Source organism: Salvia miltiorrhiza, chromosome 4 (assembly GCF_028751815.1).
Source record: "Salvia miltiorrhiza cultivar Shanhuang (shh) chromosome 4, IMPLAD_Smil_shh, whole genome shotgun sequence".
Taxonomy (NCBI): domain Eukaryota; kingdom Viridiplantae; phylum Streptophyta; class Magnoliopsida; order Lamiales; family Lamiaceae; genus Salvia; species Salvia miltiorrhiza.
The window spans coordinates 46,762,521-46,834,609 of NC_080390.1; the positions used below are offsets into that span (position 1 = coordinate 46,762,521).

Sequence of the window (72,089 nt, forward strand, 5' to 3'; positions counted from 1 at the left end):
ATAGGTATTTAAACTTCCTGATTGTGAAGAATGGCTATCCAATACCTGTTATTGATGAATTGCTTGATGAGCTAGGTGGGGCTCAATTCTTTTCTAAATTGGATTTGAGGTCATGGTACTTCCAAATCCTAGTAAATCCTGCTGATAGATACCTCACAGCCTTCAACACACATCAAGGCCATTATGAATTCTTAGTGATGCCTTTTGGACTTTGTAACGCGCCAGCTACTTTTCAATCCTTGATGAACAGGGTTTTCAGTGAGTATCTAAGGAAAAGTGTGCTAGTATTATTTGATGACATACTAGTGTATAGTAGGACTTGTGAGATACATTTGGTACATCTGAGAGAGGTTTTAGATTTGTTAAGGAAGCATTCCTTATTTGCTAAGAGGAGAAAATGTCACTTCATCCAAAAGAGCATAGAGTATCTGGGGCATATTATCACTGGAGAAGGGGTATCTGCTGATCCCAGCAAGATCTCTAGCATGCTCAATTGGTCTACACCCAAGAATGTTAAACAGTTAAGGGGCTTTCTCGGATTAACAGGGTATTACAGGAAGTTTATTAAAGGCTACAAGCATATTAGCAGGCCACTTACCTTACTATTGCAGAAAGATGGATTCAAATGGAATTCAAAGGCTGAGGCTGCTTTCAAGAGGTTGAAAGAAGCTATGACTACTGCTCCGGTACTAGCTTTGCCAGATTTCTCTCAACCATTTGTGATTGAGACTGATGCAAGTGGTTATGGGGTTGGAGCAGTGCTCATGCAGAATCATAGACCCATTGCTTTTATAAGCAGGGTCATTTATCCAAAAAATCAAGTGCTTTCAATCTATGAGAGGGAGTTTCTAGCCGTGGTGATGGCAGTCCAAGAATGGAAGACTTACCTACAAGGCCAAAGGTTCATCATTAAAATAGATTAGCAGGCCTTGAGGCACTTATTTGATCAAAAATCGATAAATTCAATCCAGCAGAGGTGGCTGGCCAAGCTGTTGGGATTTACTTATGAAATACAGTATACTAAAGGAGTGGATAATAAAGTTGCAAATGCATTATCTAGGTGTACACCTACTGATGAAATTTGCTCTGTCATCTCTACTATCACACCCCTATGGATTCAACAAGTAATGTTGAGCTACAAGGATGATGCACATATTACTAAAATTCTTCCTTCTTTGGCTACTGATCCTTCTAGCCATGTGAATTAAAAATTTGAAATGGGTATTCTCAGATATAAGGGTCAGATTGTAGTCGGGCTTGATCCTTCCCTCTGCGAATCCTTGGTTACAGAGATGCATAATACTGCTTATGGTGGTCATTCTAGTATTTTAGGAACTTATATGCATCTGAAAAGCTATTTCTTTTGGCCGTGAATGAAGCATGATGTTCAAACAGTGGTATTTGACTGTGATGTGTGTCAGCGGAATAAATCTGATGTGGGCAATTATCCCGGCTTGTTGCAGCCACTGCCCATTCCCACCAAGGCTTGGGCCGAAATTTCCATGGATTTTGTTGAAGGGTTGCCTAAATCTTTCGGAAAGAACGTTATAGTGGTGGTGATTGATAGGTTTACCAAGTATGGACATTTCATTGGTCTCTCTCATCCTTTTACAGCACAATCAGTTGCTAAGTTGTTCTTGGATGGTGTTTATAAACTCCATGGTCCTTCCGAGGTCATCGTTTCTGATCGGGATAAGGTGTTCACTAGCTCTTTTTGAAAGGAGCAGTTCAAGTTGATGGGTACTACCTTGGCTCTCTCTACTGCTTACCATCCACAGACGGATGGACAAACGGAACGCTTGAATCAGTGTGTTGAGAATTACCTAAGATGCATGACCAGCTCGTACCCAAAACATTGGTTTAAGTGGCTGTCACTCACGGAGTATTGGTATAACACCAATAATAACTCCAGGTTCAAATGCACTCCCTTTCAAGCTTTGTACGGTTCTTCCCTAAATCAGCTGGTATGGGATCGTATACTGATGTGACTAATGTGGAAGCTAAAGAAGTTATGGAGGAACGCAGGAGATTTACTCTTCAACTCAAGGAGAATCTTACCGAGGCTCAAGGTCGAATGAAGTTATATGCTGATAAGAAGCAGCAGGACCGGAGCTTCGAAGTTGGTGACAAGGTTTATCACAAACTTCAGCCTTATCGCAAAAATTCATTGTCGTTGGGCCGCAATCTCAAACTTTCTGCAAAATATTATGGGCCATATACAATCTTGCAGAGGATAGGAGCAGTGACATATAAGTTAGACTTACCAGAATCTTCAAAAATTCATCCAATTTTCCATGTTTCTCTCCTTAAAAAGTGTTTGGGCAGAAGGATAACACCAACTGATAAACTGCCGGCTGTGGATTCCGATGAGTGCTTTGTGGTCAGTCCTATTGCAGTCATCGATCGGCATGTATAGATGAGGAATGGGTTGACTTTCCCCAGGTTTTGGTGCAGTGGCAGAACCAAGACCTTGATTTCACCACATGGGAAGATGTCGCATTTCTTTGTCGAAAGTTTCCTACCTTTGATCCTTGTGGACAAGGATCAGATTTGGCGGGGGATATTGTCATGGTTCCGGAAGTAATAGAAGATGGAGCTAGCATGGTTGCTGGGAAGGAGTTAGGTATTTTAACTAACTCGAAGGTGGATTGGGATCAGAGCCATAAACGTGGCTAGAAGATGCGGTGCGGGCTGAAGGAGTCGTGTTTCCTTTAATAAAAAAATGTTGTATCACTTTTATTTAGTTTTTAACTTTTTCTCAATTAGTTATTACTGTAGCAGAGTTTGTTAGGGGACCACTTCCTCTATAAATCTCCCTTGTGGCGCAAGAAGCATGTATTCAAAAATAAAATCTCAATTCTCTCTCTCAAATTCTATCCCTCTCTGCAACTCCTCTTATTTTTCTTCTTAATATCCTTGTTTTACGATTCATTTATGTAAGAAAATCATAAAAAATAGTGGGTTCGCTACAATATGGCCTATGCGTATTCTTTAATTTGGACTCTCTATTCATAGTTGAGAAAAAATTATAAACCAAAATTTGACTAATTATATCATTTTTGTCAAATTACATAATAAATATATAAAAAAACTAACTCATTCACTTTAAAAGTGTTGATCGTCTTGCAAATTTTAAAACGAAATCGCTAACAACACTTTTATCGTAAATTTCTTCTAGAAAAACATTTTTATAACAATCTTCTGATATGAGATCAATTGTTCTACTTTCTTGCCAACTAGATTACAAAGAGCAGGCTCATTGTAATCAGTTATACTTAGACTTTTGATATACAATATTTGCCTAAGTTCTAAGAGAATGTGTATAATCAGTAGAGACTAATTTTTGGCTTTGAGATTCTCTTATTCGATTCAAACTTTGGATGGCTTTGAATTATTGAGTAATGAATTCGGCAGCGTTTCAACTTATGTATTTGAATCGGTGAAGATTGAAGTGATCCTTGAGCTCTATTTATAGGAGAGGTCTTGAATAGATCCATTGACGGAGAGGGTGTTCAAGAATTCATCCGTTGGAGATAGATTTGAACTTTGCTGAGGCTTCAATCTTTGAGGTTCCTTATTTGGTGAGAACGGCTAGTAAGGAGCAGGAGATTGGACATCTCTGAAAAGATAATCACCAAAAGGAATGCTCTGCAGAGAAAGGACGATCCTCTAAATCTCTGCATTTAATGCGGCCGAACTTGGGAGTGCGTGTCTTCCTTTTAACTTTGGAGGTTCAGTCCGAGGAAGAATGTTAACTGATACTTGACTTAAGTATCAGTCCGCTGAATCCACGTGGCCTGCATTAAGTAATCAGTTCGTGACTGATTCTTGAACTGTTCAGTCAAATATCAGTATTTGACTCTGCCTTAAATCGTTACATCAGTCGGCATCTTCAGTCTTCAGTCTTCAGTCCTCCGGTCTTCAGTCTTCAGTCTTCAGAACACTATCTAAACTAGAAAAAGAACTCTAACACTTGAGTTTGAACAGTTCTAGTCTATTACAAGGAAAACCTAAGGGATTTTGGTATCATCAAAACTAGGATTATGATATTTCATTAAGTTCCCAATACACGACATACGAACTCAGGAATCAAACCACACTGATTATGCTTTCCAAACCGACTGACAACTGAAACGCACAAATAGTTGGTTCGGTCAACTTTATCAAACCGATCGAAATTGTTTATGTTCCTTAGCAATATAGAAGCACATTTTCTGAGCAGACGATAAAAAAAAATACAAATTCTATCATCTTTGTGGTCGGCTATGGTCCTGGTTGAATATATAGAACCTCATTTTGAAACATTAATATTTGAAAAATATAAGAAATTGAACGCAACAAAATTGTAGTAACCCGCTCTTTTATCAGTATTTTAATTACAGTATTGTGTGTTTATTTACCTATCTGCCAATAATTGAAGTTTTATGTTTTCTATTATGTTTCTGAATTTATGTATCTTGGTGACAAGTCACTTAGCTCAGTATGCTTTATTTATTTTCGCGCATTTAAGACCGCGATGAGAATCTTTAAGTTGATGAATGATTATTAATCCGAGTTATAACCAACTTAGCTAAGTTGTGTTATTTATCAAGATGGAGTTTATCTTCGCATGATTTACCAAGTCGTGATTTAATTCCGACTTTGAGGATAATTAAATCTACGGATTTAATTTGAGTATTAGAATAACGAACGAATTAAATCTACGGATTTAATTTAGCATTATCGTTTAGCAAAAACGAAACCCGTTTCTCTACTTCGGAGAAACCAACACTGAGAGGTTTTTATTTAGATCGTTCACTTAAGCCACATCACACCACTCTACACCTCTCTACCTCTCTACTTCGGCTACACCTAGGATTAGAAAAGAAAGAAGGAGGATAAGGTGGGCAACGGCCACGGCAGCAGTCGAAGGGCCGCACGCCACCTCCACGCCAGAGCAGCAACAGCCACGGCAGCAGCCTTGGGCTGGGCAGCCGAAAGGCCTCAACTTCCGCACGCCAGCGCTACCCAACCACAGCCGAGTAGACTAGGCTGTCCTTGTAGCCCTACACAGCAGCAGCGCCCCCTCAACTTCCACGCCAGCGCTGCCCAACCAGCCAAGACCACGCCAGCTGCAGCTCCTCCCATTGGGCAGCAGCCGAAGAGCCACACTCCACCTCCTGCACAGCACGGCAGCAACAGCAGCAGCAGAGCAGCAGCAGCTCCTCCCATTGGGCGAGCAGCTGAAACGCCTCCCCTACTCCACGCATGGCAGGGCTAACAGCCAAAGCCCGCCTCCTAGGCACTCAAGTGCATTCAGCCGAGCTCCCCTATTTAAACTCCCCTTCAACCCCTTTGTGCCACCCTTTCTCTTCCTTCGGCACTCTGAAAATCCAGCAGCAACAGCAAGAGCTCCATTCCTCTCTTGACGCCTTCCACGGAGAAGATTAGACCGAAGCCCTTACTGCACATTCAAGGTAAGACACGGCCTTATTTCTTCCCTTTGCCGTGTTCCCTTCCATCTGTTTCAGCCTAAGAACAATAACTCACTTTTCAGTTTGAACCTCGACGATCGAAGAAGCGAGGATCCATCGTGCTTGTCCGACCAAAGCGCGCAACAACAAGGTAACTCTCGACCTCTAATACTACTCCTTTCAGCATGAAAAACACGAACACTAGAAGCATGTTAGGTCACCTTTCCGGTGGAACCACGGTTTGAAACCTTGATTAAAACGACGAGAACTTTAGGCTTTAAACATAGATGAACTTGAACAAGCACAGCATGCTCACATAGGAATAGATTAGGGCCGACGTACGAGTGAGAATCGAGGCAAGCAAGGACGAAGAACCCTGGTTTTGGAAACTGGAAACCCTCGTCGTTCTGCCCAGAAAACACCAGAGCAGAACAGAAAATGCCAGAGCAGAGCTAGAAAATGCCAGAGCAGAGCTAGAAAATGCCATAGCAGAGCTAGAAAATGCCAGAGCAGAGTAGAAAATGCCAGAGCAGAGTTGGAAATGCCAGAGCAGAACTGGAAATGCCAGAGCAGAGCTAGAAAAAGCCAGAGCAGAGCTGGAAGTTCCAGAGCAGAGCTGGAAATTCCAGAGCAGAGCTGGAAACACCAGAGCAGAGCTGGAAGTTCCAGAGCAGAGCTGGAAACCGCCAGAGCAGAGCTGACGTTCCAGAGCTAAGTCACCAGAGCTGACTTTCGGAGGCCCGAGCTGACTTTCCCGAGCAAATCGCCAGAGCTGACTTTCGGAGGCCAGAGCCAACACGCCAGAGCTGACTTTAGAAGCCAGAGCTGACGTTCCAGAGCTAAGTCACCAGAGCTGACTTTCGAAGGCCAGACCTGACCTTCCAGAGCCAACTCGCCAGAGCTGACTTTCCAGGGCTAAATCACCAGAGCTGACTCACGGAGGCCAGAGCTGACTTCCCGAGCAAATCGCCAGAGCTGACTTTCGGAGGCCAGAGCTGACTTTCCAGAGCCAACACGCCAGAGCTAACTTTAGAAGCCAGAGCTGACGTTCCAGAGCTAAGTCACCAGAGCTGACTTTCGGAGGCCAGAGCTGACCTTCCAGAGCCAACTCGCCAGAGCTGACTTTCCAGGGCTAAATCACCAGAGCTGACTCACGGAGGCCAGAGCTGACTTTCCGAGCAAATCGCCAGAGCTGACTTTCGGAGGCCAGAGCCGACTTTCCAGAGCTAAATCGCCAGAGCTGACTTCCGGAGGCCAGAGCTGACTTCCCGAGCTAAACTCGCCAGAGCTGACCTAAAAGCCAGAGCTGACTTTCCAGAACAGAGAACAGTGAGGCAGAGCAGACGTGAGATAGAGAGAGAAAGAACTTAGGGTGTTTGAGCTTCATTTCTTTTCCTTTACTCACGAAGGGAGTTTATTATTAAATTAGCGATTAGAACACCCTTAAGAGAGCAAATCAATATAGTAATTACTAGATCTCACGAGACGAAACCTAGTTGGTTTAATTGCTTTAATAACAAGGACTAGAGATAAGATTTCCCTTAGTATCACCTTAGTCTAATAAAAAGAATATGAGCCATGCATAATTACATTACGCATCCTCATATATGTTAGTTTTTCCACGGTCTAAGACCTTGCGTTATTCTTTTCAATTAAGGTTGAACGCAAAGAGTTTAAGGCTTAGACGTGAGTCACCACTACCAGGTGAGGCTTTCTTACGTATAAACTAAAACCATATTATAGAACTGTTACAATTTTATGCTTAAGATTTTTGAATGATATTGTCAATGCCTAAATGCTTTATGTTTTGTTGTTAATTACCTATCTGATGCTAATCGAATTCGGATTCTGGATGGGACCGCAAATCCCTTCGGAATTAGTGTACACCCTTGTGATCGTGAGTCATCTAGCGGGTTGGCCGATCACAGTGTCCGTAGAGGGAGGCCTACCTCTCGGCACGAGTTACTGATATGGTGATTAATGATGTTAAAATGCTTGCCCGGGATATTTACGGAAGAAATGATATTTTGGTAAATACGAGTCTTTAAAAGAAAACCCTCGTATCTTACTACTGTTGGAAGGCTTGACAATAAAATGTATGTATGTATGTATATTTTTTGGCATGTGTCCACTAAGTACCTTCGTACTTAGCCCTGCATGTATTTCTAAATGTGCAGGTTGAGCGATGATCGGGAATGTGGTGTGCAAGCGGAGCTTTTGTCGAGCTAGGACGAGTACATCAGAGCAGGGTATATGTCTTCATACATATGCCCGAGTTATTGTTATGCCGCTGCATACACTGATTTGCTAGTTATCATGATATTCGTCAAATAATAATGTACTATTCAACAATGTCCTCAAATACCCGTTTGGGTAATGTTATGTTTCCCCTTTGACCTCCATCAATATCTGTTGTTCTTAAATCGTTGTCTTATATAATGTTGAGTCATCAAAAGGTTAGATATGCCCCTTTCTAATCCCGCTCCTAAATCCCCTCCCCTTCGTCGTGATTTCCCCGAACCCGCTATCCTTAGCGGGCGCGGCCGCGACAGAGTGGTATCAGAGCAACCTTCTTCTGCTCTGATCACTAGTCATTCTTTCTAAGTCGAGTCTAGATTAAGTAAGTCAACATGCTCATGAACTAGTCGACAAAAGCTTGGCACTACATCTCGACACGCTCAATCGACGTTTGTTTATGGTAAGTACTTTCAAGTTTTAGTTGATTTCTTAAAATGCGTGAAACATGAATAAGTATGATTGTTGTTTGAATCACGAGAACTTAGAACTCTTAAGATAGATATATACTCACTTCACGATGGCACCTAGAATAGTACATCATCACCACATGATAAGCTTTAAGATCAGTAGACGACAACACTAGAACTTTTTGATTGTCAAAGTCTGGACCTCTTTAATACAAGTTATGATTTTGTGCTTAAGAATTTGATTTAGATCACCCCTATGACAGGTACCTGAAAGCTAGATTTAGATGATGTTGTGATGTCTAGATTTTACGAGTTATGATCTTCGAATCGATTTTTGATGACCCAGTATAGACGTTTAGAACCTTACCGATTTAAGTGGCATGCCGCGTTTTACTGTGAGTTGACGATAGATTTTTCCTTTCTTTCGTTAGATGGCGAGAACTGTCTACACATGACGACGACCTTTACCCTCGTGGGCTAGTCCAGAGAAAGTCGAGCGGTCCTACCGCACCTATGCCCCATGTCACGGGGATAACCTCGGGCAGTTCCTCGCCGGTTTCCATCGACATTGGGTCGAGGCGAGTGTGTACGGTGTGTCAGGGTACGACGGCATCCAGAGATTGATCCTGCTGTTACCCTCTGAGTGGCAGGGATGGGCTAAGCAGATTTCATCCTACTATATCTTCCCACGGGAGAACTACCACGACCTAGTGGGAGACTTTCCTAGCTTCGTAGCGGAGCTTCAGGCCTGCTTCACCTTGTGGGGCAGCGCCCCTCTAGGGCCCTATGTTCTCCCAGGAGACTACGTGCAGGTAGGGACGCCTCTACCCGCCGAGATACTCGCCGATGCACCTGAGCCCCAGATGGCCTTGCTACAAGACCCTCCACCGCGTACCTCAGTTCTAGGGCGCCGAGGTAGACACGACGACGAGGCAGGCCCCTCTCGTCCAAGAGCTCGTAGAGATTTCCCGTCACCTCCCGACTCAGCTCTCCGGGAAACTACTCCACCACCACCTTCGATGTCCGTGGCAGAAGCGAGACTCGCAGCCGCAATGGCCGACGCTGACAGGGCCATGGCCAACACGAGGAAGTTCCTAGAAAGGGGCAAGGCTTCTATGCAGGAGGAGGATACGGCACCATGTGGCGCGACAAGGAGGATTATTCACCCTAGGCCGTCGCCACCTCCAGCCCCGACTGAGCCTCGTGCCACGGCTAGGATCCACACCGGGAATGACCCGATCCACGAGATTGCGGATGACATCTTCCGCACGGCCCAGATCATACGAGAGACGGGCGAGGGTCAGGGAGAGACCCCATTGCCCAACGAGGATGAGGAGGAGGACCCAGAAGAAGACCCCGAGGAGGACCCGCTTATCTACCTTTTGCCATCGCCTAGGAACAGCCGTACCGCGTTTTAGGATCACATATTTAATAGTCTTAGCTAGGGATGTTTTTTCGGAAACGATGAATTCGTTCCGATGTTTTGTAACCCCATGACTCTTTATATTTGATGTCGACGTTAGTATGGAAACTTTTTATTGATGCAAAAGTCCTCAATGAGGCAATATTTCTATGATATGCATTTTTGACCCTAGTATGGGTTTTGAGACAATTTAGCATATGTTATATGTTACCCTACGGGTTTTTATTTTCTCCACAAGTCAATTCACGATATAGTATCTATGACTTTGCAACTTGTGCGTGCCAGCAGTTCTTTATAAATGGCCTTAGAGACTTCCGTATAGAATGTGCTAAAATAGGTGCTTCGCAGATTGCAGTATGCCGCCTAGACGAGGTCGCACCGCTAGAAGAAATGCTAACAATGATAGAAATCAAGATGATGTACTAGAGGTACCACAAAACGACAGGGAACCAACCCCACCCCCTCCACCCCCTGCTAGAAGGATTGAGGAACTCTTCCTCCGACAGAATCCGCCCACATTCAATGGAATGGGCGACCCAGCCGAAGCTGAGGCTTGGGTACGCGCATTGGAGCGCATCTTCACTTTTCTTCGCTGCACGGAAGAGGAACGACTCTCGTGCGTGTCTTTCCAGCTAACGGGAGCGGCTGACTTTTGGTGGGAAGCCTGCCGAAAGACACTGACTCCCGAGCAATGGGCAGCCTACACATGGGAAAGCTTTAAGACTGGGTTATACGATAAGTATATTCCCAAAAGCTACAGGAAGAAGAAAGAGACTGAGTTCTACAACCTGAGGCAAGGGAAGAGGACAGTGACGGAATACGATAGGGAATTCTGTGATCTATCACGTTATGCTCCACAGCAGGTGGATACTGATGAGAAGATGCGGAGAAATTTTGTGCCGGTATGAGGCACGAAATTAGGATGACCCTAGCTAGTCATGGTGGACTCTCCTACACCGAGTCCCTGAACAGGGCACTGGACGTCGAAGCTGCGATGCCAGTGGAAAGGTTGGCTCCGCCACAAACTTCAGCGCCAGCCAACCTACCTGTACGTCCTCAGAACTTCAAGGGGAAGCGCAACTGGAACAATCAAGGAGGGAGTGAGAACCCAACTAATAAGAAGCCATGGCAAGGAGGTGCGCCGTCCTGGCAAGGAGGTGCGCCGTCATGGCAAGGGAGTGCGCCGTTTGGACAGTTTCAGCCACAAGGACAAGGGAAGCAAAAGGGTCCTGCCCCGACCGGAGGCAACCAAAGACAGAATGAAGTACCCCCTTCTCCAAAATGCAACAAACCACATCGTGGTGTTTGTAGGGCTGGAACTGACGATTGCTACACATGTGGCCAGAAGGGTCACTACTCCTCTCAGTGCCCCAACAGACAGCAGGGCGCTGCAATTAGGGCCACTTATGCCCAACCCCTCCGAGCAGTTCCAGGGCAACAGCAGCCCCGCCAACAACAGCCACACCAGCACCAACAGCGCCGGCAGCAACAGAAACAACTGCAACAACCGCCGCAGCAGGCAAGAGCCTTTGCTATCACCCAAAACTAGCCCGAGAAAAACCAGGGAAACCTGGCAGGTATGGGCAAGCTTAAAGGTTTTTCCATTATGATTCTATTCGATACTGGTGCTTTGCATTCTTTTATCTCAGCCCCTTACGTAGATACCTTAGAAATCGAATCAGAACGAGCTAAGTGTGCCTTAAGAATCACTACACCCTCAGGAGGAAGATCTACTACCACTCATGTTTGTTCGAACGTAGAATTTGAAATGGGAAAACTTAAGATGGTAGCAAACAATCTTAATATTCTGCTTATGTGGGATGTAGATATGATCTTAGGAATGGACTGGTTAGCCGAGAATTACGCCACCATCCTTTGTAGTGAACGAAAGATTTCCCTTCGACCACCCAGAAAATAACCAACGGAATTTCACGGCATCGGTATGAAGAAGAGAGTACCAGTGATATCCGCACTACAAGCCAGAAAGGAGATGATGAAGGAAGGAAGCACAACTTATCTCGTCTACCTAAACGGGGAAGCTGGTAGCAACAAGAGGGTGGAAGATGTGCCAATAGTACGAGATTTTCTGGATGTTTTTCCAGAAACGTTGCTAGGACTACCCCCAGATAGGCAACTAGATTTCACCATTGACCTAGAACTTGGATCAGCCCCAGTATCAAAGGCACCATACAGGATGGCCCCAAAGGAATTGCAAGAATTGAAGGTCCAACTACAAGAACTTCTGGACTTAGGTTTCATCAGACCTAGTGTCTCACCTTGGGGAGCGCCTGTACTCTTCGTCAAGAAGAAAGATGGAGCCATGAGAATGTGCATTGATTATCGAGAGTTGAACAAACTGACACTCAAAAACAAATACCCTCTCCCGAGGATAGATGATTTGTTTGACCAACTCAAGGGAGCCAGTGTGTTCTCCAAAATAGACTTAAGATCAGGGACCACCAGCTGAAGATCAGACCAGAGGATGTACCCAAGACCGCTTTCCGAACGAGATATGGCCACTATGAATTCATAGTCATGCCATTTGGTCTAACCAATGCACCGGCAGTATTCATGGATCTCATGAATCGAGTTTTCCATCCGTACTTAGACAAATTCGTCTTAGTGTTTATAGATGATATCCTCATCTATTCTAAGAGTAACCTAGAACATGAAGAGCATTTGAGAATCGTCCTAGAGACATTAAGATCAGAGAAGCTGTTCGCCAAATTCAGCAAGTGCGAGTTTTGGCTGAAAGAAGTGATGTTCCTAGGACATATCGTGTCAGTAGATGGAATCAAGGTAGACCCCGCCAAAGTGCAAGCAGTGTACGATTGGAAATCACCAACCACCCCTAATGAGATCCGAAGTTTCTTAGGTTTAGCAGGATACTACCGGAGATTCATCGAAGGATTCTCTAAGATAGCAAGGCCAATGACGCAACTACTTCGCAAAGGAATCGAGTATAAATGGACCGAAGAGTGTGAAGCCAGCTTCCAAGAGCTGAAGAGGAAATTGACAACTGCACCAGTGCTAGCAGTTCCAACAGCCGATAAAGAATACCTGATCTACACCGACGCATCCAAAAATGGATTAGGTTGTGTGTTGATGCAGGAAGGGAAGGTCATCGCCTACGCTTCGCGACAACTAAGGCCACATGAGTTGAACTACCCCACTCACGACCTAGAATTGGCAGCAATTGTGCATGCTTTGAAGATTTGGAGACACCATCTCTACGGAGTTAGATGTGAAATTTTCACTGATCACAAGAGCCTTAAGTACTTTTTCGAGCAGAAAGACCTGAACATGAGACAGAGGAGATGGCTCGAACTCGTGAAGGATTACGATTGCGGTATCAATTACCACCCAGGGAAAGCTAACGTAGTAGCTGATGCTTTAAGTCGTAAAACTCAATCCGAGTTAGGACTTCTTCTCACTCAAGAAGACACGCCGTAAGGGACTTCGACAGATTGAAGTTGGAAGTGGTTCAGCCACCAGCAACGACGAAAGCAATCATCGCAACTCTGGTAGCCGCCCCAGACCTCAGAGGAAGGATCATCAGTGCCCAGAGAGCGGACAAAAGCTTAGAGAAAGTTCGTCTTAAGATCCGAACAGGCACGCCCGGAGACTACCAAGAGGCAACGGATAACGCCGTTCTTTTTAAGGGAAGGTTGTGTGTACCCCACAACGAGGAACTCAGGAACGAGATCATGAGTAAAGCTCATGACACGCCCTATACCGCTCATCCCGGGAGTACCAAAATGTACCAAGATCTGAAACAGAAGTTTTGGTGGGACGGGATGAAGCGAGATATAACCTCGTTTGTAGAGCGCTGCCTTGCATGCCAGCAAGTGAAAGCTTTACATCAACGACCATATGGGAAATTACAGCCTTTGGAAATCCCAGAATGGAAGTGGGAGCACATAGCGATGGATTTCATGACGGGTTTACCCAAGACGAAGAGGGGTAACACAGCTATTTGGGTAATAGTAGACCGTCTCACGAAGTGCGCTCACTTTTTACCGATTCCAATTACCCATGGATCGGAGAAACTAGCCCAACTGTACATCTGCGAGATTGTACGGCTTCATGGGATACCAATATCCATCACCTCGGATAGAGATTCAAAATTTACTTCTAGATTTTGGATCAGCTTGCAGAAAGAGTTAGGAACACGATTGAACTTTAGCACCGCTTTTTATCCTCAAACAGATGGACAATCGGAAAGGACAATTCAGACCCTTGAAGACATGTTGAGGACAGTAGCGCTAGACCGAGGAGTAAGTTGGGAATCAGTGTTGCCACTGATCGAATTCGCCTACAACAACAATTACCAGGCAACCATTGAGATGGCACCTTACGAGGCGCTTTATGGAAGGAAGTGTAGATCACCACTTTACTGGGATGAAGTGGGTGAAAGAAAAATCCTTGGGCCAGATGCAGTAAGCGAAATGATCGAGACCATCCGCCAGATTAGAGCAAGGATTAAAGAAGCCCAGGACAGACAGAAGTCTTATGCTGATACCCGACGAACCGAACTACAATTTCAAATTGGAGACAAGGTTTTCCTTAAAGTGTCACCCTCGAAAGGGATCATTAGGTTCGGTGTTAAGGGTAAGTTAAGACCCCGTTTTGTAGGACCTTATGAGATCCTTGAAAGAATAGGTCCCGTAGCATATAGGTTGGCACTGCCACCTAGCTTTGGAAACATCCACAATGTGTTCCACGTATCACAGTTGAGGCGGTACGTGTTTGACCCCAAACACGTAATCCACCAAGAGGAAATGATTCTTAACCCAGACCTGACGTACGAGGAAAGACCGGAAGCCATCTTGGACCGAAAGGTGCAAGAGTTGAGGAATAAATCGATCACGTCAGTCAAAATTTTATGGAGACACCATGGACCTGAAGAGGCAACATGGGAACTTGAGGATCAAATGAAAGAAAAATACCCAGACCTTTTTACATAGATATGCAAATTTCGGGACGAAATTTTTGTTAAGAGGGGTAGCATGTAGTAACCCGCTCTTTTATCAGTATTTTAATTACAGTATTGTGTGTTTATTTACCTATCTGCCAATAATTGAAGTTTTATGTTTTCTATTATGTTTCTGAATTTATGTATCTTGGTGACAAGTCACTTAGCTCAGTATGCTTTATTTATTTTCGCGCATTTAAGACCGCGATGAGAATCTTTAAGTTGATGAATGATTATTAATCCGAGTTATAACCAACTTAGCTAAGTTGTGTTATTTATCAAGATGGAGTTTATCTTCGCATGATTTACCAAGTCGTGATTTAATTCCGACTTTGAGAATAATTAAATCTACGGATTTAATTTGAGTATTAGAATAACGAACGAATTAAATCTACGGATTTAATTTAGCATTATCGTTTAGCAAAAACGAAACCCGTTTCTCTACTTCGGAGTAACCAACACTGAGAGGTTTTTATTTAGATCGTTCACTTAAGCCACATCACACCACTCTACACCTCTCTACCTATCTACTTCGGCTACACCTAGGATTAGAAAAGAATGAAGGAGGATGAGGTGGGCAACGGCCACGGCAGCAGCCCCCATTGGGCGAGCAGCCGAAGGGCCGCACGCCACCTCCACGCCAGAGCAGCAACAGCCACGGCAGCAGCCTTGGGCTGGGCAGCCGAAAGGCCTCAACTTCCGCACGCCAGCGCTGCCCAACCACAGCTGAGTAGACTAGGCTGTCCTTGCAGCCCTACACAGCAGCAGCGCCCCCTCAACTTCCACGCCAGCGCTGCCCAACCAGCCAAGACCACGCCAGCTGCAGCTCCTCCCATTGGGCAGCAGCCGAAGAGCCACACTCCACCTCCTGCACAGCACGGCAGCAACAGCAGCAGCAGAGCAGCAGCAGCTCCTCCCATTGGGCGAGCAGCTGAAACGCCTCCCCTACTCCACGCATGGCAGGGCTAACAGCCAAAGCCCGCCTCCTAGGCACTCAAGTGCATTCAGCCGAGCTCCCCTATTTAAACTCCCCTTCAACCCCTTTGTGCCAGCCTTTCTCTTCCTTCGGCACTCTGAAAATCCAGCAGCAACAGCAAGAGCTCCATTCCTCTCTTGACGCCTTCCACGGAGAAGATTAGACCGAAGCCCTTGCTGCACATTCAAGGTAAGACACGGCCTTATTTCTTCCCTTCGTCGTGTTCCCTTCCATCTGTTTCAGCCTAAGAACAATAACTCCCTTTTCAGTTTGAACCTCGACGATCGAAGAAGCGAGGATCCATCGTCCTTGTCCGACCAAAGCGCGCAACAACAAGGTAACTCTCGACCTCTAATACTACTCCTTTCAGCATGAAAAACACGAACACTAGAAGCATGTTAGGTCACCTTTCCGGTGGAACCACGGTTTGAAACCTTGATTAAAACGACGAGAACTTTAGGCTTTAAACATAGATGAACTTGAACAAGCACATCATGCTCACATAGAAATAGATTAGGGCCGACGTACGAGTGAGAATCGAGGCAAGAAAGGACGAAGAACCCTGGTTTTGGAAACTGGAAACCCTCGTCGTTCTGCCCAGAAAACACCAGAGCAGAACAGAAAATGCCAGAGCAGAGCTAGAAAATGCCAGAGCAGAGCTAGAAAATGCCAGAGCAGAGTAGAAAATGCCAGAGCAGAGTTGGAAATGCCACAGCAGAACTGGAAATGCCAGAGCAGAGCTAGAAAAAGCCAGAGCAGAGCTGAAAGTTCCAGAGCAGAGCTGGAAATTCCAGAGCAGAGCTGGAAACACCAGAGCAGAGCTGGAAGTTCCAGAGCAGAGCTGGAAACCGCCAGAGCAGAGCTGACGTTCCAGAGCTAAGTCACCAGAGCTGACTTTAGGAGGCCAGAGCTGACTTTCCCGAGCAAATCGCCAGAGCTGACTTTCGGAGGCCAGAGCTGACTTTCCAGAGCCAACACGCCAGAGCTGACTTTAGAAGCCAGAGCTGACGTTCCAGAGCTAAGTCACCAGAGCTGACTTTCGGAGGCCAGAGCTGACCTTCTAGAGCCAACTCGCCAGAGCTGACTTTCCAGGGCTAAATCACCAGAGCTGACTCACGGAGGCCAGAGCTGACTTTCCGAGCAAATCGCCAGAGCTGACTTCCGGAGGCCAGAGCTGACTTTCCGAGTAAATCGCCAGAGCTGACCTTCAGAGGCCAGAGCTGACTTCCCGAGCTAAACTCGCCAGAGCTGACCTAAAAGCCAGAGCTGACTTTCCAGAACAGAGAACAGTGAGGCAGAGCAGACGTGAGATAGAGAGAGAAAGAACTTAGGGTGTTTGAGCTTCATTTCTTTTCCTTTACTCACGAAGGGAGTTTATTATTAAATTAGCGATTAGAACACCCTTAAGAGAGCAAATCAATATAGTAATTACTAGATCTCACGAGACGAAACCTAGTTGGTTTAATTGCTTTAATAACAAGGACTAGAGATAAGATTTCCCTTAGTATCACCTTAGTCTAATAAAAAGAATATGAGCCATGCATAATTACATTACGCATCCTCATATATGTTAGTTTTTCCACGGTCTAAGACCTTGCGTTATTCTTTTCAATTAAGGTTGAACGCAAAGAGTTTAAGGCTTAGACGTGAGTCACCACTACCAGGTGAGGCTTTCTTACGTATAAACTAAAACCATATTATAGAACTGTTACAATTTTATGCTTAAGATTTTTGAATGATATTGTCAATGCCTAAATGCTTTATGTTTTGTTGTTAATTACCTATCTGATGCTAATCGAATTCGGATTCTGGATGGGACCGCAAATCCCTTCGGAATTAGTGTACACCCTTGTGATCGTGAGTCATCTAGCGGGTTGGCCGATCACAGTGTCCGTAGAGGGAGGCCTACCTCTCGGCACGAGTTACTGATATGGTGATTAATGATGTTAAAATGCTTGCCCGGGATATTTACGGAAGAAATGATATTTTGGTAAATACGAGTCTTTAAAAGAAAACCCTCGTATCTTACTACTGTTGGAAGGCTTGACAATAAAATGTATGTATGTATGTATATTTTTCGGCATGTGTCCACTAAGTACCTTCGTACTTAGCCCTGCATGTATTTCTAAATGTGCAGGTTGAGCGATGATCGGGAATGTGGTGTGCAAGCGGAGCTTTTGTCGAGCTAGGCGAGTACATCAGAGCAGGGTATATGTCTTCATACATATGCCCGAGTTGTTGTTATTCCGCTGCATACACTGATTTGCTAGTTATCATGATATTCGTCAAATAATAATGTACTATTCAACAATGTCCTCAAATACCCGTTTGGGTAATGTTATGTTTCCCCTTTGACCTCCATCAATATCTGTTGTTCTTAAATCGTTGTCTTATATAATGTTGAGTCATCAAAAGGTTAGATATGCCCCTTTCTAATCCCGCTCCTAAATCCCCTCCCCTTCGTCGCGATTTCCCCGAACCCGCTATCCTTAGCGGGCGCGGCCGCGACAAAAATATATAGAATTATCAGACATTAAATATATGACTTGGAGATTAAAATTGACATGTTGGCTGTTGGAGTTGTTGTCGTGTTGTAGATTGCTGATCATAGAAGGGAGGATGCCAACAATTGCGTAACAGGGTAGGGCAAGGGTGCTGTGAGATGGATGCATGGGAAGTGATGAACGGGTAAAGTGCCGCGAGGACTCGATGAAGCTTGGAGGATGGCTCTGCTGCAAGGATGGACGAGTTACGGGCGACTGGGGCGGTAGAATGGGGAGCGGTGGCGAGATTAAGGGGGTGTATTCGTTCAGGACTTTAATAAATTTGTGCAAACTTTTAAAATCTGGGTGTGTTCGTTCAAAACTTTTAAAAGTCTATAAAAATTCAGAGGTATTCGTTTCAGACTTTTAAAAGTCTATGAAAATCTAGAGGTATTTAAAAATCTATGGACTTTAAAATTGGAATGACTTTCATTGATTTTGTTCAAAAAATACACATGAACAAATCCGACCACAGACCACGAGAATTCAAAAGATTTCATATTTCAGCGCCGGCTGGAACCCAGTGGCTGCGGCTAGCAGGGGCTAGAACAAGCCAGTGTCTGCCTTGTATTTATATCAAGAAGCCAGCGGTCGCTGGAAGCCAGCGATCGCTGGGTATTCGAATTTTAACAAGCCAGCGGTCGCTGGGCGCTAAGTCCAGCTCTCGTTCAGAGCCAACAAGCGCTGGGTTTTTGGTTTGAAATCCGTAAAATTCATGTCAAACTCTTGTTCAAATCCGTCAAAAATCTTGCAGACTCCTGTTTAGAATTCCAAAATACTCAAAGAATTTGTGTGAAATCCATAGATTTTAAAAATCCAGAGACTTTTAAAATCTGCAAAATTCCTAAACGAATACACCCTCCTAAGAGAGTGTTTGGCTAAGCTTATTTTAAAGAGCTTATAAGCTCTTGGAGCTTATAAGATATTTCAAGAGCTTATAAGATGTAATTTTTAAGAGCTTATAAGTTGTCAAAGTGTTTGGATAATTGAGCTTATAAGCTAGAGAGATAATTTTTTGTTAGAGAGAGAAAATCAAAGAAAAATGGACTTGAATGATATATAATGAAAATAATAAATTATAGTTGAAAAATATTTGTAAAATGATTGTTGCATATGAGATTATAAAAAAATAAGTTGGGGTAGATGAACTTATTTTTTTGGGAGCTTATAAGCTCTCGGAGCTTAAAAGCTGTTTGGGAGCTTATTTTGCCAAACACTTTGGAGGAGCTTATAAGCTCCTAAACAGCTTATAGGCCGTTTTGAGGAGCTTATAAGCTCAGCCAAACACCCTCTAAAGGTAGAGAGTGAGGATTGAGTGACTGTGTAGTCTAATGTTTCAATTTCATTATAATTTTTTAATAATAAAATATTTATATAATATATATATATATATATATATGTAAATTTATAACTATAGTTCAGTGCAGTACCCAACCAACAAATTTATGAAGAACCAAAATAGAACCGATAAATAATCAATTTATGGTTTCTAAAATCGCACCGCAAACCGCACTAAAATCTATCGGTTTGATCAATTTTTTTCGATGCGATTTAGTTCCTACACACCCCTATTTTATGCATTCCGACCACCACTAAGAGCATTGGCAACGCCCTTACTCGAGTGCCTACTCGAGTAGAGCGTTGCACTCGAGTAGGGCGTTGCAGGGGGGACGTACTCGAGCAATATTCGAGCCTTCGAGCATGCACGATCGGCGCGCCTTAATTTAAAAAAAATAGAGAAATTTGAATTTTAAATTCGCATTTTGACTACTTTTCCTCGATATGTGTGCTTTGACCGACCGTTTCCAATTTTTTTTTTAATACTTCTTCTTCTCCTCTTTAAAAAACCCCATCTCCTCCATTTTTCTTCACATCTCTTCTTCTCCAATTTTGTTGGTGATTTATGCCTAATTGTTCTGATTTTAGGGGTTTGCATGTGCTTATTTTAAGTTAAATCTTCTGGAAATTGGTGCGTTTTATGGTCTATTTTATGCTTTGCAGAAGATTTAGGTTTTCGAGATAAAGAGTGCAAATCTTGGAAAATTTGGGCTAAGAATCGTGTGTTTGTGCACGCTCTAGCATGGAAGAGAAGCAAAGCCCCCGTGCCAGAACCGAGAAGCCAGAGCAGAGGAATCACCTATTCCTCTGCCCAGAAGCGCCAGCATCAGAGAAGTCAGAGAAGTCACAAAGTCAGAGAAGTCACAAAGCCAGAGGAATCGATCGACCAAAGAAATCAAATGACAGAGCAGAGGGGTCGACCGCCAGAGGAGAGAAAAGCGCCAGAGGAGTCGACAGTCAGAGGAATCGAGGCGAGCGTGGACATGCCAGAGAAATCACCCGCCAGAGCGGAGGAAGCGCCAGAGGAATCAAGGCGCAGAGGAGTCAATATGCCAGAGGGTAGAGATACGTCAGAGGAATCAATACCAGAGCGGAACCCATTCCGCTGACAAGATCAGAGAAGTCATCCGTTCCTCTGGCGATAACCATTCCTCTGGCGAGAACCGCGATTTCCGCCCGAGTGGAGATTACTTGCTGAGCGCGTCATAGCTGGAGTTACCTTATCATCTACGATTCTATTCCTTTTAGAGTCCGGCTTTGCATGGTAATTTCCATGGTGATCCAGAAGGAGTTGAAGTCTATAAATAGGGCCATAGTTTTCATTGTAAAGAGAATTTTTTGCCCTAGTTTTAGACGCCATCTTAGAGAGCTGTTGGCATCCAAAGCTTAGGATTTACTTGCTTTCATAGTTGTTCATAGTTTCGAGTTTTTATTGTTCTAAATTAGAGTTCAATTTCGTTTTTAGTTTAGTTTCTTGGATTGTGATGGAGTGACACAATTACACGTTCAAGACAATTATGGTATTTCGTATTTCAATTCAAGTTATTTTCGTTTAATCATGTTTATGCTTTTCATTATTGTTTATGCTTTCTTTTCTATTATGCAATTTAAATGATGCACTTTAGTTTCATGCCTAGATTAGAAGTCTTTAAATTTACAAGTATTTAATTTCTTAAGTTAGGTTTAATTCGAGTTGTTTAAATTATTGCTTAGGTTAAGTTCAATTTACGCTTAAGTTTAAGATACGTTTTTAAATCAAAACCTTTATCGCTTTCTTTTATTGCTTTTTCTTACGATATTACTAAAAGCCCTTAAAGACTTTCCTTGAGAGATGACACTGGGTCAACTTACCATCGCTAGGATGTCCTTGTTCTATTGCAAGTCAACTTAGAGGTGTTTCTAGTTGAGTCAGTTGGGAATCTTGTGGATTATCCTAATCCTTGTTTTGATGATACCAAAATTCATAGGACGTATTTGTAATAGACTAGAATTGTTTTGAACTCAAGTGTTAGAGTTCGGTTCTAGTTTAGCTTGCGGTGTCGAAGACTGAAGACTGAAGACTGAAGAACGAAGGACTGAAGACTGCAGATACCAACTGAAGTATCAGTTAGGAACTGATTACTTAATGCGCGCAATGGACTGATACTAAAGTCAAGTATCAGTTGAACATTCCTCCTCGGACTGATCTTCCAACGTTCAGAGGAAGCCACGTACTCACAAAGTACAGCCGCATTAAATGCAGAGATCTTAGGATCTTATCACTGCAGAGGTCATTCCTATCAGGTGGTTACTTTTCAGAGACGTCACATCTCATGTCCATCAAGAGAGCCGTTTCCACCCAGACAAGGAACCTCGAAGATTGAAGCCTCAACCCAAATTCGAATTGCTCTCCAACGGAAGAAATCTTGATGACGTTCTACGCCAACGGATCTATTCAAGAGTTCTCCTACAAATAGCGCTCGAGGATCACTTCAACCTTCACTGATTCAACGACATAAGCTGAAGCTCTGCCGAAATTGCTACTCAGCCTAAAGCTTAACCTCCCCAAACGCTTGAATCGAAGAAGAGAATTCCAAAGCCAAAATCAGTCACTGCGGATTACACATATTATCTTAGACCTTAGGCAAACCTCTGTTTACCCAGAAGCCAAAGGTCAAACTTGCTTCAAAGAACTTGTTCTTTGTAGTATAGTTGGCACTCGTTCAAACCTCCTCCCCAAAAGAGTGTTTGAGTGATTCGGAGTTCAGGAAGGTACTCTGACTCTGAGTGAGAAGTCTTAGCACGGGTTGTGCTGAGCAAGAGAAATCTGACGTGAGTGAAGCGTGGGTACTAAAGAAGGGTTTTCTTCAGTGATACGGTTGTGTGCACCCGACAAGCACACGGTTTGGTTTTTAGTGCACCTGTTAAGCACTTGCGGAGTGGATTGTTGGTCTGATCAACCGACCGTGGATGTAGGAAAGGGTTTTTCCGAACCACGTAAAAGTCTCTTTGTTGTTTACAGCTTTCAGTTTTACATTCTTACTTGTGTTATTTCAAATTGATAAACTGAACACTGATTAACTGCAAAGAAAAACCTAAAGACCAACAACGTGCTCCACCGAGGCTATTGCGAAACTAAGTTTAATTTCCGCTGCGTATGATATCAGTCTTACTGATCTATCTTGTGATAGTCAGGAAGAGTGTTATCATCTCTGTTTTAGCAAACCCGACTGAAGCCTTTATTTGCATCAGTTAAGTTCCAGCAACTTAACTGATAACTCTTTACTGAAGAGTTTTCAGTATCAGTCGTCAACCCTGTTTGGTCAAAATTGTTTTCAGTAAAACAGGAGTCTGTGTTTGTGTGTAAAGTTCTCTTTTTTTTGTGCTTGCTATATGTTCTATCTGTTGTTATCTGTTCTCTCTTTTTTGATGGAGACTAACCACAGCAGATTATCTTCTTTACCTATGTTTAGTATTGAAAAATACGACATATGGAAGTTTCGGCTTGAAAGCTTCCTCACCGCCCAACATTGCCGAATGTGGGAAGTCATCACCAGCGGACCAATCATCATCACCGAAACCGTCAAACGAACTCTAACACTTGAGTTCAAAACGATTCTAGTCTATTACAAATAAGTCCTATGAATTTTGGTATCATCAAAACAAGGGTTAGGATATTCCACAAGGTTCCCAACAGCACCTATCGAGTAGGATGCCCAAATCTACCAGCACAGAACCGACTGTTGTGAAGCCATCGGAGCTAGACTTGAAAGAGGTAGAGTTTGGATGTCATTTTGAAGATTCTGGAGAATTTGGGGTCAAATTGGACACTATGCTAAGTGTGGTGGAGTCAACTGCAATTCTGGAAATTGATGGAGGTTTTGACTAGGGCTGTCAAACATTGCGGGCCGGCCGGCCCGGCCCAACCCAGCGGGCCTAGGCAATTTTTTGGGCCGGGTCGGGCCGGCCCAAAATTTTAGCGGGCCTCGAACAATGAAGCCCAGCCCGGCCCTATACGGGCCGCCGGGTGGGCCGGGCCAAAACGGGCCAAAATTAATAAATCAATATATATATATATATAGTTCCAAAAATTAATAAATTAAATCAAATTTAAAGAAAAAAATTAAAGACAAATTCGATGAAATAAAAAGGGCCTTAAACAATCTACATCTAAATTACGTAATTGACTAAAATTAAATGTAAACAAATATGACTAAAACTAAATGTAAACAATATGAATACAAGTAAAAAACAAAAACTAATTGCAAAAACAACCAAAACTGAAAACGATTTATTCACAAATGAATTAATACAGTAATCAAATCAATTGGAATCAAATAACAACCACAAAAAATAATAAAAAATAAATAAATCTTTCAAGTAAAAATAATTTAATATTGATTGTTGATTGGTAATTTAAATCTTAAGTTAGACTTTGACTCATCATTGTCGTCAATTGAAGAAATGGACTTAAATTGGGTTGGGTCCATTGGGATTTGGGAGGAGATATAAATTTTTGAAATTTTCACCTAATATACTGACGGGCCGATTTGGGCCCGAAAGCCCGGCGGGCTTTTTGGCCCGCGGGCCGCATGGGCCGGGCCAGGGAGTCCCGAATTTTTTTGGGCCTTGAAAATCCTAGCCCAGCCCGGCCAAAACTACGGGCAGGTCGGGCGGGCCTATCGGGCCGGGCCATTCTCGGCCCATTTTGACACCCCTAGTTTTGACTTACTCCAAATTCCCCCCATCGTTTCCCTCTCAATTACACCTCCTCCAAAACCCACTCCAGCCATCTCCACTCACATGTCTCCGCCTGAAACACCACTGCCGCCGCGACCCACTCCAGAACCGCCGCCGCAGCCACACACCTCCAGCCTTCGTCTCCAACCTGCACTTGCTGCTGCTCTCCAATTCCATAATCCAACACCTCCCTGTTCCCGCCATCATATCTTTTCGTCTGCATTTAGAAATCACCACCGCCAGCCTCCGTTACCGCCCTCCATCTCCACTCGCATCTCTCCTCCTGAAATACCGCCGCCACCGCGACCCCCTCCAGAACCGCCGCCCTCCGCTCCGGGCACTTTTTGAGCACTTGAGCAGTCGAGCTGGCGACTTTCAAATCAAGCGCTTGGTGGGAGGCAACCCACCGTTGGTTTGTTTTTAGTTTTTTTTGTTGTTCTTTGTCTTAAGTTCGGTTGCTATGCGGATACTATGCTTCTGGAGGTGTTCATGTTTCTGCCAGCGAGCTCACCTCTACTCTGCCCTGCCAGCGAGCTCATCTCTACTCTGCCCTGCCAGCGCTGCCACTCTCCACTCTTCACCACCTCTCACGATGCTTCAGTTTTTCATTGCCGATAATCAGGGACGTTTTCTAAACTCTCCTTATTTCTTTTATACCTTGAGGACATGTCATACTCTAAGTGTGGGGGGGGTGTTTTGTTGTGCTTATATTTTCAAGTGGGCGAGATCAATCTTTCTATGCTTAGTTTTGGTCTTTATCTCGTGCGAATTTTTATGAATCGGTGGAAGAAGAGATGGTTTTCGATGTGACTTTCGGGTATGTGAATGAATGGTAGTTATTCTTGTTTTACCTTCGATATATGTTTCTTGATTGTGCAAAGAATTATGAGTTTTGTTGCAACATTTTTGTAAGTTAGTAAAACGTGATTTGTCCGGTAGATGCTAGAAGGAGTGTTGTCATTGTGATTGCCTACGATCGTATCTTATTTGTGAAAATGTTGGACGAATTGCCAACTTTAAAATTGTCAGCTCTGAAACATCTGGCCTGCTCTGAAAATGTGACAGCTCTGAGTCTCTGCTCCTCTAGTTCAACTATGAGCATGGGAAACCACGTGAAAAGACTTTGGATTACATCCAAATGATTTTATTTCATGAATTATGGCACAACTGTCGAAAATCTTAAGCACAAAAAAGTGTAAAAAATGGTGATATTGATTATAAAGGCGATCACATTAGGGAATTCACTTCTAGCGGAGAATTGGGTCTGATCGAATTACTTGCATTACTCTTTTGTTGCTTCTTAAACTTTGAGTTACTTGCATGATCGAGAAGATGTGTGTTGATTGTAGAATCTTGAATTGACTTGTGAATGTATGGATTGGAAATTAGCATTGTTGAAATCAATCTCTTCCTAGGATTCATATGGATTTTGCTTGAGGACAAGCAAAAGGCTAAGTGTGGGGGGGTTGATATATGCTTAATTGTGCTAAATTTTGGGGTTTATATGAGCTTTATTTTAAGAGAATCTTCTGGAAATTGGTGCGTTTTATTGCTTGTTTGATGCTTTGCATGAGATTTAGGTTTTTAGATGAAAAATACAATTTTGGAGATTTTGGGGCTAAAGAGGGTGTTTTTAGCATAACTTTGTAGCCAGAGCAGAGTAGCATAGCTCTGTCGCCAAAGCCCGCGCTCCAGACCAGACCAGAGAAGTCAGCCGAAGCCCCGCGTCAGAGAAACCAATCTCTAGAGCAGCGAAATGGATAGTCAAAGCAGAGAAATCAAGAAGCACCAGAGGAATCGAAGCGCCAGAGAAATCACTTCGCCGCTGGAATCATAAGTGCCAGCGGAATCATAAAAGCCAGAGCAGTGAAGTCTCGCCAGAGAAATCGACATATAAGAGCCAGAGCGGAAGCCGTTTCGCTGGCGAGAGCCGCGATTTCCTGAGCGCGCGTCACAGCTGGACTTACCTTCCTTTACACAATTCTATTCCTTTTAGAGTCCGGCTTTGTATGGCAACTTCCATGGTGATCCATAGGGATTCGAAGTCTATAAATAGGGCTTAGTTTTTCTTTCAGATATATAATTCCTTGCCCTAATTTTCGTCTTTCCTGGAGATCATCTTTCCCTTGGCAGCCGCAACTTTAGACTTAGATTTATTAGTTTACTTTGATTACGTTCATCTTTTGCTTTAGTTTTTAGTGCAGACGATTTCTCTTTTTATTCCAGAGTGGTGATTTTATTTTCTTCGCAATTTAATTTATTTTTCTGTTTCATGTTTGCTTTTATTTGTTTGATTGTTCTAGTTTTAATTATGAGTAGCTAAATCTTTAACTAGGCGAGAATAATGAAGTATTGATTTAATAACCTGTGAGACCTAATTGTTCATAAAATTGATTCCTATTGATTTTGATTTATTCCTAGTGTTTAAAGATAATTCTGATATTATTTAAGTCTGGCCAGGTTAGGTTTAATTGGATTACAGTCAATCGGTTCCTGCCAATCCGTAATTGTTGGAAAGGGCTGATTAGTGACACAACTACGGTGTTCGTAGTAGGAATAAATTGGTGGATTAATTATTACTAGCGTATCTAGGATAATTGGTCTAAACTGGGTTCCTTCATCTTAATGCTATTAGAATATTAAATCTAAGACTGGCGTATCCAGCTAGGTTATATTTTAATAAGGGAAATAGACAAGACTAGCGTATCTAGCTGTCTATCGACACAGTAAGTAGGAATTGGGGTATGTCAGTGCGTATCACGGTATTCTATAACTGGTTGGTTGATAGGGATTAATTAATTTTTGCGTCGATGAACAGAGTATTAAATTGATATGGATTTATTTGAGCCGAGTTACCTTTTTATTGATTTATTTCAAGAGTTATTTTATTTAATTTAATTTGCTTTCTTAGTTAATTAATTTTTTTCTCCAAATTAAGGCGTGGTGGCATCACCAAAATCTACATCTTTAGGAATTTGATTGCAATTACTCGTTCTCTGTGGTTCGACCCTGCTTGTTGCTATACTAATGTAATTCTTGGTAAGATTGCAGGAATTATTTGGTGGAATACGACGACCACCAAATTGGCGCCGTTGCCGGGGAACGGTGTTAATTAATTTCTTTTTCCTATTGATTTTATTTTATTTTATTTCTTTTCTGTTGTTTTTTTTAGCAAAAAAAAAACTCCAGGTTAAGGAAAGGAAGCGGCAAGGTCTGTTGGATTCGGAGATTGCTCTGTCTGCCCGGACGGATTTTTTTTTTTCATGGCTGATCTCAGTGCCTCTACTGCGGAAGAGGATCTGTTTGCCCAAACGGATCCTGATTCAAAGGCAGAAACAGAAATCGAAGAGGATCCTGAATCTATTTTCATGACTGTGATTGATCCTTTGGTTGATGATGTTGTTGAGAATTTCAGGGAAGAGGAGCTCGAGCAAGTTATTCTCAGTGTGCTAAATGATGAGGATGCTAAAACAGAGGAGAATGACGTTATTCGAGAGATTATCATGCAGCTGTACTCCACGGACGAAATTCCAATTCGGCACTTGTTAGGTCCGGGGGGTCTCGAATAGGTGTATGGGGGAGGGGGAAATACACCTATAGGCTATTTTTATGACTATCTACTGACCTCAATCAGAGGGATCTCAGTCAGAGATTAAAATGAAACTTTACACGCAAACAAAGACTCCTGTTTTACTGAAATCAGTTTTGACCAACAGGGTTGACGACTGATACTGAAAGCTCTTCAGTAATGAGTTATCAGTTAAGTTACTGGAACTTAACTGATTCAAATAAGGGCTTCAGTCGCGTTTGCAAAGATAGAGATGATATCGCTCTTCCTTACTATCAGAGGATAGTTCAGTCAGATTGATATCATACGCAGCGGAAATTAAACTTAGTTTCGTAATAGCCTCGGTGGAGCAAGTTGTTGGATTAAGGTTTCTCTTTGCTGTTAGTCAGTGTTCAGTTTTATCAATTGAAATAGCACAAGTATGAATGTAAAACTGAAAGCTGTAAATAACACAAAGACTTTTACGTGGTTCGGAAAAACCCTTTCCTACATCCACGGCTGGTTGATCAGACCAACAATCCACTCCGCAAGTGCTTGCCTGGTGCACTGCAAACCGTACCCGTGTGCTTGCCTGGTGCACACAACCGTAAACTGAAGATAACCCCTCTTCAGCACCCACACACCTCGCGTAGGATTTCCCTGCTAAGCACACCTCGTGCTCAGACTTTTCACTCAGAGTTCAGAGTACCTTCCTGAACTCTGAACCACTCAAACACTCTTATGGGGGAGAGGTTTAAACGAGTGCCAACTATACTTACAAAGAACAAGTTCTTTGAAGCAAGTTAGACCTTTGGCTTCTGGGTAAACAGATATATGCCTAGGGTCTAAGAGAATGTATGTAATCAGCAGTGACTGATTTTGGCTTTGGAATTCTCTTCTTCGATTCAAGCTTTGGGCGGTTAAGCTTTAGGCTGAGTAGCAATTTCGGCAGAGCTTCAGCTTATGTCGTTGAATCGGTGAAGATTGAAGTGATCCTCGAGCGCTATTTGTAGGAGAGCTCTTGAATAGATCCGTTGGCGTAAATCGTCCTCAAGATTTCTTCCGTTGGAGAGCAATTCGAATTTGAGCTGAGGCTTCAATCTTCGAGGTTCCTTGTCTGTGTGGAAACGGCTCTCTTTGATGGACAGGAGATGTGACATCTCTGAAAAGTAACCACCAGATAGGAATGACCTCTGCAGAGATAAGATATTGAGATCTCTGCATTTAATGCGACTGTACTTGTGCGTACGTGGATTCCTCTGAACGTTGGAAGATCAGTCCTAGGAGGAATGTTTAACTGATACTTGACTTTAGTATCAGTCCATTGCGCGCATTAAATAATCAGTCTTCAACTGATACTTCAGTTGATATCTGCAGTCTTCAGTCTTCAGTCTTCGACACCGCAACTAAACTAGAAACGAACTCTAACACTTGAGTTCAAAACGATTCTAGTCTATTACAAATAAGTCATATGAATTTTGGTATCATCAAAACAAGGGTTAGGATATTCCACAAGGTTCCCAACAATTTCCCCCTTTTTGATGATGCCAAAACCACACAGCAGTTCTAGACAACAAAAAGACTGAACTCACAGTACAAGTTCTAAACAAGGGGTGAAAACAGTTCCCCCTTAACAATAGAACCTAAACAACTTGTACTTAGAGCAAGAACGGAAACAGTTCTAAAAACAGAACTAAAAAGAAGACAGAAAAACCATAATCAGAGCCTGGACAAAGAGTCATTGTCTTCAGGTTGAGATCAATAAGAAGTTCATTTCATTAATAAAGACTGATAAGCCATCAGTCGAGGTACAGAGCAAGACTTACATTGGAGTAAAAAGAAAAACAAAAACATCATGGAAAACCCATGGACTCCAGCAGTCTGCTTGGCTGCGCCTTGAACTTCTTGATCTTCATCTTCTATCTTCGTGTCTTCATGTTCCTGAGCTTGTTCCACTCTCACTTGTGTTCCGTTGAATTGAGGTCTTATCCTCTGGTTAATCTTCCTCATGATCATCGGATGAAGGGATGATCATGTTGCTTGACCGACTTAAGTTCATAAGATTGTGCAACTTTTCCCCTTTTTGGCAACATCAAAAAGAAGGAAGAACCTAAGAAGGAAGCGAAGACCATGCGAAGGTAAGCTCGCAGGAGGAAGATATTGGGGTCATGGGGGATGAAGAAGGCGAAGGCTTAGAAGGAGGTTAGGAAGAAGAAACAGATGACGAGGAAAAAGAAGAGAAGCAGAGGGTTTGAGAGGTGAGGGGTTGTCAATTCAGTGGAGATTGTGAGGGTCTCACTGTTGACATAGCGCCGGTTGACAATGAGTTCCTGCTCATTGTTGTTGCTCCGCATTGAAGCTTCACAAAAGGCGAGAGGCCTTTTGATGAAGACGATGAAGTCTGTCCTTTTTCAGACAGGTTCTACAAACCAATGCACCGGGCATGAGGATGGAAGACGCTCGCTTCGTTGGATACAAGTGAGGGTAGAGCAAACTTTGACACCGGAGAGACGTTGAGATCCAGTGGAAGGGTCCGGTGAAGACCAGGTATGTGAGCGTCATTCTTCCACTCCATGACTTTGCAGTCATAGATTTCTCCTTTAGTCGGAACAAATTTTCTCTGCAACTTTTGAAATAATTGAAACTTTTTCTCACAGTGAAGGCTATGGAGAGTTGTTAGTTGATGCAGAAAAAAAAAAACGTGAAGACAACATGGTATAAATAGACAAGATGTGAACCATGTAGAAGATGAAAGGTTTTTCGAAAACTGTGCCTAAAATGCAATTGAAGAGAAAATTCGCGTCCGCCGTCACTGCGAGGGACTGTGTTTTCTAAAAAGTTGAAAGGCATCATTACATACTGTCATGTCAATGAGCTTTTCAAGAAATTTTATTGCAGAGGCAAAAAGGTTGGAAGGATTTTTGGCAAAAAGATCAGGACAAGTTCAATCAAAACAGATTTTCACTTTTTAAAAATCTTGTCCTTCTCGGATATTCCATTTTCCAACAAATCCAACAATCAGTTAAAGTTTTTAGAAGAAACTGATCAGTTAGAGAAACGATTTTGAACTAAAAACTTAAAGCTCATAACTGAAATAACTAATTTTGAAAGGTAAGCATTTAAAATACTTACTGATCAACTGAGCATAGTAGTCAGTTGATACCACGTGATCCTAGTTGATTCAACAGGATGACTTCTTCTTCAGATGAGCATTCGGACTTCATTGTTTTCCACGTCGGCGATCGTAGAAGCAGCAGTTGGTTGACCACCAGTCAGCATGACTGTTTGAGAAAATCTTCAAACACAGCATCACTCTTCAGGGTTGATGAGGCCGATCTTTGCACAAAGATCATTGAACCTCTCTTCTGGAAGAGCCTTGGTCAGCACGTCCGCTCTCTGAATAGCAGTGTGAATCCATTCCACAGAGACATTCTTCTTTTCGACATGATCACGAATGAAATGATGTCGAATTTCGATATGCTTTATTCTGGTGTGATGAACTAGATTATGGGAGATTGCAATAGCACTGGAGCTGTCTCAATAGATAGGAACTTCCTTTTCGTCGATCCCATAGTCCTTTAGTTGATGGACTAACCACAGGATTTATGAGCAGCAGCTTCCGGCAGCAACATATTCAGCTTCAGTTGTAGATGTGGCGACTGAAGTCTGCTTCTTTGAAAACCAAGAGATGAGCTTGTTGCCTAGGAATTGACATGTTCCGGAGGTTGATTTGCGATCAAGCTTGCATCCACTGAAGTCTGAATTTGAATATCCGGTGAGCTTGATGTCGTCGTCTGCTGGATACCACAATCCTAAATTGGGTGTGCCTTTGAGATATCTCAGAATCCGCTTAGCTGCATCCAAATGAGCTTCCTTAGGATCTGATTGATATCTTGCACATACCCCGACTGCAAATGCGATATCTGGTCTGCTCGCAGTCAAATACAGCAAAGATCCAATGATTTCTCTGTACTTCTTCGAAGAGACAGAGCTTCCTTCTGAACCTGGATCAACTTTCCAGTTTGTGTTCATTGGGATCTTGACTGACTTCATGTGCTGAATACCGAACTTAGCTATCAGCTCCTTGGCATACTTGGACTAATTGATCAGTATTCCTTCTTTGGTCTGCTTGACTTGCAATCCAAGGAAGAAATTCATTTGTCCCATCATGGACATTTGAAACTTGTTGGTCATGATGTCAGCAAACTTCTTGCACATGCGTTTGGATTTGGATCCGAAAATTATGTCATCGACATAAATTTGAACAAGCAAGAGATCTTCTCCTTCTTTGAGAGTGAACAAAGTTCTATCCACAGATCCCTTTTTGAAGCCTTGTTCAACCAGATACTCCGAGAGAGTATCATACCACGCTCTTGGTGCTTGCTTCAACCCATAGAGCGCTTTCTTCAGCTTGTACACCTTTTCTGGTCCAGCAACCTCAAACCCTGGAGGCTGTTCTATATAGACTTCATCTGTGAGCACTCCATTGAGAAATGCGCACTTGACATCCATTTGGTGTACCTTGAAACCTTTGTGAGCTGCGAAGGCTAAGAAGAGTCTGACTGCTTCCAATCTGGCAACTGGGGCGAACGTCTCGTCGTAGTCGATTCCTTCTTCTTGACTGTATCCTTTAGCCACTAGCCTTGCTTTGTTTCTCACAACGTTTCCTTCTTCGTCTTCCTTGTTCTTGAAAATCCATTTCAAGCCAATCACCTTTGCATCGTCTGGTCGATCTACAAGCTCCCAAACTGAATTCCGGTTGAATTCATTGAGTTCCTCTAGCATTGCGATGACCTACTCAGTGGACTTCAGAGCTTCTTCAATATCCTTGGGCTCTGTAGTTGATAAGAAACAGCTGAAATTCTTATCTTCATTGATGCAGTTCTGATTGATGTCGAAGACGAGGTTGCACATTGATCTCCGAGTCTTGACGCCATCTGATGGTTCTCCAATGATGTTCTCCTTTGAGTGGAGTTCAAACCATCTTCGATACTTCTTGATTTCTTCTGGAGATGGTGGGGTTTCTTCGGTCAGAATGGTTCTGAGGTGTTGGGCACCTTCTGGAGCAGGGGAGAGTTGAGCTGGGGTGGCTTCTGCGCGTTCAACTCGAACTTCAACAACTGGAGTTCCCCCTTGACTGATGCCATCTGCATTGACTCCAGTCTGAACTTCAGACCTTTGGTTGATCTTCTGATACTGAAGCATTTCAGTATCTTCATCTTTGCCAGGTCCCCACACCAAGACAATAGAGGGCTCGATGTTGTGGATTTCAGCTTTGGAACCTTCAGCGATCTGAACATACTTTTCAGCATCTTGTTCCCTGAAACCATCTGTAGACTCATCAAAGATCACATGAGGTGTTTCTTCAACACAAAGAGTTTGAGTATTAAACACTCGATAGGCTTTGCTTGAACGTTCTGTTCCAGAGTATCAAAGGAAAACTCCTGGATCAGCCTTGCTATCGAAAGTGTTTAACCTCTTCTTATCATTGTTGTGTATGAAACACTTAGAACCGAAAGCATGAAAGTAGGCAATCGATGGCTTTCTGTTCTTCCATAACTCGTATGGAGTTCTTCCATGTCTCTGAGTGAGGAAGGAGCGATTCTGTGTGTAGCATGCGTTGTTGACTGCTTCGGCCCAAAACTTCAAGGGGAGTTTTGACTCGGCTAGCATCGTCCTTGCTACTTCCTTTAGAGACCGGTTTCTTCTTTCTGCAACTCCGTTCTGCTGTGGAGTTCTTGCTGCAGAAGTTTGATGACTGATTCCTTGTTCATCACAATACTTACGAATAACAGTATTGAGGAACTCAGTCCCATGATCTGATCTGATGCTGATGATGTTGACTTCCTTTTCAACGCTCAGTCTTCTCAGCAGCTTTGGCAGTTCCTCCAGTGTCTCTTTCTTCTTGAAGAGAAAGATAACCCAAGTATATCGTGAATAATCATCCACAACTACTAAGGTGTACTTCCTACCGTTGTAGCTTCTTGGAGTGATCGGGCCAAACAGATCCATGTGAAGTAAATGCAGAATCCTTCCAGAGGAGTGTCCTGACTTTGACTTGAATGATGTCCGCATCTGCTTTCCCCTGAGGCATGCTTCACATTCTTGCTTCGTCTGGAACACAATAGAAGGAAGACCTTCTACCAGTTGATGCTTAGCAAGTTTGTTGATCGTCTTGAAGTTGAGATGGTTGAGTCTCTTGTGCCATAGCCAATTGAGCTCCGAGCTGCTCTTGCTGATGAGGCACGTTTCTGGTGGGCTGTCTTCCCAAGAAACGACGTAGAGACTCCCTTATCTGAATCCTTTCAGAACCACCTTCTTTTGATTGTTTCTAACAGTGAATTCATCCTTCTTGATCTTCACTGTGAAACCACTGTCACAAAATTGACTCACAGACAACAGATTATGTTTAAGACCAGAAACAAAGCTAACATTACTGATACTGGCGTTACCCATGTTGAGCACACCGTAGCCTTTTGTTTCTCCAATTGAGTTGTCTCCGAATGCAACTTTGGATCCAGCTTTCTCAACATACTGAGATAGATATTCTTTGTAGCCCGTCATGTACTTCGAACAGCCACTGTCCAGATACCACGTTCTGATTGAAGCTTTGGCCTCTTCCTTCTTTTTATGTTTCCTGACATTGACCTGCAAGGAAGAGTTGCTTCAGGCACCCAATCAAGCTTTGGGTCCTTCGATGTTAGCTCGAGTTCCCTTTGGAACCCATATCTGCTTCAGAATTGGTCTGGCTGATCTCTTGCGCTTTGTTGAATGTCTGATCGATGTCGTTGGCGCTTCAGGTGGCACATGAGCATTCTTCTGTTGAGAAATCCTTTTAAAGGCCTCACTCTTGTAGCAGTTCTGTCTGATGAGTGGTTGAGGTCTTCTTTGCTCGGCGAAGTATCTTCCCTGAGATACTTGAGTCTTTGCAGACTTTTGGAGACTTGGCTGATGTCCAGTAGCTTGTTGTCGAGGATGGCTCTTGGTTCGTCAGGACTCAGCATTACTTGGTCTCCACGGATGTTGTTCCTTCTGAAACTGGACTGTGGATGTCAGTTTCTGACTGATGTGGCTTTTCTTCCCCCTGGATTGGTGAGGAAGATTCTTCTTGACTCCTGTTGTTCCTTCCCGGATCTTTGACTGAAATCTGCTTTCCAGTCTTTTCAATAGAATGATCTGGTTAGGGGCCTCCTTAGCTCGTCTGTAGCTTCGTGGAGGTGGAACATTTGATCTAGCCATCAGTCTGCGCTTGCGAACTTCATCCATATCATGATCTCTTGATTCTTCTGAGGTTGTGATTTCAGAAGGATCGTCCTTTGAGATGCTGCAACCTTTCCTTTGATATCCTTTCCTTTGGCAAGAACAACCTTTCCTCCGATGCTGTTGATCAGGCCTTTCGATGGAAAGTTTCTCATCATGGGAGACTGCATCATGCAGGTCTTGACTGTTTCTTCCAGTTTGTGATTGAGCCTCTTGATTTCATGAGATGCTCTTTCACATTCTGAGTTGGAGATTCTGAGCTCTTCTTCCAGTCGACTGTTCTCCATGATTAGCTGATCAAGACACGTTTCATCCGGAAAGTAGATGATTGTCTGATTCTTAGCTCGTTCATCATTGATCTCCATGTCCATTTTCTGATTCTGCTTGAGGAGATCTTCGAACATTTTCCTTAGCTGACAGTGATCAGTCAAGAGCTGATCAAACTCGTCAGTTTCATCGGATGAGCTATCTCCAGATTCTGAGTGGTCTCCTGAAAGCATCAGGAAGTTATCAGTATAAGGAGTTTTTGAGTGAGAGTTTACCTCTGAGCCATTCATTCCATTGTCGTAGCTGTTGTCAGCCACGCTTTCAGATTCATTGTCCATCAGGGCTCGGCTCTCATCGTCTGAGCTGGAACTGTCGAAGTCGGATGATTCTGATGTGTCTTTGGAAGAATCAGCATCGTCAGCAACCATCGCTTTCTTCTTCGAAAAGCTGCGATTTTTCTTGGCTTTCAGTTCCCTGCGCTCAGCTGGAGTCAGATCAGGGCATTCATGTCGAAAGTGCCCTTTCTTTCTACATCCAAAGCATTCCAAGTCTTTGATGTCGTAAGCGGCTGACTTCCTTTCTCTGCTTCGATCTGTGGAATGTCTGGAGTTCCCTTCTCTTTCTTTTCCTTTGTAGTGCTGCTTGTGGAACCTTCTGTACTTCCGGAACTTGGACTCCATCTTGTTAAATCTTTCAGTCAACAAAGCATATTGACTGAAGAAATCCTCTGGGTTGAGTTCCGCTGGCTCCTTGATTTGCTTCTTGCCTTCTCTGGTTGAGGCCTCCATCTCCGACAGGATCCTTATGATGATGTCCAGCCCAAGTCAAAGGCAGACTTCACCACAGAAGAAAGGAAGAAAGATGAGCTTGACAACCTCGCCAAAAGCATCATCTCCGGCACCGTTCCCGATAAGCATGTCATGAAGATCATCAAGTGCGGAACTGCAAAGGAGATGTGGGACATTCTGGAAAGAATGTGTGTAGGTTCCGAGGAAATCAAGGAGAATAAGCTATTCATAGCTTGTCAGAAGTTCGACTCCTTCCTCATGCTCAATAATGAATCTGTCGAGGAAATGGAACTTAGATTCAATCAAATCTTGAATGAAGTTCAATCCATTTCTAAAGACAAATACACTCAACGAGAAATCAACCTGAAGATTCTTCGAGCATTGCCACGAGGAGAATGGCAGATCTACTCAGTCGCTCATCAGCCTAAGCCAGGATTCAGTCAGCTCCCGACAAACAAGCTTTTCTCCGATCTCATAGCAAATGAGTTCGACCTTCTGAGAAATCTTGGAATCAAGAAGGCTGGAGGATCAGACGAAGATGGTCCATCAACCTCAAGAGGAGCAGCACTGAAAGCCTCAACAAGGGAAGGCAAGAAGCAGATCAAGGAACCAACGGAACTCAACCCTGAGGACTTCTTCAGTCAATATGCTTTGTTGACTGAAAGATTCAACAAAATGAAGTCCAAGTTCCGGAAGTACAGAAGGTTCCACAAGCAGCACTACAAAGGAAAAGAAAGAGAAAGCAACTCCAGACATACCACAGATCGAAGCGGAGAAAGGAAGTCAGCCGCTTACGACATCACAGACATGGAATGCTTTGGATGTAGAAAGAAAGGGCACTTTCGAAATGAATGCCCTGATCTGACTCAAGCTGAGCGCAGAGAGCTGAAAGCCAAGAAAAATCGCAGCTTTTCGAAGAAGAAAGCGATGGTTGCTGACGATGCTGATTCTTCCAAAGACACATCAGAATCATCCGACTTCGACAGTTCCAGCTCAGACGATGAGAGCCGAGCCCTGATGGACAATGAATCTGAAAGTGTGGCTGACAACAGCTACGACAATGGAATGAATGGCTCAGAGGTAATCTCTTACTCAAAAAATCCTTATACTGATAACTTCCTGATGCTTTCAGGAGACCACTCAGAATCTGGAGAAAGCTCATCCGATGAAACTGACGAGTTTGATCAACTCATGACTGATCACTGTCAGTTGAGGAAAATGTTCGAAGATCTCCTCAAGCAGAATCAGAAAATGGACAAGGAGATCAATGATGAACGAGCTAGGAATCAGATAATCATCTACTTTCCGGATGAAACTTGTCTTGATCAGCTAATCATGGAGAACAGCCGACTGGAAGAAAAGCTCAGAATCTCCAACTCAGAATGTGATAGAGCATCTCATGAGATCAAGAGGCTCAATCACAAGCTAGAAGAAACAGTCAAGAACTGCATGATGCAGTCTCCCATGATGAGCAACTTTCCATCAAAAGGCCTTGTTAAAAGCATTGGAGGAAAGGTTGCAGCTGACAAACGAAAGAAGATCATGATCGCTTCAAAGGACGATACTTCTGAAGTCACAACATCAGAAGAATCAAGAGATCATGATATGGATGAAGTTCGCAAATGCAAACTGATGGCTAGATCAAATGTTCCACCTCCACGGAGCTACAGACGAGCAAAGGAGGCCCCTAACCAGTTCATCCTACTGAGAAGACTGGAAAGCAGATTTCAGTCAAAGATCGGGGAAGGAACATCAGGAATCAAGAAGAATCTTCCTCACCAGTCCAGGGGGAAGAAAGGCCATATCAGTCAGAGACTGACATCAATTCAGTTTCAGAAGGAACAACATCCATGGAGACCAAACAATGATGAGTCCAGTCGAGCCAAGCGACATCCACGACAACAAGCAACTGGACATCAAATGACTCATGTCACACGACATCAGTCAAGTCTCCATCAGTCTTCAAAGACTCGAGTATCTCAAGGAAGATACTTCGCCGAGCAAAGAAGACCTCAACCACTCATCAGACAGAATTGCTACAAGAGTGAGGCCTTCAAAGGAAATTCTCAACAGAAGAATGCTCGTGTGCCAACTGAAGCGCCAACAACGTTAATCAGAAGATCAACAAAGCGCAAGAGATCAGTCAGACCAATTCTGAAACACATATGAGTTCCAAAGGGAACTCGAGCTAACATCGAAGGACCCAAATCTTGATTGGGTGTCTGAAGCAACTCTTCCTTGCAGGTCAATGTCAGGAAACACAAAAAGAAGGAAAAAGTTAAAGCTTCAATCTGAACATGGTATCTGGATAGTGGCTGCTCGAAGTACATGACGGGCTACAAAGAATATCTATCTCAGTATGTTGAGAAAGCTGGATCCAAAGTTGCATTCGGAGACAACTCAATCGGAGAAACAAAAGGCTACGGTGTGCTCAACATGGGTAACGCCAATATCAGTAACGTTAGCTTTATTTCTGGTCTTAAACATAATCTGTTGTCTGTGAGTCAATTTTGTGACAGCGGTTTCACAGTGAAGATCAAGAAGGATGAATTCACTGTTAGAAACATTCAAAAGAAGCCCATAGGTGTATTCCCCCCCCCCCTCCATACACCTATTCGAGACCCTCAGGACCTAACAAATTTTCTTCTCCTCCATTTCTCTTCATGATTTTTCTTCCTTCATGGATCCACACAACCCTTTCTATGATCCTAATTGGTGCCCCGATCTCTCCTCCGATTATCACCCCGATATGGGAGGAATCAACTTGGAGGAGACCCCACCCGAGGAGGAACCGGTCAGTGCAGAGCAGAGTGCCTCCAAACCAAAGAAGGGCGGCCGGAGAAAGGAAATGGCCACCAAAATCAAGCACGATAAGGAAGTAAGGATCCGTCATACTTACCTTCCCGAGCATACGGATCTCATCATCCAAGTTTGGGCGGAGGAGACCAACGACGCCATCCGTGGGACGGATCAGAAGGGGGAGGCGTGTTGGGGATGGATCCGCGCACGTGTGAACCCCATCATCGGCGTCGAGCTTAAGATCCAGCAACTTCAAGGCCACTAGGCCCGAGTGAGCGCGGATGTGCGTCTCTGGGAAGCTATTTGGGTGGAGACGCGCAACAATTGGCCCTCCGGTCATTCGGCTGATATGCTTCATGACAAGGCCCAAATCCTCTTCAAGGCTCGAAGCCCACAAAAGGCCGCATTCAATTTTTGGAACGCGTGGAAAGTTCTCCGGAACAATCCAAAGTTCAAGTCGATGTCCTCGTTGGAGACGTGCATGCCTCCAAGAGGACAAAGACTACGGAAGAGGGCGGCTTCACCACCTCGGCGTCGGGCGAGGAGATCTCTTCTTCCCGGCCCATTGGCAACAAGGCGGCGAAGGCGGCAAAGGGGAAATGGAAGGCATCAGCGTCGCAGATGAGCTCGGAGCCTCCACCCGAAATAGTGGAGAGGTTGGACAGGTCCGACCAGCAGATGAGGGCATTCACCGCCCAGTACCAGCGGATGAACGATATCAAGAAGAGGGAGCTCGATATGTAGCTCCTGAACGCGGATACGACGCACATGACGGACGCACAAAGGGCATTGCACGCGTCCATGGTCGCCGACGTGCTCAGGCGTCGTGGTCTAGACTAGGATTTTAATTATGTAATTTTAATGATGGGGTAATATGATGTTTTAGGTGTTTTTAAATTTTATGTTTAATGGCGTATTTAACTATTAGAAAAGTATGTTATTTAAATTATGCAATTAAATTTAAATGAAAAACATAAAAATCAAAACTAATGTTATCAAGTAGGCTATCAAGTAACTCCAATGCAGCACTACCTACTCAATAACACAACCCACTATCAAGTAGGCTATCAAGTAAGCCCATTGCGGATGCTCTAAGCCCAATTGGGATCATGTCTATTCCCAGTTTGTGTCCCTCGGGGCACCGTATCCCATTTTCATTATTTATAATTATTTATTATAAAAAAAATACTCTCTTTGTTTATAAAAAGTGTGTGTTTATTACTATTTTCGTCCGTTCACAAAGAGTACGTGTTTTTCGTTTTTAGAAACTCCTCTTATATTTTAAACCTCATTGATACTCAATATTTATAAAATACCTACATCTTACTTTTACAATTTGGTGGGTCCAACCCCTAAATACTACCCTTTGAGGGACCATTTCAACATTAAAATCACATCTTCCAATCATTTTATTAAAATTCGTGCCCTCCACTCCACCATGCACTCTTTGTGGACTGAGTGAGCATTATTTTATAATGAATCATAATTAATATTTATCATAAAAATTTGAAATTAAAAAAAATCATATACCCTAACTTTAGATTTATACCACAAAAATCGAAAAATATGTATAAAATAGTTATATATCATAATTGATGAATCCTAATTAATTATCTTAAAATTATAATGCTAAAATATAATACAATTTGGTGTTGGAACGTAATGATTCAACGGTGGAGGCTGCTGAGCAGCCCCGCCGATCATTATGAATGCGATGGTTTGGAATGCACGAGGGTTGGGGAGCTCTCGGGCATTCCATGAGTTCCGTCGGCTTGTAGCCGATGCCTCCCCAGACGTTCTTTTTATTTGTGAATCGAAAGTTTGTGCTAGTAGGTGCCAATGGTGGAAATCGTCCCTTGGTTTCGAGGGTCAGTTTGTGGTGGAAGCCAAAGGTGCGAGTGGTGGTCTTTTGCTTTTTTGGAAACACCCATGCTCGGTTAGAATTAGCAGTTATTCTACCGGGCATATTGATTGTGTTGTTACTTTTAATGATGTCTTATGGAGGTTTACAGGTTTCTATGGCAATCCGATCTCCCAACAAAGGACTCATTCTTGGGATCTTCTTAAACGTCTCGCAAGCAGTGGAGACTTGGATCTTCCCTGGATTGTTGGAGGAGATTTTAATGAAATTACTTGCTTGAAAGAAAGTTGTCGACGGGGTCGGCGACCGGGTCATCAGATGGAGTCTTTTAATAAAGCTATCAAATTTTGTGGTTTGACGTCCGCGGCTTGTGATACTAAGTTCACTTGGTATAATCAACGTAAGGGAGGAGCGGCTAGGTTTTTACAGCTCGACAGATTTATGTTTAATAGGAGGGCGGATGATATCTTCGATTTCCAGAAAGTTCGAGCTTTCGATCCTTATTGTTCGGACCATCTTCCTTTGCTTCTCCGTTTGTTGCCTAGGGGTGAGAAGGTGAGAAGAGGAACGGGTGAGAAGCGGTTTTATTTTGAACAAAAATGGTTGTTGGATAAATCTTTTGCTGCGGATATGATGATGCAATGGAATTCATGGGGTTACCAGACGTTGCATGAGAGGCTTCAATCCTGCTTGAATTTCCTAAAGGACTGGTCGAAAGAAAAATTCCAACGTCCTACTCATGAGATTGCAGAACTGAGGAAGCGACGGATTCAAGTTTTGAAAAATATTAGAAATGATAAAGGGGCGAATATAGAGCTTGTGAAAATTTCAAAAGATATTGAGAAGCTTATCGAAGTTGAAGAAACCCACTGGAAGCAGAGATCTCGTGTCAATTGGCTAGCGTTGGGTGATCGCAATACTAAGTATTTTCATGCACATGCAAGCCACAGAAAGAAAAAGAACTCTATTTCTTGCTTGATGAAGGATGATGGTACAGAGGTTTTCGAGGAAGAAGACATCGCGGGAGTGATTGATGACTATTTTTCTCGCCTTTTTGAGTCGTCGGCTCCTGGGCAGTCTGAGATCGAGGAGCTGGCGAATTCGGTGTCGGCTGTTTTTGGCGAGACTGCAGCTGCTGATCTTGCGGTGCCGTTTACGGCAAATGAGGTGAGGAAAGCGATATTCCAGATGAATCCTAATAAAGCGCCGGGTCCGGACGGATATCCATCTTTTTTCTATCAAAAATTTTGGGGTGAAATAGGTGATGGTGTTACCTCGGAGGTGCTTCAGGTGCTCAATGGGGGAGGGAGCATTCGTCACTGGAATAAGACGCTCATTGTTCTAATCCCAAAAGGGCAGAAGCCAAAACAGGTGAAGGACTTTCGCCCGATAAGTTTATGTAACACGTCGTACAAGATTGTAGCGAAGGTTTTGGCTAATAGACTTCGCTCGGCGCTTAATTTGATTATTGATGATTCTCAAAGTGCTTTTATCCCAAACCGTTTAATCTCGGATAATATTCTTCTGGGTTATGAGTGTATGCATTGGATTAGAAATAAAAAGTGTGGAAACGAGGGATATGCAGCGGCCAAGCTCGACATGAGCAAGGCTTACGATCGTGTGGAGTGGCGTTTTTTGAAAGCAATGATGGTGACTATGCGCTTCCCTTTGGCTTTGGTGGATCTTGTCATGCAGTGTATTGATCACTAAATTATTAGCAACAAATTACCGCAACTAACACGGTGCAATTGCAGCACAAAATCAGTAACCGAGTATCGTATCTACAGGGACTATTATAACGAATTACTCTAAGTAATCCTAATTAAACTATAATAATATTCAGGCAACGAAAGGGAGAGATTGGTTGACGTAAATTAAAACGCAAATAGAAACTAAAAAATACGTAGATAAATTCAAATATGGAAAACTCTGACCCTAGGGATGTATTTTCACCAATCAACTACATGCATTCAACCTATTGATTCAATTACCAATTTTAATCCAACCCTGATGAAAGATCACTATATTATTCACAAGCGTCTCTAACGACCACCTATGAACGTAGATTAATTAATCCCTTTTCACATTCAAGACTCCAAGGAATAAATTAACTCCCAATAGCACATAAAGAATAGCTTCCTATAGCTTCACCTATCGCATTCAAGACTCAAGGCTAACACTATATCATGCATTCCTGAATCGGCTGAACAATTATCGCATTCAAGACTCAAACTGAACAGCTAGACATGTAAATCATTGATCAGATAATTCACAAGAGATTAAGCACCAGGAATCATGAATCATAAGTTGGAGGGCAAATTGATATCAATAAATCAAAAACACATAATTAATCAGATATATACAAACCCTAGGTTCAGATTAAAAGACTAGCCAGACATAGTAAAATCAAACATAAATATAATTAAATTGAACGCAATTGTAAAAACAGAATAAAATAAAAACCGAATTAAATAAAAACTGAAGTAGCGGCTTGAATCTTCAATCTTGATCCAAGCCTTAAAAACTAGAAAAACAATAAAAATCTAAAGCTAAAAACTAAAGTATGAATGCTAGGGTTCGGTGGTCTGCCGTCTGATTCTCTCGTTAGGTCAAAAGAGGACCTATTTATAGGCTTCAAACTTCCTTCGGATCATCATGGAAAGTTGCCATGCAAAGTATACTTCTAAAGGTAATCGAATTCTAAAGGTAATAGAATCGTATAAAAATAAGGCAACTTTCCAGCTGGATGCGTGCTCTGGAAAACGGACCTTGCCAGAGAAATGAGTTGCGCCAGAAGAATGGTATCGCCAGCGGAACGGGTGATCTCTCTGGCCTCTGAGTGCTGAACTTTACTTCTCTGATGCTGGCACTTCTCTGTTCTTGACGATTTCTCTGATCTGGGTTGTGACTTCGCTGGATATGACTTCTCTGACTTCGCCAGAGAAATGGTCTCGCCTCTGGCATTGATATCTCTGGCCTCGCGACTCCTCTGGCTAGAGACTCCTCTGGCGAGTTGATTTCTCTGATGCCAGAGGAACGGTGATTTTTCTGCTCTGGAGATGTCGGCTCCGCTTCTCTGATATTCCGCGGATTTCTCTGGACTGGCTTTTGATTCCTCTGCTCTGGCATTCCAGAACACTTAGAAAACGCCTAATTAATCCAAAATTCTCCAAAATTGCATTCTTTCATCTGGTAAGCCTAAATCTCCTGCAAAGCATAGAATACACCATAAAACGCACCAAATTCCAGAAGATTATCCTAAAACACGCACAAACAAACCCCTAAAAATAGTGTAAATTAAGCATAAATCATGTATTAGCACTGTTCAATTTTCTTTTGTGATCAATGGCCGTGTGTATGGTGGGCTTACTCCGACTCGTGGGTTAAGGCAAGGTTGTCCACTTTCGCCTTTTCTTTTTGTGATTTGTGCGCAGGGGTTTTCTTCCCTCATCAGAAGTTATGAGAACCAAGGCTTGTTCAGTGGTATCAAAATGGCCAGGTATTGTCCGTCGGTTACTAATCTCTTCTTTGCCGACGATAGCCTTGTCTTCTTCAAAGCTACGAGACAGATTGCAGATAATTTTGGTGAGATCATTGCGAAGTACGGGCGAGCATCTGGGCAAATCATTAATTTTGATAAGTCGACGATTTTCTTTAGCCCGAACACCGCACAACGTCATGTGGACGAGGTTACTACTTCACTGGGGGTGAGAGAGACCAGTGGGCACTCCCTTTATTTGGGGCTGCCTACTTTTATTGTGAAGAATAGGAAGATGCAGTTTGGATATCTCAGAGATAAAGTGGTGAAAAAACTAAACTCTTGGAACCGAAAGCTTTTTTCTTCGGGAGGTAAGGAAGTTTTGATCAAGTCCGTTTTGCAATCTATCCCCACTTATGCTATGTCGTGTTTCCGTTTACCGGTGGGTACTTGTCTGGATATTGAAAAGTGTTGTAGTAATTTCTGGTGGGGTGATGATGATGGGAAAAGAAAAATTCATTGGTCGAGGTGGGAACGTCTTTGCGAACCTAAATCTCGCGGTGGTCTGGGTTCAGGCGACTAGTTCCGTTCAACCAAGCTCTTTTGGCTAAGCAAGTTTGGCGTTTAATTCAACAACCCAATTCCTTGCTTGCTAGGGTTTTGAAACAACGCTACTTTAAGGATTGTGATATTATGGAAGTGCCTATTTCTTCTAATGCCTCGTTTACTTGGAGATCGCTTTGTTGGGGGAGAGAGCTGCTGGACAAGGGTTTGAGGTGGAAGGTAGGCAACGGTTTGTCGATTAAGGTTTTTCGAGATAAGTGGATTCCAGGGTTTGGATGTTGGGATGATGCAACAACGGATAATGTCCGAGTTGCTGATTTGATCAATTCGGATCGTTCTTGGGATGAGGATCTTGTTAAGTGCTGCTTTCCGGAGGTGGTGGCGACGAGCATTGGCTCTATTTATTTGACAGCAGAGGCGAGTGAAGATAGGAGGTTCTGGAGCTTTGATGAAAAAGGCAGATACTCGGTGAAGTCGGGATATTTGTGTAGTACTAATTTCTTTGAGCCTCTCGCTTCTACTTCCACGTTCATGAAGGATGCTTGGTGGAAGAGAATATGGGCTCTCAATATTCCTCCTAAGGTGAAGCATTTTGTTTGGAAAGCTTTTCACGACTTTGTGGCGTTGAATGGGAATCTTGCCGCTCATCACGTCCCGGTTGTTGGCTACTGTTCTTGGTGCTCTAAAGCGTGGGGCGGAACGACTCACACTCTCCTCTAGTGTGAGAAGATCAAGCATTACTGGCAGCAGTCGAAGTTTTGGAGTTGGATTCGAGAGTTTAAATTTCTCACTCTTATGGATTTGAGCGGCGTGGTGTTGGAAAAAGGGGGAAAAGAATGCATGGAGGAATGGTGTTTCATGTTGTGGATGATTTGGAGATTCTTGTGCAAGGACAAACATGGTGGAAAGGATGAGAAGGGTAGAGTGGATGTTAACTTGAGTTTGACGTCGCTAGGGAACTATCAAAAGGCGAGGAAAAAGCTTATGATTGAGGAACGAGCTCTTCCTGCCGAGGGTGCGAGCTTCTGGTATCCTCCACCGAAAGATGTTCTCCGGCTTGATGTTGATGTGGCTGTTCAGGAGGGAGGTCGTAAGCTTGGTGTGGGGTTCATCTTCCGTAATGATAAAGGAGATATTATTGCCGCCGGAGCTCAACAGATAGGCTATACGGAAACTGTTCTTCTTGGTGAGTTACACGCTATGCTTATTGCGGTGGGTTTTTGCTTGGAGCACGACTTGGGCCCTGTTGTTATCTTCTCAGACTCGCTCTTAGCGATTCACCTGCTCCATGATTCGCACCATGGTTCTGATTCGCTTTGTGACGATCTTTATGAGGCCTTCTCTCATGCTCGTGATACGGTGGTGTTGGATTTTCTTCATGTTCGTCGTGAGGCTAATATAGCGGCTCATGAGCTTGCTAGCTTTGCTTTGTCTTCTTCTGATGTAATGATTTGGAGGTCAGGTTTCCCAATCTGGCTTTCGAATATTGCTCGTGCCGATTTGGCGTAATAAGAAGCCCGTCTTTAACTTCAAAAAAAAAAAAAAAAAATCATATACCCTAACTTTAGATTTATACCACAAAAATCGAAAAATATGTATAAAATAGTTATATATCATAATTGATGAATCCTAATTAATTATCTTAAAATTATAATGCTAAAATATAATAAAATTAAATTAAAGAAAAGAAAAAACAATAAAAAAAAGTATAGCAAATTGAAATTAGTGGGACACCGGACGGAAACGATCGTAATCAACTACTTTTAAATTTCTTACTCATACTTACCATTCCATAATTAGTTTCAACATTTAATTTATTATTTCCATGGGCTTAAGTTCTAACGAGAATCAAATCTTTTCGTGAGAACTAAAAATTACATATAAATATATATATTAAGGACCTGAATAAGAGATAGTTAGATCATGAATAATTATAATTCACAAAATACATGAATAAGAGATGATCATATCCCGCATATGTGTTATATTTAATTATTCACGATTTGATCATCTTCTATTTATGTATTTTATGTGTTCATTCATGAATCATATGAAAAAAAATGTGATTCTCATGTAATCATTTACCTATTTATATATATATGTAGATATGTTATTACAATTTTTTTATTCAAACAGTGCCCAATATCGAATAAGTCTAGTTTAGTAGATAATATTGCATCCTTTAATTTATTCTATCTAGCATCCAAGATAAGAGATTAAAGCGAATAAATTTCGTCATTTGGCTCTTGAAAGCTCTAATAAATAATCACAATCAAGTATTCTATTTCACCTGAAATATTCAACGCATATTCACATGCATTTTATCAACCAACAGCCTAGACAATTAGTAGTGTTATATAAAAAAAAGCAACTTCGTTTTGTCGTGATTAGGTCGATGTTTAATGCTTGCTCTTGTGATGTATTTTATTGGCAGTCAACTACTAAATAAAACCTAAATAAATTGAATTTTAATATATCTATTTTTTTATTGTTATTTGTATTTGTTAAATGTTACTGTCCACATAATATATAAAACTAGTGTCCACATAATATCATGCAAAGTTGGTGAATGGTCTTCTCCGCTGACTTTACAAAGTTGGGATATGTTTTCATCGCAGAATGGTGTTTCAACTTTGAATTTTTCCATGAACGTGAGAGGTCTTGAATTTAATCTCATCTGCGTACGAATAATTTTTTTTATTTTTACGTAGATAACTTTTTTACTCTTATGTAGATAGTGGTTCCGCCTGCATGCAAATAATTTTTCCACCTTTATATGATGTAGAGATCCCGTTTGCGTATGAGTTGTTTATTTGATTATTTATTAGATACCTCTAGTAATTCTAAAAAAGAAAAAAAAAACTTTGGTTTTTCCCTTTATGATCACACATATCAATTTTAATAATGACTATATATTGTTTATATAAGTTAGTTTAGTATATAGAAACAAAATTGCAAACAGAAATCGAATTTTGAAAAAATGGATACATTACTTAATTACTTTTATATTTCATGTTTATAAATATACTTATTTAAACACATATCTAAAACTTTCTTGTGTAAATAGAAACAGAATTTTGATGTTCATCATGCATTACATGAGCGAGCATACCTCAAACATACTTATTTAAATTAATACATATCTAAAACTATCTATATATGTCTTTGAAATGCATCACATTTCTTTTTTTTGTTTACGAAATATTGCACATCATTTCTATTTTTGATAAGTAAACTCACTCAACTCATTAATTAATATCTTCAGGGGGCGCTTCAATAGATAAAAATAGTAAGGTCAATCCCTTGTTTACTTTGATGGATTGAAATTTTGGGATATTTTAAGGTCATTGATTATTTATATCATTTAAGCTACTTTTGCTTGATTCCTATCCCATTAACAAGGTGGAATTGGAGTAATCTTACCATTGAGGATAAAAATACTCAATCAATCATGCATCTTATCAATCATTCAAAATAAACGCACACTCAATATTATTCCTTATTTACCACACTTGTCATTGTAGGTCCTACTCTAATTTCACTCACAACACTTAGAGCATCTGTACTTGTCTACTTGATAGCATGTATGGGCTCTTAAAAGTGGTCCCCTGCTCGCGCACCATCTTTCTCATACTGGAGAGCCCTTATGGGCTCATAAAGAAAATCTACCATTTTTCTTCACAATTCAACCGTTCCAATTTTCCTTTTTTTTTTTTCCATTTCGCCACCTTTTTTCTGATTGGGCCGTGCATTGCATGTCCCCAATCCTCTCTCCTCCAGAGCCTACTGCGTAGGCAAGCATCTGGAGCGCTCCCACAGGGCGCGGTATTGGGGTGGGGTGTTGGATTTGTATACTGAAAGCAAGAACGTTTTATGCTTGTATACAATGTTTCCTAAGTTCACTATCTAATCTCCTATCCGATTGTGTTCATGATTGCATATGTATGTTCTTTATCTCTATATAAGTAGATTATATGGTGTGTTGTAGATCACAGAAGACCATATAATTGGAATAACCTTAAGAGATATAATATGATCACAGCCGAAATAACTCTAGGACAAGTTATTGGTTTAGGCTGCAGTATAGATGGAAGTAGTTTGTCTTGGCTACTTGTCTATACTGGTACGTCATTACGTATTGATAGGACCAACAGTTGAGATGTATTCTTCTATCTGACTTAAGTGAAGAATCAAGATCTCGGTGACTCATAAATCTTAATACTAATAAGTATTCAGATATATATGTTAATTCGTATATCACTTTGACTTACTATGGGCGAGAGTTAAATGCTAACTCGAGTACTCTGTATCTTGGGTGATAGCGGTTAATATATGATATTTGATTATCTGTATTAGTACCCGTATCCGGTATAGGATAATGACATCCCCTTAAGGAGCTCAATAAGGTTTATTACGCTAAACCCTGCAGGTTGATTAAGTTCAGGCGTAATAATAAAGTTTGAGTGGTACTGCTTAAGGATTTATAAAGAGATTAATTAATTTAAGCTGTCAGAGCTCTAATTAATTAATGGATGTCGGATATTTTAAATACGGAGATTTAATAAGTCTAAATACAAGCCCCCGACTCATCACCGGCAATAAAGGGGTAAGTCAGTATCGGTTCTCTAGTGGAATGAACTGATATTTATAAATTAATTATGGTCTGGGCTGACCATAGATAAATTAATTTATTTGAGGCCCATCTTTATTCCTTGTATCTGGTCCCTGGACTGGCCCAAAGACTCCTAGCCCTAGAAGGAGAGAAAAACGCCTCCTACACTAATTCTGTGCCCACACGTATTTAATTTTAATTAAATACAGCTGTCAGCTCTCAGGAAAACACACTGATAAAATATTAGGGTTTTGAGAGCTGTGGGGCGCAGGGAAGAAAAACGTGTGGGACTTATTTCTCTCTTGGGACTTTCATAGATCGTTGTCCATCCAACGGTGAAAGCTGAGCGGGATACAGTCGAGAAGATCAGAGCTGGAGTCAGATTTTCGCAGGAAACCATGTTCTGGCAGTCTCCGTAAAATGGCAATAACTTCCTCCACAGAACTCCGATTCAGACGAATCAGGCGGCCACGGAAAGCTCTCTCGAAGACGAAGAAGTCGTATTTCTGGGCGAAATACGATTGGAGGTCGTTTGAGGGGTCAAACGGAGCGTTGAAGTTGGCTGACCTGGTCAGCGACAGATTGACGAATTCTTCTGAATTCTTCAGGTATTTCTGAACTCCAACGTGCAGCTGTTAAATTCATAGGAGCATGTTAGGTTTTAATCGTTGTATGGTAAATTAATAATAACCAAGAAACGATCATCGGGCAAACGGAACGTTAATTCAATTTAATATTCCTTCAATTGGTATCAGAGCCCAGGATTATTTTCTTGGCTCTATTATTAATTTATGTACGATTAATAATATGCGTTGTTTTTACTGCTGTTGTTCTTCGTGGTTCGTTGATTCGTGGGATACGTCGTTTGACGTTGTAATCGTTTTTCACCACGAGAAAATCCGTGGTTAGATTAGGATTTCAATTGTATTTGTTTTTCCGTTGTAAATCTGTAAAACCGAGGAACGAAACGAGAATGATGACGAATCAACAACGAGGAACGGTGTTTGGTGGATAGGAGGCCAACGGGCACGAAGCGAGCAAGGCCGCCGGCGCCGAGGGCCGCGCGCGCACGAGCGCTTGTGCGCTGTGCGTCGCGCGCCCGGGCTGGCGTCGTGCGTCCTTGCTGCTGCTCGTGCGGATCAGCGAGGCGAGGCGGCGCTGGGGCGAGTGGGGGCGGTGCACGCCTAGGGCTGTGCATGTGCGCTTCGCGCGCTGCGTGCCCGGACGGCGTCACACGGCCGCTGCTGCTTGCGCGCCGAGGGGCCGGAGTCCGCTGCTGATGGCGCGGGTCAAGGCGAGGAGGAGGCGAGTGATGGGGGCAGCGCGCGCCTCGGGCAGTGCCTGCGCGCTGTGCGCGCGGCGTGCCCGGGAGGCGACGCACTGCCGCTGCCGCTGCTGCCGTCCAGTCCGCGCTGGAGCCCGCTGCTGGTGGCTGCGCGCGCCTGCTGCTGCAGCTGGTGGCGCCGAGAGCTGCTGCCGAGCCAGGCGGGTGCCGCGCCGGGCTGCTGCTCGTGCCGGGATGCACGCCGGGAGCTGCTGCGGCGGCGCTGTCCAGCGGCTGTCGAGAAAGGGAGGCGGCGGCGCCTAGGGTTCCAAACCCTAGGTGGCCGATTTTCAAACCCTAGGGGGCCCAAACCCTAATTTTCAAAGACGGGCCTGTTTGAAGCGTTTCGGGCCGAGTTTACGTTTTTGAGTTTCATTTCTTTTTCTTTTCTGTTCTTTGTAATAGATTAGAAATATGGGGTTCCACGAATGGGTCACGAAGAACTTTATTGTTTTAATTCTGTTCTTTGCATGTCGTGGTGTTAATCCTTTATGCTCTATGCATGCTGTTTTTGTCTCTGCTTGTTAGTATGTGTTTATTAACTGCGCTTAGACAAGCATGCTAGTTTTATCATTTTCTTAAGCATGTTTTTAGAATTCTGTAAGCATGTTTTACATGTTGCGTTCTAGAAAAGCATGATTAGGATTATGTGCTTGAGCATGTACAAACCTTTTGAAAGAAAAAAGACTAAGCTTAATAATTTTATGGATGATTAAAAATTATTTAGATTTCCACAAGCGGTCTCTAGACAAAGTGTTTAGCAATATGAGTAACGGTCCACCCCACGTGGCTTACTTCGTATTTGTTTTTCATAAGTTTGTCAGATGAGGTTTCTATAAAAATATTTAAACCATTAAAGTAGTGGGAGTTATGCAGTAACGGTCCACCCCACGTGGCTTACTCGTATAATTTTTCACGAGTACTTTAGATGATGGATTTAAATAAGATAACTAAGAAATTAAATTGAATGCGGCATGGTCCGAGTGAGTATGTCAAAATTCGAGAATTTAATTTCAAAGTTAAATTGTGGTTATTTCTAATTAATTTTATTCTTAAAATTATGTAGACCTCCACATGCGGTCTCTAGACAAAGTGTTTAGCAATATGAGTAACGGTCCACCCCACGTGGCTTACTTCATATCTGTTTCTCATAAGTTTGTCAGAAGAGGTTTCTATAAAAAATATTTAAACCATTAAAGTAGTGGGAGTTATGCAGTAACGGTCCACCCCACGTGGCTTACTTGTGTAATTTTCATAAGTACTTTGGAGAATGGTATTAAATAAGATAACCAAGAAAATTAAATTGAAAGCGACATGGTCCGCGTGAGTATGTTAATTTCGAGAATTTAATTTTCAAGGTTAAAATGTGGTTATTGCTTAGATATCATATCAAGTACAATGTACAACTCCCCCACGGAGTCCCTTCTTGATGATGATATGGTCTAGTCAAGGTGCCAACTATTAATTTCTTTTGTCAAAAGGTTAAGTTGACATGGATAGAAATTAAATGACTAGGTAAAAAGTCTGGTTGAGGAGTTCGTGTGTAACTGTCCACCCCACGTGGCTTACATATGGAATTCTTTGAGCCGTTGGAGGTTTCACTAATATTGTTTTATCAAAAGGTTACAATATTATTGTTACGAACTATATGCGTTCATGTTCTTACATGTTTAATTTTGTTTACTTTCAGATATGTCTATGTCTCCTGTTTCTTTATTCTTGCACAAAGTCTTTTAACCGGTCCACATATATAAAATGGAAACGCAGTTTTGGATTTTTTATCTTTATCACAAACTAACACAATTTTTGTGTTGCTACTCCACGTTCTATTGGTCCGAATAATGAGTCAACTGATGAGAAAAATGAATTACATAAAAGGTGACATAAGGCGAATAATGTGGCTATATGCTATATTATGAGTATAATGTCACAAACCTTGTAGCTCCAACATCAGGGCATGGACGATGCTATTAGCATCATGCTGAATCTCAAGAAAGTGTTCGGAGAGTCGAACTGAGCTGCTCATTTAAATTTGATGAGAGTAATCTTGTTATTTTTATGAGTGAGCACAGCTCAGTGCACGAGCATGTCATGCATTTTTTGACGGACTTGACTTGCTCAGTGGAAGTATCGACGGTGAGGCAAAAGTCGATATTATCCTGAACTTTCTTCCCAAGTCTTTTAATTAAGAACTTCCGCCTCAACGCTGTTGTGAGCAAGAAAGAATATACTCTTTTGAGTTGTTGAATGCTCTAGTTACAGCTAAGGAAGTTGTGGGAAAAAGATGTGCAAACACTTGTTATTGCCAAAGGATGGCCATCTTCTCCGTCAAAGGACGGGAAGAAGAAGGATCCAAGGGGCAAGAAAGACAAGGGAAATAGTGGGAGTAGTGGTGTGATAAGATTGAGTATTGGAGATTTCTTATTTCAATACTCAAGGCAAAGGGTTAAGGTACTTCACTTGCTATAGTAACTGAGACATGTCAGCTCGTTTTCTACTCAATTGTGAGTAGTGGATAACGAGAGAAACTGATAATGATTGTTACACCTTGCATGGCTTTTTAAGCTGACAAGGAAGCTGAGAAGTGATGAGATGATTGTCTTCATAGGCAACGTGACTAGAGTCGCAGTTGTTGCAATTGAAGCCTTGTCTTTAAGTTCTAAAGACATAGTTTAGTTTTTGAGAGTTCCTTATCATGTTCCAAAATTTTGAATAGATGGATCTTATGTCATTTTTGATAGTGGTGTTTCTATCATAAGAAATGACAAAGTTGTCTATTCTGGTATTTTTTGAACATCTCTCTTCATACTATAACATGTCTACAAAATACCTTTATATTGCATTTACATCATCGAACAAAAGAAAGAGAAAAGTTAAGGCTAATCTCTCATGAGGATCTTACACATATATTGATACCCTAGAAATAGGTCACATCTATCTTAATAGGATCCAAAGGCTCGTGTCTAAATAAGTACATTGGATTCAATCCAGGTTGTACTATTTCGAACCTGCGAATCCTGTATAGAGGAAAAGATGGAGACCAGGTCATTCATGACAAAGGGGATAAAGGGTCAATAATGTGTTAGGAATGATCTTTTCTGATTCATTGTCAGTGTTTGGGATTCCAACCCAGTTTACTACACCATGTAATCCCTATATAAAATGGTGTGGTGGAGAGAAGAAATAGGTCACTATTAAAAAAAATATATGTTCGATGATGAGTTATGTATCTTTGCAATTAGTCCTAAAGAATCAGAAGGTGGTTATTAGCAATGACACACGATTCTTAGAAGTGGACTATGAGAGTAATCACTAATCCAAGTCAGATAGTGTACGTCAAGAAATTGAAGACATTAGACAGGCGTTTCCATCACCCAAGCCAAGTGTGCAAGAGTTTTGTACCACAAGACACTGCACGCACTGTTGACACACATGTGCCACCACAGATCCATTGTAGTGGGAGGGTTGTGGGACAACCCGATCGATTTATGTTCTTGGGAGAATCTTTGGATTCAGTCCCTAGTAGTGAATATAAGAGAATCGACCCAGATATCTACTTGGAATTAGTGGAAGACGAGAATGTAGATTTCTGGCACGCCTCAATGGAGCAATCCATTAAGAATATGGTTATATACTAAGAAAATCTTGCTACCAGAATGCCGTAAAGCCATAGGTTGCAAGTGAGTATACAAGAGAATGATAAGTCCGAATGAGCAAGGTCGTAGCTTTTAAAGCTAGACTGGTGGCGAAAGGTTATGCCCAGTGTGAAGGTATAGGTTATGATGATATTTTCGCCAGTGCCATGCTCAGAACATTCGGATCATTTTACCCATAGCAGCTCACTTAAACCATCGAGGTTACGTGAGGGAGGGAGAGAAACATCTCGTGTCAATCGCTCTCGTGTCATCGGTAATGTGGTTTATCTTGCATTTTATGTAAACAATATCCTCCTAATTGGCGACAATATGGAGCTATTGTTAAGACATAAAGTAATGGTTATCCGAACAGTCTCATATGAAAGACTAAGGAGGTACAGTATACATCCTTGTGATCAAGGATATAAGGGATCACTAGAAAAAGATGTTGGGCTTATCTCGAGTGTCTTACATTGATACTGAGAATACTCGTTGTAGTATGAATACCGCCAAGAAAGGATTGCTACCTTTTAGATATGGTGTTCCTTTATCTAAAGACTATGTCTTAAGATACCTATTGAGGTTGAGGAAATGAAGGCAGTATTCTACGTTTCCGCAGTAGATAGCTTCATGTATGGTTTGCTATGTACGAGATCTTATATTTGCTATGCAGTTAGCATGGTTGTAAGATATCTGTATAGTCCTAGTTAAGGACACTGAACTGTGGTAAATTATATTTTCAAGTCTCTGACTAGAGAATAAGGATAGTTTACCAGTTAGACAGTTTAGTTCCTTTTTGGATTATACGATTTCGGATTTCCAGGCTGACCGGAACAAAGAATAATTACCTCGAGCTATGTGTTTTTTCTTGGGAGGTAAAACCTTTTGGTTTGACCACTACCTCCAGGATCTAAGGGTAATTCCTAGTTTGCGTGGGAGCATCACCTTCGTGATACCTCAAGTGCAGTTGCGAACTCTAAGGAATTCAAGAACCACAAGGGGTTAAACACATGGAGAGTAAGTACCAAGTTATACGATTATTCGTAAATCGAGGTTTTTGTGCTCAAAGAATAAATTCTCACATATTGGAGAAACCTACTGATCTTTCACAAAAGGCTTATCGCAAATGGTCATTGAAAGATGGGAATGCGATTGATGCCACCCACTTAGGAAACTTTAAGTATAAGTGGGAGAAGTGTTAGGTGATTGGTAAATAGACGCATTGTATACTAAAAGTTTGCTTTAGTATAAGTGGGAGATTGTTGGATTTGTATACTGAAAGCAAGAACGTTTTATGCTTGTATACAATGTTTCCTAAGTTCACTATCTAATCTCCTATCTGATTGTGTTCATGATTGCATATGTATGTTCTTTATCTCTATATAAGTAGATTATATGGTGTGTTGTAGATCACAGAAGACCATATAATTGGAATAACCTTAAGAGATATAATATGATCACAGCCGAAATAACTCTAGGACAAGTTATTGGTTTAGGCTGCAGTATAGATGGAAGTAGTTTGTCTTGGCTACTTGTCTATACTGGTACGTCATTACGTATTGATAGGACCAACAGTTGAGATGTATTCTTCTATCTGACTTAAGTGAAGAATCAAGATCTCGGTGACTCATAAATCTTAATACTAATAAGTATTCAGATATATATGTTAATTCGTATATCACTTTGACTTACTATGGGCGAGAGTTAAATGCTAACTCGAGTACTCTGTATCTTGGGTGATAGCGGTTAATATATGATATTTGATTATCTGTATTAGTACCCGTATCCGGTATAGGATAATGACATCCCCTTAAGGAGCTCAATAAGGTTTATTACGCTAAACCCTGCAGGTTGATTAAGTTCAGGCGTAATAATAAAGTTTGAGTGGTACTGCTTAAGGATTTATAAAGAGATTAATTAATTTAAGCTGTCAGAGCTCTAATTAATTAATGGATGTCGGATATTTTAAATACGGAGATTTAATAAGTCTAAATACAAGCCCCCGACTCATCACCGGCAATAAAGGGGTAAGTCAGTATCGGTTCTCTAGTGGAATGAACTGATATTTATAAATTAATTATGGTCTGGGCTGACCATAGATAAATTAATTTATTTGAGGCCCATCTTTATTCCTTGTATCTGGTCCCTGGACTGGCCCAAAGACTCCTAGCCCTAGAAGGAGAGAAAAACGCCTCCTACACTAATTCTGTGCCCACACGTATTTAATTTTAATTAAATACAGCTGTCAGCTCTCAGGAAAACACACTGATAAAATATTAGGGTTTTGAGAGCTGTGGGGCGCAGGGAAGAAAAACGTGTGGGACTTATTTCTCTCTTGGGACTTTCATAGATCGTTGTCCATCCAACGGTGAAAGCTGAGCGGGATACAGTCGAGAAGATCAGAGCTGGAGTCAGATTTTCGCAGGAAACCATGTTCTGGCAGTCTCCGTAAAATGGCCATAACTTCCTCCACAGAACTCCGATTCAGACGAATCAGGCGGCCACGGAAAGCTCTCTCGAAGACGAAGAAGTCGTATTTCTGGGCGAAATACGATTGGAGGTCGTTTGAGGGGTCAAACGGAGCGTTGAAGTTGGCTGACCTGGTCAGCGACAGATTGACGAATTCTTCTGAATTCTTCAGGTATTTCTGAACTCCAACGTGCAGCTGTTAAATTTATAGGAGCATGTTAGGTTTTAATCGTTGTATGGTAAATTAATAATAACCAAGAAACGATCATCGGGCAAACGGAACGTTAATTCAATTTAATATTCCTTCATGGGGCTCAGCCGATCCGGGTGCGCGATGCTTGTCGAGTCATCACTTTATTACTACAATAAATTAAAGTATACTATTATTCCACTCACAACATACAAAATCATTTTTCATAAAATTCGTGTCATTCTCAAATAGGTATAAATTTTAAGGACAGAGGGAGTACCAAAATTTTCTTAAAAAAATATAATTTCAAATTTTATAAAAATTAATTGAATATAATTTTAATATTTGTATATAAACATATACTCCCTCCGTCCCTAAAATAACTTCCTCATTTTCCATTTTGGGACGTCCCCCAAATAACTTCCTCTTTCTTTCTTTCCATTTTTGGAAACCTACCCCACCACTAATAATACTTTATTTATTCTTACTTTTCACTTTTCACCACTCTCAATACTAATTATAACACTTTTCACAACTTCCAATAATAATTATATCATTTTTTCTCCACTATCAATACACTTTACAACTTTTTATTAAAACTCGTGTTGTCCCCAAAGAGGAAGCCATTTCAGGGACGGAGGGAGTATTTATCATTATTTGTAAAATAATTAAATTATTTGATAATAACAATTATCATTACACATTACTCCCTCCGTCCATGAAAGAACTTCCTAGAGGGGAGTGGCACGGGTTTTAAGAAAAAAAAGTTGTTGAGTGTATTGAGAGTAGAGAAAAAGTTGTTGAGTGGTGAAAAAGTGTTATAATTAATATTGAGATCGAGTTGTGAAAAAGTGAAAAGTAAGTAATTATAAGTGGTGGGGCATAGTCCAAAAATAGATAGGAAGTTTTTTGTGGACGTCCCAAAAAAGAAAGATATGAAGTTCTTTCGTGGACGGACGGAGTATAATTGTAAAGCATTAGGTGTCATAATAAAAAAAATATGCTAATACATAAACATAAATAAAAAAAATATTTAATTCTATTTTTAATATATATAAATAATTATTTATCTACAAATGTATACTAAAATTAATACAAATTTCACTTTAAAAAATTTGATCTTTGAAATTAAAGAGTTATAAAATGAACTAATATTTTCATTCACCTTAATTGCATTAAAAACTATAATAATTAAAAATTTGTAAAATATAAAACCTACTATTTATTTTTCATTAAAAAAACAAAAATAGAGAATGAAAATATTGAAAAAGAAATAAAATTAAGGGTTAATAGTTTTTATGTCCTAAACTTTCAGCAATCTCCATAAAATGTCCCGAACTTTCATTTTCCCCTAAAAAATCTTGAACTTTTAGTTTTTTTCATAAAATGGCCCGCTATACAAAATTCAATGACGGAAAAATGACTTATCTCGCCGAATGAAATATTTTGGGGATTGTCATTGTTGGAAAATCATATTAGGAACCACCATTTTCGGAAAACGCTAAAAGTTCGGAGTTTTTTTTGTTATTTTTTCGTCATCAGATTTTGCATAGTGGGACATTTTATGGAAAAATTGAAAGTTCGAAATTTTTTAGAAAAAAATGAAGGTTCAGGATATTTTCTGAAAAAACTCTAAAACTTTGGAATATGAATCACTATTAACCTTAAAATTAATATAGCAAAATAAGAAGAAAAAAAGAAAAAGAAAAAAAAAAAGAAGTAAATGCGTGTTTAACGTTAAGGAGTGATAATATTTTCCAAAAAAAAGCATTAAAGATAGAAGAGAAACTTATTTATTTGAAATCTACTTCTTATGATTTTTACTCTAAATTAAATATTTAGTCATGATCTTTAGTTTAAAATATATATTGAATAATTTTTTCATGAATCAAATTTAATCATTTTTAAAAGAATCAAAATAGAGAAAAGAGTGATAAATATGTTGGAGAAAAGATAGGATAAACAAAATACGGTCGAAATATAATCGTTATTCCACGTCCAAGTATTAGTATTATTTATTTCCTTAAATAAATATGTCAACTACTTTTTGAAATTATGTCAACTATCTATTGAAATTATCAACATAATTTCATTAATTTGTAAAAGCAAGAAGCATAATGTCAATATATAGGAAAGATTTTAATAATGTAGCAAAACTATGTATTTACCCACTCCATAGATTGTACAATGAAATAGACATATCCATAGAAAGTTTCAAAGTCCAACAATTATTTTACCCTACATCCCTTTCCATGAGTATCATGTACCAACCTCCCCCATTTAAAAAATTTCTTCCTCAAGATTCCCTCCAACCACTGCCTAATTAGAGTCGCAAACCCCATCGTCGCCCCCCACGCCTCCCCTCCAAATGATCTCCTGGCTTTCCTTCCTCCTCATCCTCAAATTCTCCATCGGATCGAGCGACTCCGGCAGCGAATTGTACCGGAAATGCAGCAACACCTTCAGCTGCGGCGGCAACATCACCGGAATCGGTTACCCCTTCCGGGGAGCCGGCGATCCGGAGTACTGCGGCCATCGCAGTTTAGTCCTGAGCTGCGACGAGCGGCGCAATGTGACCAACATCGACATCATGGATCTGAGATATCGCGTGCTGGAAATGGACGGTAGCTCGCAGACGATGAGGATCGCGAGGGAGGACACGATGAGCAGCGCCTGCCCCTCGGTCATGGCGAACACCACTCTCGATTACTCCGTCTTCGACTACGCCTCCTCGTGTATGAACTACACGTTTCTCTACGGCTGCCCTTTCAACCCTGGCTTTCTGATGCATGTCCCCTGCGGTGGAGATGCTGGCGGCGCCTATGTTCTGCCTGGGGCGGCTGTGGGGCCAAAGGATTGCGATGCTAGCGTCATAGTTTCGGGGGCTTTAGTGGCGATCAATGAGCCTCTCGGCACGCCGGAATTGGGGGAAGCTCTGAAACATGGTTTTCAGATCAGATGGAAGATGGAGAGCAAGAGTTGCAGCGATTGTACGGCGTCACAAGGCCGGTGCGGCTACGATTTGACGACCAACAAGACAGTTTGTTATTGCCGTGATCCGCCCTATGTATCTGATGCTTGCACCGTCACTGATTATAGATCGCCGCCTAAATCCAAGGGTATGTACTCTCTACCTATCTTTCCTGAAATAATTCTTTTTATTATATTCCCTCGTCTCAGCTCAAATGTCTAGTTTATTTTTTTATTTTTAGTACGCATGTGATTTAAATATAAAGTGAATTATTTCTAATAAAGTTAAAAAGAAGATATATATCCCCTTTTAGAGATACTTATGTCAAATTAAATAAGAGAGAAAATATAAAGAGTAGCTTTTTTTGTGGCATATTACCTAACTTATTAGGTAATTGTTATTTGTTGAGTGTTCTAAAATGAAATAGGACATTTTAAATGGGATCAGTCCAAATAAAAAAGTAAGAGATTTGGAGTGAGACGGTATTGATGGAAGGACTTGTTTTGATTAGTGTTGACCAAGTCTAGCTTCTACCTTAAAAAATGCAAGTTATAGAAAGGGAGAGGAAGTAGATATCTTTTGTTGTCATGTAACTTAAACACTAGATTAACACTCAAGATATATATCAAAAAGGCCCCACCAACTACGCCCACCACCTAATTACGTATACAAGAAGAAGATTTACATATATTATACATGTACATAGATATATTTAATATAGAAGCACCTTAAATTGTATAGGAGTGAAAGGTGATCGCCCAGATAGCTTAAGAAGGAATCGGCCCTAGTTTAGTACCACTTATTATAACTTGACTCTTCCATGTTGTGTGCTTCTAGTGTGTACCATTTTACTTGGTGAAAGATCTACGTCCACGGGTGAAAGTGTATGTATTATTGATGATTGATTGCTCCAAAAGAGAACGAGATACAAAAGAAGAATTACATGCACTACAACAACAAACTTTGAATCTACAACTATTCTCCATATTCTTCTTGCTCCCAAATCTCTCTATCTCACTATTCAACTGAATACAGATTTTATATCTCTCTTAACTAGTTGAACTGTAATCTCATCCGTCGATCCAACGTGAACGATTGAGATCTTAATCACAAATGCAAACTTACTTAATTGCCATTCAATCCCTCCATGTTTCTGAATTAGCAATTAAGTCCTTAAAGTTTCTTGTGTAAATAGTTGATGCATAGATGTGAAGACACATATGCAACAAGAAGTGATTAAGGAACTTCTAACACTTGAATAGAAAATTTAATTATACTATAATAACTTGTGATTTTGTTCGTAGAACGTACTTTTCTTAATTTTGAGAAATAATGACGGAGTGTTGTCTTGATTAATTAGTGTTAGGCGGCTAACTTTGTGTTACGGTGATAGTTACTATGCCATTGCCTCTTTATGACCTTTTTTTTCATTTTTTTTTATTTGGGGGGTGAAGAGATTGGAATTAGCACCCAAGTTTCTCACCCTCAGAAGAACACATGGAATCATCTGTCACACTATTTTGTGTATACCACTCTTAATTTATCTATTTTATAATTATTTTTATAAAAATAAAAATTATTATTATATTATGAACTCTAATTAATATTTATAACTAAAAATTAAAATTTTTAAAAATTATAACTTTGAATTAATGAACCTAAATAATTAATTATTAATTCAAATAAATATAAAAAATAATTATAAATCCTAATTGGATGAGTGAACCCTTATTAATTATCTTTTTATAATATTAAAGCATAATAAATTAAAATTGAAAAAAATATAATTAAAAATTATAATAAATTAAGAGTGGTACATAGTGGTACACACAAAATAGTGGGACAGAGGATCCCATGTGCTGAAGAGAGGAATACCGTTAAGCTACAAGGCTTATGAATTTTTTTTTCTAATTAACTGAAATTATATATAAAATCTGTATGTATTTAGCCTGATACCACAGTTCAATGAAAAGTATTAGTTGTCTATTGAAGTTAACAAAAAATCAATAAAAAATTTAGTATAAGAAAATAATAGAAGAACGAGTTTTTTCTTTATTTTTTTCAGTCTTAAATTATTCAAATTAATTCTAAATTGATACTAGCTTTTATTGATACAAAAACCTAAGAATCTTGGACCCCAAATCCAGAAAACTGATACGGAGCTCGAATTCCCGGATCCGTTTCATTCTCTTGGCAATCAAGTTCTTAACAAAGCTGACTTCAATTTGGGCCAACCACGAAATAGCCCCAACCATCAAATATTAATCTCACTATCTATGTCAGCAAAATGAGTCAAAGAACACACCATCAATTATGGATTTGCTTTGATGGTTATTTGACTTTTACGATCCTCCATGTTCCAAATTAATTTAATTAATCCGCAACATCTATTATTAGCTACAAATAGAACCCCACACAACCATATATATATATATGCAACAAAACACAATCTGTAGAAACATAAGTAAAAAAGGCAGCTATGTTGAAAATTATTGATAAAAATTGCGAATCATTGATCTCTAACAATAATAGATTCTCCCAGCTTCGGAAAACGATATTCAAATTAGGTGAGTCAACAAAAGGCGGCTAAGCTCCCATTCAACGTTCAAATATCTCCAACCTTCCACCTTCACACCATGCCTAAATTCGCCGCCTCCATCTCCCTCGCTCTTCCGCAATGCCCCTCCTCCTCATTCTCGCCGCCGCCCTCTTCGCGGCGGCGCATTGCCAGTCCGACACCTACGCCAACTGTGACCGCACCTTCTCATGCGGCTCCATCACCAACATAACATTCCCTTTCCACGGCGGCGACCGCCCCCCCTACTGCGGCCTCCCCGACTTCGCCCTGGCCTGCCGCGACGGCAACACCACCGAGCTGGCTCACACCTCAGCCGCCTACCGCGTCCTCCGACTCAATCAGACTGAGAAGTCACTCGTTCTCGCCCACTCCGATCTCTACAGCAATACATGCCCTTCCGACTTTCGCAACATTACCCTAGGTTCCCCTTATTTCTACTATAATCTCACCCAAAACGAAGAACTCACTATGTTCTACGGCTGCAACACCTCCCGCTTAAGTTCGGCGGGGAACAATGCGTCGGAATTGAGTATCACGAGGGACAATCGCATCAGATGCAATTCCACTGATTTGAATTACACGGGCGCATTTTATTGGATCGGCCCGGTTCCCAGCGACCCTATTTTGAGCATCATATCCTGTAACATTAGTGTAAGAATGCCGATGCTGAGGGCCGCCGGCGATCTGCTGACGAACTCCACGATTAATCTTGGAGAGGCGTTGATGGAAGGTTTCGACGTGAGTTATAGCGTGCAGGATGAGAGCTTGTGCTCTGAGTGCAACAGAATGAGCGGGCAATGCGGGTTTAGTGCTGAGACCGATAAACTCATTTGCATTTGCGGCGATAAGCTTTGTCCTTTTGCTTTGACGCCTCCACCGGCACCTACTCCTTCTGACGGTAATTGGGTTTCTATTATCTCCCTGTTTGTTGGTTATTGATTGGAATGTTTGGTGCTTTAGGAAGTAAGATGATATCATTGATTGCTCATGTTCATGCTGGTTGATGCAGAGAACGTCATGATGGAATTGTTTGAACATATAGACCCCAAAGTTTTTTTAGACATGTAACTTTGACTGTTTTGCAAATGGAGAACAAATTTTTTTGGGCTTCCAATTGTAGGAAAAATTCGACAATCGGGCTCAATTTGTCCTACTTATTCCGAATTTTTTAAAATTTGTCATGCAATTCAAAGATCGAAAAAATTTGCCCTACATTTGCAAAACGACCAAAGTACGGGTCTAAAAAAACTTTGGGCTCGAATATATATATCATATCGTAGATAAGGCCATAATGTTATGGTTGTTGTTTGATCGTTAATGAGTCATTGTGAATGGCAGGTTTTTGTTAGTAGATCCCTAGTCGCAGAGTGGGGATGAGTATATAGTGTGTTCGAATGGCTCATACTTTTCTTCAAGGATGCCACTTTCATAAATTCCTTTGTCTCTATTTGTTTTATGCTTCCTTGAATGGTTGCTACATTGATCATGGTGTGTGTGTGTGTGGTTTTATTCCTCAGGTACCTGATGCACTGAACTTTTTCGACCTTCAGAAGATTGTTTTGCTTGCAGCAATGCCAGTTTTGAAAATTCATTTTTTATGTATGACTGTAAAATAGATTATGCACTTGTTGGTTACGCTATTTAAATTGTTGGTTGTTGTATGACTACTAGTTCAGATTCATAAAATGTTATACAAACTCTTATTTAGTGATTTCTTGGCTGCTGCAGGAAGCAGAAATACAGAAAGGAGTATAGGTACGATGCCATCCCAAGTGTAAAAGTGATGTTATTTCACCCGAAATGTTTAAACTGAAATTTTTGGATATGTTTGCGTGATGGGCATATGCAGGTCTTTTCATAGCTGGTGCGATTCTTACTGGTGTTGGCCTGGGATGGTTGGTTTTCCATTGTAGACAAAAGAGGAAGCAGAGGCTTGCATTGATGTCCTCCCAAATCACAAGCAAGGAAATTACTTCTTCTCCTTCCACGAAAGGCCTCCTTTCCCCGCCATCGAGTAATTACACCAAAAGCATTCTATCATATCCATCTACCAAGTCGGACTTTGGTAGGCGAAGTTCGGATTTTGGGGTGCAGGTCTTCAACTGTACCGAGCTTGAAGAAGCCACTAACAAATTTGATCCTTCTAGAGAACTTGGAGATGGTGGATTTGGTACTGTATATTATGGTTCGTATCCCGCCCTTCCATCATCCTCATGATAATATTGAGTACAAGAGCTGAAAATGTGAGTTTTAATTTTTGAAACAGGGGTGCTTTCTGATGGTCGTGTAGTTGCAGTTAAGCGCTTATACGAGAACAATTTCAAGCGCGCAGAGCAGTTCATCAATGAAGTCGAGATTCTGACTCGGTTAAGGCATCAATACCTTGTGAAACTCTATGGATGCACCTCTAGGAGAAGCCAAGAACTACTGCTTGTGTATGAATATGTAGCAAATGGGACAGTGGCAGATCATCTGCATGGAAAACGTGCGAAATCGGGGTTGCTATCTTGGCCTATTAGGTTGCAAATCGCCGTGGAAACTGCTGATGCACTTGCTTATCTACATAGATCAGATATCATACATCGGGATGTCAAAACCAACAACATTCTTCTGGACAATGATTTCCATGTCAAAGTTGCTGATTTTGGGTTGTCAAGGTTGTTCCCCAACGACGTCACTCATGTGTCGACTGCTCCACAAGGGACTCCCGGCTATGTCGACCCTGAGTACTACCAGTGCTATCAACTCACAGAAAAGAGCGACGTGTACAGCTTCGGGGTTGTGCTAATCGAGCTTATATCATCGCTGCAGGCAGTAGATACCAACAGGCACCGCCACGACATCAATTTGTCGAACATGGCTGTCAACAAGATTCAAAACCGGACATTGCACGAGCTGGTTGATTCAAGTGTTGGATTCCACACGAATAGTTCGGTGAGGAGGATGGTTACGTTGGTTGCAGAGTTGGCTTTCAGATGTCTGCAGCAGGAGAAGGACATGAGACCTTCGATGCAAGAAGTGCTGGATGTTTTGAAAGGGATACAGAATGAAGATTCGAATGCTCTTGCGGTAGAAATTGTGGACCTCTCCATGGCCATGGGTGATGATGCTGGTCTACTCAAGGGTAGCACCACACCCAGGTCACAAGATTCACTTCCTTGATTACTACTAATTTTTGTGGATGCACAGGCACTTGAAATTGAATATGTACTTGAATCTTGATTTGGAAGATTCCCGGGTATGTAAAACATCTCAAGGATCTTGAAAGTGAGCAGTTTATAAACATGTTAATTGTGTATTATGTTGGAGTAAATTGCCTTGCAGTATCCATTGTGTATTTGTTGGAATTCACTTGGAAGAGTGCATAATCGTGCTTGAATGCAAAATTAAGGCCATATTTGTATAGAATGTAGCATGTTTATAGAGAACAATCAATATGTCTTTCTGAAAGACATTGTGGATATTACGTTGATGACATGTTAGGACAACATTTCTAAATTAATCATCACAGTTATTGTATTGTTTAGATCTCAATTTAAACTCTACAGAATTTGGCATTTGTGTTCTTATCAGTTTATTCTAATTGGTGTTCAAAATCTAGGAATGCGACGTACCATCTACTAATTTTTATGATTATTCTGTTTATTATATAATATTCGCAAGTCAAGGTAAGACGATCCATTGTCCAATTTGGCAGGCATTTTTTGAGGTGGTGAAGAATCAATAGTTTCTCCGTCGGTGGTACCAAAAAATCTACTAAATTATTTTCATCAAAGTTATTTTTTTAAGAGTGCGTTCTCTTTAGTTGTAAATTTATCATGGAAAAAAATGAGATAAATAAAATTTCATCTTTTAAATATTTTCTTTCTTTTTCTTCATTTCCTACTTGACCCTTACTCATTCCTAGGGGTGTAAAATCGGGTACCCGCGGGTACCCTACCCGCAAAATGCGAATACCCGCGGGACAAAATCGCCCGAAACCCCCACCCTCACCCGACCCGCCTGCATGTCGCGGGTACCCGAATACCCGCTGCGGGTATGAGGGTACCCTCAATTTCCCGCAATTTCTTGATTGGTTTTAATTGTGCGGGTATTTTGTCCCGCTGGAGGGTATTTCTTATCCCGCAATGTGCGGGTACCCTTTTTACCCGTAGGAATTATTTTATAAATTAATTACCATTCAAATCAATTTGAACTCAATTTTAAAATAAAAGTTGCTTTTTAAATATAATATAGATAAATATAGAATTGTGACAGTACAAAGAACTGAACTGAAATTAATTATTAAAATCTACCTAATCAATTAAAGCTCCAAACATATGTTTGAAATATTGGAATGCATAGTAAATGCATCCAAACGTATATTTGAAATATTCTCACATTTTTGTACTCACAGTCTATGTTTTTTTTTTTGAAACCGTACTCACAGTCTATTAAATGCATATATAAAAATTAAATAAATTCATAAGCATAAAAATGATTAAACTAAAAATTTAATTTGCGGGTATGCGGGTATCCGTCAGGGTATCCGCGGGTACCCGATACCCGCATTTTTTTAGAAACTAATACCCGCACCCGACCCTCCACCCGAATTTTGCGGGTATCAGGTGGGTATCGGGACGGGTGAGGGTATACCCGATACCCGCAACCCGATTTTACACCCCTACTCATTCCCCATTCCTCATTTCTTACTTGACCCTTACTCATTCCTCATTTCTTACTTGACCCTTACACCTATATATATATAGGGTGAGCATCAAGTGAGAACCACATTTTTTCATAAGAATATAAAACCATGAACAAACACATAAAATATATGAACAAGAGATAGTTAGATCGTGAACAAGTATAATACATTAAATACATGAACAAGACATGGTCGGATCATGTATGCATGTTATATTTCACTGTTCACTATCTTACTCCCTCTTGTTCATGTATTTTATGTGTTTGTTCATGTTTTCCGTTCTCACAAAAAATGTAGTTCTCACTTGAGGCCTAGCTCAAGTTGCAAAGTTGAGGCACCCAAAGACTCTTTATTATGAGAGGTCTTGGGTTCAATCTCATCTGCGTGCGAGTAGTTTTCCACCTTTGTGTAGGTATTGGTTCCGTCTACGTGTGGATAATTTTTCCATCTTTGTGTGGGTAGTGGTTCCGTCTGCGTGCGGTTTGTGTGGTGTAGAGGTCTCGCCTGTATAATGATTGCTTATTTGATTATATAATAAATACCTCTTGTAATTCTAAAAAAAATAAAAAATAAAAAAAATTATGCAGTATTATATAATTTCTCAAGGTTTTCCAAAATGATTTAAGTATGGAATCAAGATTATTTCGTGTAACAACAAATTATTTATAAAAATACTCTCTCTGTCTCGTTGATAATGACTCACTTTCCTTTTTCATCTATTCCGTTAATAATAGTTTGTTCCAAAAACAGGAAATCACATTTTTTGACAAAAACATTGTGAGCTCGACCGCTTTTTATCAGTTTTATAACTTTATTAATTAATTTTTTTTAATAATCGTGTCGAATAATAATGAGCCATTAAATATGAGACGAAGGGAGCAAAAGATATTAAAACCTAAGGATTAAGAGCTTGATATTCTAGCCAAGTCAATTTGACGTTTAGAATGTTTGCTAGCCAATTAGCAATCTAATTCGACGATTTGCGATCTCTAGGGTACTAGATATATTATCTTTAAAAAAAATGGTTAATTGTCTGTAAATTCATAACGTTTTCACGGAATTGGTTTTTGTTCATAATTTAAAAAAAAATTACTTTTCAATATACAACCTTTCGTTTTTGTCTCGTTTTTATTCATTGACCTATTTTTTCTTACGTTGGCGTTGGAAACTACACGGTGACAGCCGAAATTGATATGGTGGCAGACGAAAATTGACACTTAAGCTATTTTTGACATGTGGACAAAATGAAAATAAAATAAAATAAAAAGAAAAATAATGTGACATAATAAACCCCTCCCTCCCACATCTTCTTCCCCCTTCCCTCATTTCCCCCACCCAGCACCGCCCCCTGCCACCATCATACGCCGGCGCCCGCCGCCCCCTCCCCTTCCCCCACCATCCGCCCCCGCCACATCCCCTATCCGCACCTCCGTCGGACCCTCCCCCTTCCCCTACCTCGGCTCCACCACTTCCCCCTCCCCCTCCCCAGACCTGCGTCGATCTTCTCCCTTCCTCCGAAACTCCGTCCCATCATCGCCTTCCTCCAGATCTATGCTGCCGCCGTGAGGTGTCCCTCCGCCTCAGCCGTGAGGTGTCCCTCCGTCCCATTGTCACCTTCCTCCAGATTTATGCCGCCACCGTGAGGTGTCCCTTCGTCCTCGTCGCCTACCTCCAGATCTATGCCGCCGTCATTATCTCGTTTTTGTAGGGTCTTGTGCTGGTAAAATTAGGGCTTTGTTGGGATTGAAGGGGGGTTTTCAGAGGGATGGGGTTTGAGGGAGAGACGATGGCGGCAGCTTCGTCGCGTCGCTGCTGTCGCCGAAATTTCAGAGATGGGAGGTCGGCGATTGTTGAGGAAGAAGGAGAAGTGTCTGCTGTCGCCATAATTTCAGAGAGGGGAGGTCAGCCGAGTTTGTGAGAGAAGAAGAGAAAATGGGTTGTTCAGTGGTGGCAGGGGGCGGCGCCGGCGATGGTGGCGGCGAGTGGGGTGGAGGGGAATTAGGGTTTGGGAGTGGGGGAGGTTGGGGAAGATGATGCGGGTGATTTTTTTTCTTTTCTTTTTTTAAGTTTTTTTCAACATGTCAAAAATAGCTTAGGTGTCTATTTCCGCCTGCCACTACATCAATTCTGGCTGTCACCATGTCATTTCCGGCGCTGACGCCAAAAAAAAAAAATCGGTGATCGGATAAAAATAAGACAAAAATAAAAGGTTATGTATTTAAAAGTAAATTTTTAAAATTATGAGCAAAAATTAATACCGAGAATACGTTATGAATTTACATGCAATTAATCCAAAAAAAACAAAAATTCACGTACTAGTCTACTAGATAGATTTTATTTCATTTCCTTATCGATGATTTTATTGGCGAATTATAACTAATTAGTTTGATGCTCGAGATTTGAGAAGCATGACTGCATGAGGTTATAATTTCAGCTCATGTAAATATATTACCACATTTATTTCGTTTATTATTTACCTCATAGGCCGGCGAGTAATTGCATGGCATGTAACAACAATTAGAGCCGCGAAAGTCATTACTGCTTTACTATACCATCCTATATATATATACATCTAAACTTAGCTAGGTGGCTTCAAATACTATATTATCCAATACTATTATTGTTCATGATGTTGGCATGGCAGAGTAAAATGAAGCAAAGAACCATAATGTTTAGGTGTGTTAAACTTACTATTCTTATATATGTTTTACAATTGATTTAAACGATTTGGCTCGATAAAATAAATTAAAAAAATTAGATCTAAACTGATTGAGAAGTAAATATAAGTAATTATAAGTAATGATCGTAAAAATTGACTTACGTGATGTAACGGTGAAATTAATTTACTCAACATGGGTTTGTACGTTGGATTTAAATTACAACCGTGTTTATATGCACAAGAACAATAAACAAATAACATATCTTTTCCCTCTGATTTTGGTTAGTTTAGAAAATTGTATTATGCTTATAATTTTTACTGAACTATGAACAAAACTGAAAAACTTTTTTTTTTTTGATAAATTAAATAAGAAATAAAGAAATTTAACGATGAAGGACTACTCGAACTCAGGGCCTCTGGTCTTAGACATTAAACATTGTGTTATAACATTAATCTATATCTATATTCTATATATAATATAAAAGAGAGGAGTCTAACGTAAACTTTTTCCCACCAAAATTTCTCTCTCTTCATTTTTCTTCTTATAATTTTGATTCTCTTTTAAAATCATCAACTTTAATTTATAAAAAAAATATTCAATATGGATGTTAAATTAAAGATAATGACGATATCTTTAATTTGATGTAAAAATTATAAAAAAATAAATTTAAAACCAATAAGTTATTATAGTTTAAAGTCACCAAATTATTTTTTTCTCTCTCCTCTCTCTTCTCTCCTCTATCATCTCCTCTCTCATTTCCCATTTTTTAAAATCCACGTTCTATCATTCCTTTTTCCATATTTTTTTATTTTATTTTTTATGTTTCTACTATATATCAGTATTTTTTATATTTTACTATTTATATTTTTATTATATCAGTTTAATGCAATTACAATGATGAAACTTATATTTGTTCATTTTAGAAATCTTTATCTTAAAAATATTTTTTTAAATGTCAACTTTATATTAATATAAATTTGTAGATAAATAACTAATATATATAGTATATCTTAAAAATCGAATTTTTAAGCTTCAAATTTACTCATTGGAAAATCAGTAATTAGAGAACCATTATCGATTTTCTTTAAAAATAAAAAATAAAAGTAAATTGAAGAGTTTAATTTTTTAGTAGCACATTTATTTAAATTTGCTGAAATTATATACATTTTATTTTGGAAAATGAAAGACACATATCTCATGTTAAACCCTTTATTTTTTCACTTTCCAATTGAAAAAAAAATGTATACATTGTAACTTTATTTTAAAATTTGAGCATAAACAAAACGACCTCATAAATATGATTTAAATATGCATTCGAAAACTATATTAAACTATAGTTATACTATATGTAAATAAATAATTTTGTACATCTTAGAATATTATATGATCCATAATGATACTCATTATCATCTATACTTGCTTTTGATATTTCATAATTTATTTATTTATAAATTTATACACATTATCAATTAAATCAATTAATTGCTATTTCAATAATTGAAAATTCGAATGTTTTCAGATTGATATTTTTATTGAGATTATATTGTGAATAATTTATTTTTTATTGAGATCATTTATGTTTATATATATATATATATATATATATATATATATATATATATATATTATGTTTAACATTTTTATTATTTATTTAAATTATCGTTCAATTTCGATGATGGTCGTGCATCGCACGAGCGGGCACATACTAGTGTTAATTAAAAACGTATTTGCATAACTGTCAATGAGGCCTTGCTCTAGTGATAAAGTTGAGGCACCCAAAGACTCTCCTTTGTGAGAGGTCTTGAGTTTAATCTCGCATGTGTGCGGTGATATTTTCCCACTTTAGCTGGTGTTGTATTCCCGCCTGCATGCGGTGTTGTTTTGTTTGGTGTTGAGGTCTCACACGCAGAGAGTTTCTCACCCGCATGCGGTGATGATTTCCCACTGCTTGGATGGATTGGTGGTGAGGTCACTACAAGAATCTGGCATATTACCGACGGAAAATTCCGTCGGTAAAGCCATATACCGACGGATCACCGATGATCGCCGTGTATCGCTGTAAAAGTGGTCGGTAATAAAATTATCGCCGAAATTTCGCTTCCGTCGCTAAATACCGACGGAAAGGACAACGGACCGTCTGTAGGCGAGCACAGGACGACGCCGGCATCGTCTGAAATCAGCGACGAAAATAGCGAAGGAAATGATCGTCGATATTAGCGACGGTTATTTCCGTCGCTAATTTCTTTTTTTTTACGCAAAAATAATCA

The 72,089-nt window shown here is 41.0% G+C and overlaps 3 protein-coding genes and 1 long non-coding RNA gene across 5 annotated transcripts; all 4 read left to right on the forward strand.

Annotated features, from left to right (window-relative positions):
- The first annotated feature begins 10,108 nt into the window (after positions 1-10,108).
- Positions 10,109-11,130, forward strand: LOC131023519 (uncharacterized). Its single transcript, XM_057953064.1, has 2 exons — positions 10,109-10,444; positions 10,642-11,130. The coding sequence occupies exons 1-2, from the start codon at positions 10,109-10,111 to the stop codon at positions 11,128-11,130; spliced, it is 825 nt and encodes a 274-aa protein (XP_057809047.1).
- A 3,984-nt stretch (positions 11,131-15,114) lies between these two features.
- On the forward strand, positions 15,115-15,525 carry LOC131023520 (uncharacterized). Its single transcript, XM_057953065.1, has one exon. It carries the CDS (start codon positions 15,115-15,117, stop codon positions 15,523-15,525), a length of 411 nt encoding a protein of 136 aa, XP_057809048.1.
- A 43,665-nt stretch (positions 15,526-59,190) lies between these two features.
- LOC131023833 (LEAF RUST 10 DISEASE-RESISTANCE LOCUS RECEPTOR-LIKE PROTEIN KINASE-like 1.4) lies at positions 59,191-65,826 on the forward strand. 2 transcript variants are annotated; one of them, XM_057953444.1, is made up of 4 exons: positions 59,191-60,045; positions 64,204-64,230; positions 64,325-64,660; positions 64,742-65,826. In XM_057953444.1, exons 1-4 carry the CDS (start codon positions 59,295-59,297, stop codon positions 65,635-65,637), a joined length of 2,010 nt encoding a protein of 669 aa, XP_057809427.1. In that variant the 5' UTR covers positions 59,191-59,294; the 3' UTR covers positions 65,638-65,826. The 2 variants fall into 2 exon arrangements, with proteins under 2 accessions (XP_057809427.1, XP_057809426.1); XM_057953443.1 differs by lacking the exon at positions 59,191-60,045 and adding an exon at positions 60,364-63,373.
- Positions 65,827-68,373: 2,547 nt separating this feature from the next.
- Positions 68,374-69,391, forward strand: LOC131023834 (uncharacterized). Its single transcript, XR_009101537.1, has 2 exons — positions 68,374-68,753; positions 68,807-69,391. It is a non-coding gene; the product is annotated as an uncharacterized LOC131023834 (long non-coding RNA).
- The last annotated feature ends 2,698 nt before the right edge of the window (positions 69,392-72,089 follow it).

Bases quoted from the DNA above. Each gene is read 5' to 3' on its own strand.
- LOC131023519 (XM_057953064.1), top strand. From the start codon at position 10,109: ATGGGCGACCCAGCCGAAGCTGAGGCTTGGGTACGCGCATTGGAGCGC. The intron at 10,445-10,641 runs GTGGATACTGAT...GTACGTCCTCAG, and splicing joins CACGTTATGCTCCACAGCAG to AACTTCAAGGGGAAGCGCAA.
- LOC131023520 (XM_057953065.1), top strand. From the start codon at position 15,115: ATGAAGGAGGATGAGGTGGGCAACGGCCACGGCAGCAGCCCCCATTGG.
- LOC131023833 (XM_057953443.1), top strand. From the start codon at position 62,575: ATGCCCCTCCTCCTCATTCTCGCCGCCGCCCTCTTCGCGGCGGCGCAT. The intron at 63,374-64,203 runs GTAATTGGGTTT...TGGCTGCTGCAG, and splicing joins GGCACCTACTCCTTCTGACG to GAAGCAGAAATACAGAAAGG. The intron at 64,231-64,324 runs GTACGATGCCAT...GGGCATATGCAG, and splicing joins AAATACAGAAAGGAGTATAG to GTCTTTTCATAGCTGGTGCG.